The following is a 72,089-nucleotide window of genomic DNA, read 5'->3' on the forward strand; positions in this document are numbered from 1 at the left end:
CTGTGACCTGGGAGCAAGCATCAACTTAATGCCTTTATCCCTTATGAAGAAGCTGCAGATTAATGAGCTAATGCCCACAGACGTAGTCATCAGGCTGGCCAACAAAACTCAAAAATAAGCAGTGGGAGTGGTTGAAAACGTGTTGGTAAAGGTTGGGAACTACTTCCTTCCTACAGACTTTGTCATATTGGAAATGGAAGAGTCACCCAATCATATTGGGAAGACCATTCCTAGCTACAGCCAGAGCGCTCATAGATGTGGAGCGAGGAGAGCTAATATTGAGGATACATGACGAACAACTCGCATTCAATGTCTTCAAACCCTCACAAGAAGCAGATCAGGAAAGCAAGGAACCAAGGAAAGAGCACGACAAAGCACTGGTGGAAGAAACAAGCATTGAATCACAGGGAATCCCTTTGGTTGATGAACAAGATAATCAGCAGCTGTCACAGCTCAAGGAAAATCAGGAGGAACCTAAACCACCAGAGTCATATGAGACCAGCAACAAAATTTTCTTGAAAGAAGAGCTCACAAAGAGCAGGGCAACATCAAAAGGAACAAAGAAGAAGGCACCAAGGGGGTGGAGGAACAAGAAGATCCCTACAGAGGATTTCTCTCCAGGGGATAAAGTGATCTTAGCTTACTTCCTAAATATTCCACCTCATCTCCTCACCATCCCATCTCAGCTACCTAAGGTTTTCACCATCAACAAAGTGATCTCCCTAGAACATGTAGAGATCCTTGATGAAGCCAATGGATATAGGTTTACTGCAAGAGGGGAAGATCTGAAGCATTACCAACCACCCTGACAAAGGGCAGAATGTCAAGCTAGTGACGCTAAAGAAGTGCTTCATGGGAGGCAACCCATGTTTTATATGCTTTTAAAAGTAGTTAATAATGCAAGGTTCATGAAGTCCAAATCAACTCTGACATATACTTGAATGAATACTTTTATGCAACATATAGTGAAGAACAAGTTTGGTGTTCAAGGCACACTAAGAGAATATGAATGCAATTCATATCATGTCACTCTTAGAACCTTGAACAATTCCTTTTACTCCACATGGCCACAAACTAAGTTTGGTGTCACCAATGTTGCATACATGGACAATCAATTAGTCAGTTGGTTTGTACTTATGAATAGCACTTAGTCAGTTAACAACAAAAAAATTTTAAAAAGTAGTTACTCTTTCTTTTCTTTTAAATTTTGCCACCACTTTCCATAAATTCATTAATCACATCCCTTTATTTGTAGGAGAATTGATGGGACAATTGAAGAAGGAGGATTCGGCCACCACAAAAGGAGAAGTACTATACACGTGTTTTCAAGGGGGATGCATTGGGAAATATTGCCATGCAACATTGGAAGAGTGACACGCTCGGAACTTGAACCAACCCCCCATCATAAAGTTGATGATCCTTGTGCTCATCCCATGCTAAACCCCATCCGTTCATCACACAACCACTCCATCAATCCACACCTTTCATTCACTCACCATCTCCCTATATAAAGTGGTTCCTAGTCCGTACTCCCTTTCACATTCCAATTTCCATCCTTTACACTTCCCACTTTTGACACCCAACTCTTCTTACCCCATTAGAAACACTCTCACTCACTCCCTTCACTACACCCCATCTTAACCGGCCGAAGCCCATTATCTACACCCTTTACACATTCACATATAAAAAATAATCACTTATGGCATCATCAAGCTCTAAGAGAAGAAAAGGGAAGGAGCCAATGGAGCAACGCCCTTTCGATGAGAAAAAATTCAAAATCTTTCACCATGCATTGCAATATGGATGGATGGTTGATAAGTAGATCATATATGAGCAGGCTTTCATGTCAGAAAAACTGAGTGCCCCGAAATCACGGAAAAGGTGGAAAAGAGGAGATGGGATCTCCTTACTAACCCAGTCATAAAAGTAAATGCAACTCTTGTAAGAGAGTTTTATGCAAATGCAGTCAGGTATGATAAGGCAGATGACTCCTATATAAGCTTCGTGAGAGGGGTAACCATGGACTTCAGCCCCATGAGCATCATGAGGGCGTTAAAGCTACGGGCCATACTATTTGCAGAAGAAAGCTATCACTCCAGAATAGATGGCAGCCCCAATCATGACCAGATTGTACAAGATATTTGCGTGCCAGGAGCTGATTGGGTACGAGATCCTCAAGGAAAACCCAAGTTCATCAAGAGAGGGGACCTCACCCCTGAAGCAAAGGGGTGGTTTGAAATTGTGAGGAGATCCATCCTTCCTGCCGGGAATAACTCAGAGGTGAATCTTAAGAGAGCAACAATGGTGTAATGTATACTAAAAGGGGGAGAGATCAAGGTCCATGAACTGATAGCCCAAGGTATTAGGAAGATGGCTGAAAAGAGCGATTCTGGAGGAAGGATAGGCTACCCCAACACTATTTTTCGTCTGTGTGACAGGGCTAGGGTAGTGTTCGAGGATGAGGACCCCGAGTGGATAAAAGTGGGCATCCCAATTACTGTTCGACGGATGCATGCTGTTGCATCTCCCTTACCTCAACGAAAGCCAATAAAGAGGCCAGCCCATCAAGTAGTAGAAGGACAAAACTTAGAGGAGCAAGCCCCTTTAGACATGCACCAACTACAGGAAGCCATTGATGGCTTATCTAGACAATACTTGGAAAATCAAGGGGCACAGAAAGAGTTGCAATTACAATTGGTAAGCCGTCAAGAAGAATTACTTTCTGGATGGATGAATCAACAAGGGGAATGGCAAAAGCAAATGATGGAGCAGCAACTGGAACACGGGAAACATTGGAGTGAATCCTTCCACAGGATAGAGCAAAGGCAAGATCAACAACAAGAAGCCATCCAAAAGCTAATCAACATCCAAGCACAACAAGGTGCACACATACATGAAATGCATCGGAAACAATTGGAACAGGCAGAACTCTTTGACGAATATAGAGCGTTCGCAAAGGGAATTTACATGAATGAGACTGGACATCATGTAAACACTCAAGCCAGGCTCGGATACTTAGTTGGACAACTGCCTGTATTGCACCCGAGAATCACAAGATATGAAGAAGTAAAGGATGAATTAGCGCGAGAAGAAAGAGGGAGGGTAGAAAAGAGTCATGAATCAGTAAGGAAGGCACTTGAGGAGTGGAAGAAAGCCAAACTAGCACGGATACAAGGAAACACAAGTGGACACAAAGAGGACAAACAAGAGGGAGAGCATGAGCACTCCCATGAGTAAAAGGTGGTGGAGTTCCCTCTTTGTTCCATCTTTTTCAAAGCTTTAAATAAGGAAAATCATGTATGAAATAGAACATGTTTCCACGGTAGTTTAAGATTTTAAATTCTGCCTTTAAGTTGTAATTGCTTAGGTCTATGCTTGCTAGTCTAATGTCACTACTGCATCTTCACCTTGCTTACTTGTATGCTTATCCTTTTGAATCGAATAAAAATAGAATGTATGCTATGAAAGACCAGAGTGAGGTTCATATTGTGGAGTAAGTTCCTAAGTTTGTGGTATGGTAATAGATTAGCTAAGTTAGTTCACCAACAAGGTAGGAAGGCAACTATCTGTCCTGAAGTCATATGCTTGAAACACACCCCATGAGACCAGCTAAATAATAAGATCCTAATAAGAAAAAAAAGAAAAGAACAATTAGAGTTGAAAAAGAAAGAAAAGTAATAAGAAATAAGGCTAGGCACCAATGGCTTGAATCTTGAGGGATGTGTCTGTGGTGCTCTTGTACCAAGGATCTGCTTGGATGAATAAGTTCTTAGGAGTGCTTCATCACTTGGTAACTTGGGTTAACTAACCCGGGATTATCAACTGAAAATCCACTATCAAGAGCAACCTTGCTACAGAACATTTAGTAACCCAAAGAGGTGCTGGACACCAAGGCCTCAAGGAAAGAAAATAACAAACCATGTGCCTCTGGTGTGCATGTATGGGGGAGAGAGACTTGAGGAAGTAAGTCCTTAGGGGTGTTTCAACACCAAGCACCTTGAACCAACTGGTTCGGGAGTGTTGGCTGAAAGCTTAGTTTAAAGAGTCGCCCCCTTACAGAACACTTAGCCTAAGGATGCAATGAACCTTGAAAAGACAAAGGGATCAACAAATAAAAGTCTCAAGGGGTGCAATCAAGTGAATATTCCAGGGCATGATAAAGGTCTGAAATCCAGTAAAGGAATGAACCTAAGTTGCTATGCATGAAACCCCATAAAACCACGAACATGACTTCCACAATAATGATTCATTCCTCATTTCATTTCATTCATTATTCTCATGTTTCAATACTTGCTTAGGGACAAGCAAGCTTTAAGTTTGGTGTTGTGATGCCAGGGCATTTCGGCCAGTTTCACTAACCTTTTCTTTACTGTTTTAGGGTAGTTTCATGTATTTTCTTAGGAACTAAGCAAGTTTTGGGTAGAATTTCACTTACATCTTGATTCAAGCAAACGTTGTGAATTTTATATGATTTCATGAGAATTATGCATGAATTTAATGACAAATTGGATGATGCATGACTCATAACTTGGATTAGAGCTTTGATGCACTTTATTCGCTTGATTTCAGGACAAAGGAGGCAAGGAAAAGCCACGTTAGTAGTCACGTTAGTCTAACTAACGTGACCACTAATGTGGAATGGGAGCTAGCTTGCAACGTTAATGAGAAAAGTGATTGCCAATAACGTCTTCGAAGCCATCATAGCCTACGTTAAATACCACATTAACTACATTAACGTGGTAGTTAACGTGGAGGAAAAGGAAGCTCCAAGCGTTAGTGGTAAAAGTGAGTGCCACTAACGCTCCAAAAAGGGCAATTGGCCACGTTAAGAGTCACGTTAACTCAGTTAACGTGAACTCTAACGTGGAAGAGAAAGATAATGCCAACGTTAGTGACACTCACCTTTGTCACTAACGTTGGACTAAGCCCATATTGGCTATGTTAAGAGCCACGTTAACTTAGTTAACGTGAACTTTAACGTGGAAGGAGCAAGGAATCACCAACGTTAGTGACACTAACCTTTGTCACTAACGTTGGACTAAGCCACCATGAGCCATGTTAGTTACCACGTTAATTACATTAACGTGGAAGATAACGTGGAGGAAAGGGATAATGATCCAACGTTAGTGACACTCACCTTTGTCACTAACGTTGGAGATGGCAATCAACACCACGTTAGTGGTCACGTTAATGTAATTAACGTGAGGCACTAACGTGGGAAAGGGGCATTTCGGAGCGTTAGTGAAAAAGGTAGGTGTCACTAACGCTCTCGAAGATTTGGCAAGCCTACGTTAAAGGTCACGTTAACTATACTAACGTGAACACTAACGTTGGGAGAAAGGGGTACTCTCAACGTTATTGGGAAAGGTAAATCCCAGTAATGTTTGCGAAGGGCCAAGAGGCAACGTTAGTAGTCACGTTAGTGCCACTAACGTTGAAGCTAACGTAGACCATTTTGGGTTAGGAACGTTAGTGAAAAAGGTGATTGTCACTAATGTTCGCAACCCCACATTTTCACTTAACGTTAACTCCACTGACGCCCTAAGCTAAAGTCCATGCCTATTGCACACTTTCTCTGCAAGTGAAGCTGAGCCCACTAAAGATGATAACTGCTTCAACTCAAGATCCAAAGGCCCATATCTAAGACTTGAAGAGCCAACTAGAAGATCAGAAGAGTAGTATAAATAGGAGTAGTTTTGAACTAGAGGGAAGCTTTTGGATGGGGGAGAACTACTCTCTGTAAAATTTTACTTTCTCTGCAACTTCTAGTTTTACTTTCAGAATGCATTCTCCATCTTTGTTTTCTATTCCTAGAGCTATGAACAACTAAACCCCTTTCATTGGGTTAGGGAGGTGTGTTGTAATTTGATGGATCAATAATAGTTTTCATTATCCTTCCTCTTTCTTTTCTCTTGATTTTACTAGAAAACTTTCAATCTTCATCCAATTGGGTAGTTATCTTGGAAAAGAAGCTATTCATACTTGGATCTCTTCGGAACCTTGGAAGAGGAATGAAAAGATCATGCTAGAAATGCTTTCTCATGTTGGACCAAATTGGGATCTGGATGGATATAGTGACATATAATCCTACCAACATTTTGATTTGGAAATACATGTGGTATAATTAGTGACCACACTTCATCTCTTCTCATGAGCAATTAGACCAAGGAATTGGCTATTGATCAAGATTTGAGAGATTGAATTACCAAGGAATTGGAATTCAATCACTTAAGATTGCCAAGGAGATCAATGAATGCATTGATTGAGGAAGAGATGAAGATGAACTTGATCCGGAGAATACAACATCTCCTGAGCCCAATGAACTCCCCATTTCTGATCTTACCCATTCTCTTTAATTTCTGCAATTTACTTTCATGCTAAATTCTCCATTCCCCATTTAAGATTCTGCAGTTTACTTTCCGTTATTTATATTCAACTTTTTATTCCCGGCATTTACATTTTCTGCTATTTACTTTCCGCCATTTAATTTTTTGCAACTCTCACATCAAATTCTGCTTAGCTCAACTAGAACATTCCTCTAATTAAAGTTGATTGACCAATCAATCCATGTGGGATTCGACCTCACTCTATTGTGAGTTTTTTACTTGACGACAATTCAGGTTACTTGCCGAGGGAAATTGTTGAGAGACAAGTTTCCGTGCATCAACATTCATAATGAGCGAGTAGTTTTCTAACTTGATTGGGAGTTGATTGAGAGGAGAACCTTGAGTTGGAATGCTCAAGAGTAAAATTGTAATTGGGTTTATTGTTGGATCGCCCTCTAGTCACTGACAATAATCCTTCCCAAGGGAGAGGATTAGAACTTGTGAACAGAAATAGGCTTCCAACTTGCTTGACTTTCCTCTACCTAGTAAAGGATAACTAAGCATAACAACCTTCAATTATAAATTAATCTTGGTAGGACTCCAACAAGAATAGAACTTCCGATCAATCTACTCCCGGTCAAGATTTTTATTTAAATTACATAAATTCTCTGATTTAATTTCCTGTTTATCAAACTCAAACCATTTTGGAAAACATCTGATTAATAAAATAGCACATCTTTCTGCAACTCGTTGGGAGATGACCTGGGATTCATACTCCCAGTATTTTAATTCTAATTTTGTGACAACCCTTCTAAATTGATAAGCGGATTTTTGTTGGCTAAGAACTGTACTTGCAATGTATCTCTTATATTAATTTCTTAATCCGCCAATTTCCACCACGTCAGGGGTCAAGAGACTAGAAATCCAAGTCTAGATCTCACTGCCTTCCTTGATCTGACTCAAAGAACAATTGCAAAAAAATTAAAGATCAAAACAGTAAAGAAATTTGAATTCAAATCACCAAATCTTGAATTATGCAGAGAATGGAACAAAGAGATCTCAAGGTGAGATTGAAACAGAATTTCTTCAATTCTCCACCCAAGATCCAAGACAAGAAGTAAAGAGTGTAGAAGCAAGAACAAGGAAGAAGAGAGATCAATTCTCCTTCCCAATTCTCCAAGATCCAAAGTAAAAATTCAAAAGAAAGTAAAAGTGTAAAATTCTAAATGAAAGCAAAAGTTCTCTCTAAATCAAACTAGCTTCTATTTATACACTTCTTAATTTGGATCTATGAATTTGGGTGGGCTTTTAAATTTTGTGAAGAAATGGATTTAATTTGAATTTTTGGTGAATTTCCTAGCCCATGGGTGTTGCTCCCAGGGCTAGGCTCGGGTGCTTGCAAGAGTCGAGCTTTGGTTCCCTCCTTGTGCCAATTTGTTGTGTGACATCACAAGAGAAGTAGCACTCCTTGTGAGAGCTTCAATCTCTTGGTAAGAGCTTTCTCTTCATCCTTGGTGAGGTCCCATGTTCGAACTCTTGGGAGAGCATTTGCTGGCTCCTTTTCCTTGGCACATGAGTAGCGCTTAAGTTCTTGCTTCCTTGAAGCCCTTGGTTCGAATCTCATGGAGTGAAAACAAGCCAATTTTGGCTTGTTTTTCTTGTGAGGAAGCGCTGCCCCCTCCCCCTTTGGTCTTGAGTTCAAACCTTGGTGAGTGCATTGGCAAGCTTGAATCTTAAATCATGGGTTGTGATGCACGGAAAACTTGTCTCACAACAAATCTCCCTTCGGCAAGTGTACCGAATTTGTCGTCAAGTAAAAACTCACAATAGAGTGAGGTCGAATCCCACAGGGATTGATTGATCAAGCAACTTTAATTGGAAGAATGTTCTAGTTGAGCGAATCCAGGATTTGGGTTGAGAGTTCCAGAAAATAAAATGGCGGGAATGTAAATAACAGAAAAGTAAATGCTAAAATTAAAGGACCGGAAGTAAATGACTGAAAATAAATTGCAGAATTGTAAATGGGAATGGGGCATGTGCTCATAAAAGTAAATGGCAGAAATTAAAGAGAATGGGTAAGATCAGAGATGGGGAGTTCATTGGGCTTAGGAGATGTTGCAATTCTCTGGATCAAGTTCATTTTCATCTCTTCCTCAATCAATGTACTCATTGATCTCCTTGGCAATCTTAAGTGATTGAATTACAATGTCTTGCAATTCAATCTCTCAAATCTTGATCAATAGCCAATTCCTTGGTCAATTGCTCATTAGAAGAGATGAAGTATGGTCACTGATTATACCACATACATTTCCCAAATCAAGTATTAAGAGGGTTATAGTCACATACCCATCCAAACCCAATTTGGTCCAGCATGAGAAAGCATTTCTAGCTTGATCTCTTCATTCCTCTTTCAAGGTTCAAAAGAGATCCAAGTTTAAATAGCTTCTTTTACAAGATAACTACTCAATTGGATGAAGATCGAAAGCTTTCAAGTAAATTCAAGAGAAAAGATAGAAGAAGGATAATGAAAATTAGTATTGATCCATCAAATTACAACAGAGCTCCCTAACCCAATAAAAGGGGTTTAGTTGTTCATAGCTCTAGAAAATGAAAACAAAGATGGAGAATACATCATAGAACTAGAAATTGCAGAGAAAGTAAAATACAGAGAGTAGTTCTCTTTTTCCAACTTTTTTGAACTCCTTCACAATTCAAAGCTACTCCTATATATACTACTTCTTTAAGCTTCTAGTTGGCTCTTCAAGTTCTTGGGCCTTTGGATCTTGAGTTTGAAGCAGTTCTCTTCTTCATTTGGGCTTGGCTTTACTTGCAGAGAGAAAATGTGAAGTGGGCAGAGACTTTAGCTTAGGACGTTAGGGGTGTTAATGTTTAGTGAAAATATAAGTTCGAGAACGTTAGTGACAATCAACTTTCTCACTAACGTTACTAAGTAAAAGCCACGTTAACTTCAACATTAGTGGCATAAACGTTGCCACTAACGTTTCCTCTATGTCCTTCGCACACGTTATTGAGACTTAACATTTCCAATAACTTTGAAAAGCCCCCTTTGTTCCCACGTTAGAGCCCACGTTAACTTAGGTAACGTGGCTCTTTAACGTGGGCTTCCCATCCTTCGAGAACGTTAGTGACACTCAATATTGTCACTAACGTTCCAAGGTGCCCCTATGCCTCACGTTAGAGTCCATGTTAACTAGGTTAACGTGGCTTCTAACGTGGCCATGCTTAGCCATCCCCAACGTTAGTGACAATGTTGAGTGTCACTAATGTTGGCCATTCTTTCACTCATCAACGTTAGCTTCCACGTTAACTAGGTTAACGTGGAAGTTAACGTGGCTCCTTGGGGGGTTGAGTGGTTGCTTCCAACGTTAGTGACAATGTTGGGTGTCACTAACGTTGTCGACCATGCTTGCTTCTTACGTTAGCTCCCACGTTAACTAAGTTAACGTGGGAGTTAACGTGCTATATTTCTCCTTAGGCCAACGTTAGTGACAATGTTGAATGTCACTAACGTTGGCACTTCTCCCCCTTTCTAACGTTAGAGGCCACGTTAACTAAGTTAACGTGGACTCTAACGTGGCCACTTATGAGCATTTGCCAACGTTAGTGACAATGTTAAGTGTCACTACGTTGGCTCAACTTCCCTTCTCCACGTTAGAGTTCACGTTAACTTAGTTAACGTGACTCTTAACGTGGTCAATGATGGCTTTGAGAGCGTTATTGACAATCACTTTTCTCATTAACTTTGCAAGTTACCTCCCATTCCTTGCTTCCTTTGGTCCTGAAATCAAGCAATAGAGTGCATCAAAGTTCTAGTCCAAGTCATGGGTAATGCAACATACAATTTGTCACTAAACTCATGTAAAATCCTCATAAAATAATGTAAAATGCACAATGTATGCTTGAATCAAGGTGTAAGTGAATATCTACCCAAAACTAGCTTATTTCCTAAGGAAATGCATGAAACTAACCTAAAAACAGTAAAGAAAAGGTCAGTGAAACTGGCCAAGATGCCCTGGCATCACAACACCAAACTTAAAGCTTGCTTGTCCCTAAGCAAGTACTGGAACAAGAGAATGATGAATGGAATGCCAAGAGCAATGAGTCATTCTTGTGGAAGTCATATCACTGATTTTATGGTGGTTTCATGCATAGCATCTTAGGTTCATTCCTGGCTTTCAGACCTTTATCATGTCTTAAAACACTCACTTTGCTTACATCCCATGAGACTTTTATTCATTGATCCCTTTATTGTCATTTCAGAGCTTATTGGTGTTCTAAGGCTAAGTGCTCTGTAAGGGGGCAACTTTTTAAGATAAGCTTTCAGCCAACACTCCCGAACCAGTTGGTTCAAGGTGCTAGGTATTGAAGCACCCCTAAGGACTTACTCCCTCAAGTCTCTCCCCCATATATACACACCACAGGCATATAGTTCATTTATTTTCCTTCTTGAGACCTTGGTGTCCAGCACCTCTTTGGGTTACTAAATGCTCTGTGGTGAGGGTTACTCTTGATGATGGACTTTCAGCTGATAATCCCGGGTTAGTTAACCCAAGTTACCAGGTGATAAAGCACCCCTAAGAGCTTATTCATCCAAGTAGATCGCTCACACAGGAACACCACAGACACATATCTTAAGATCAAAACCATTGGTGCCTAGCCTTATTGCTTACTCTTTTTCTTTTGTTTTTCCACTTTCATTATTCTTTTCTCTTTCTCTTATTAGGATCTTGTCATATACTTAGTCTCATGAGTATATTCAAAGCAAAGTATTCAGGCCAGATAGTTGTCATCCCACTTTATGGTTGAACCAACTTAGCTAACTTATGATCATACCACAAACTCATGAATGTACTCCATAATATGAACTCCACTCTGGTCTTTTGAAACATAAACATTCTCTCTTCATTTGATTAAAAGGGACAAGCATACAAGTAAGTAAAGTAGGGATGCAGTGACATCAAGACTAGTGCACATAGACTTATTCAGAACTTAAAAGACATAATTGAAAAAGGTTTAAACATAACATGGAAGCAAGTTCTATTTCATACAAGTTCTTCCTTATTTAAAGCATAGAAAACATGGACCAAAAAGAACTCCACCACCTGTCATTCATGTGGATACCCATGCTCCCATCCTTGCTTGTGCTCATTGTGTCTCTCTTGAGTGCTTGTACTTCCACTTCCTTTGCCTTTTCCAAGCAGCTTCTTCCAGAAACCACCATCTTCCATCTTCTTCTTGAGTGTCTCCTTTTGCTGTTTCACCTTCTTCTCTTCTTGTTCTACAAAATCTTTTTGGACCTCATCATATGTAGGGATGGCATAGTGTAGCTGATGCATATTACTAGTCATGTAGTTCAACTTGGCTTGAGTGTTTACATAGAACTCCTCCCTATGTAGTTGCCTTCCTTCATTGAGTACACTGAACTCATTGAAAGTTTTCATTTGGGCTATCTGCCACTGGTTGAGTTCTTGCAAGTGCTTCTCTTGAAGCTCTTGCCTCTCATTCACTTGGTTGATGGCTTGAGTGAGCTGGGAGTAGTGTTCCTGCTGCTGCTCCATTTGTTGTTTTTGCCATGCTTCCTGTTGGCTCAGCCAGTTGGTTTGAAGGTTCAGTATTTGCTCTTGTCCTTCCATATGTCTCATCCCCAAATCCTCAATGTCTCTTAGAAAGTGACTCATGTTCAAGTTGGCTGGATCAGAATACTCTCCTTGTTGATATTCTTCCTGATGAGGTTTCTCTTGGTGAACTCTTTCTTTTGCTTTTGGTTTTCCTATTTGTGGTCTTCTTTGTTGTTGAGCAGGTGTAGTATAAACCAATCGCTCGAGTGTAACTGGCCTCCCTGGGTTCACCCAGTCTGGATTGCTGTCCTCAATTACTACCTTGGCCTTGTTGCATAAGCGGAGAATGGTGCTGGGGTACCAAAGCCTTGCACTTGAATCAACCTTCTCAGCCGAATCTTGAATCCCCTCGGCGATGAGCTTATTCACATTGATTTCCCCACCCTGTATTAAGCAATGCACCATAGTAGCTCGATTGATGTTTACCTCTGAATTATTTGCAGCTGGTAGAATGGACCTCCTTACGAGTTCAAACCACCCCTTGGCTTCAGGGCCCAGGTCTCCCCTCTTAATGAACTTGGGTCTTCCATCTGTGTACCTCTCCCAGTCAGCTGCTATAACACAGATGTCTGCCGCTATCTTTGAGAGCTCATCATTATCAGGGCTTCTACTTATCCTTACCTGATAACTGTCCTCATCAAAATGAGGTGATTTCAGGTGAAGAACTCTTGTTATGGCATTTGGGTTGAAGTCCACCTCCTTTCCTCTTACGTAACTTTTGAAGGTTGGGGCCTTGGTTTTATCTTCTCTTACTACATTTGCATAAAATTCTTTGATGAGGTTTCCATTGATCTTCCCCTCTGGACTTGTGAGCAATTGCCACCCCCTCTGTTCGATTTTCTCCAGAATTTGTGATGACTCATTTGCATTGATTTGGAAGATTAACTCTGGCAATATCTTTCTGGCCCTTATCCGTTCGAATTCACATTCATGAAAGGCAGTTTTGAATTTTTTCTCATCGAAAGGAACACTCTCCATGGGTTCCTTCCTCTTTTGCCTCTTTGAGCTTGATGATGCCATGAATTGAGTTGCTGTTTTGAGGGGAAGGTTGGAGGATACGGATAGATGAGGAATAGGTTGGCCAGGACAGAGTGTGATGAAGGGGGTTGAGCAAGCCAAAAGTATGAAGTGTAGAGAGTGGGAATTTGAGTGTGAGGAATGATCATGCACTATGGTTCACTTATATAGGGAGATCATGAGTGGATAGAAGGTGTGGATTGCAAGGATTTTTGCTTGATGGACAGTTGGGGTTGTGTATGAAGGAAGGACAAGGATCATCACTTAATGAGAGTGATTGGTTCGGTCTTCAAGGGTCTTCCTTCTCCAATGTTGCATGGCAAAGTTTCCCCAAGCGTTCCCTCTTGAGACATGTGTGTAGTGCTCTTCATTAAGTGGCGGAATCTCCCCCCATTTAATTGTCCAATCAATCCCCTTCAATGCTTTTTCCTACAAAGATTTAAAATAAGGAAATTAATATCATAAAAATCAAACTTTACGGCTAGAATAATAAAGTGAAGAAAAAGATTTTGTTTATTTATGAATTTCACTAACTAACTACTTGTGTATCCTTATGCATTTTGGTAGCACCATGGGGTGACACCAAACTTAGTTTGAAGCAAGGTGATGAAAAGTTTTGTTCAAAGCTCCCAAGACTAGCATGCATCTTGGTTTGCTTTGAACACCAAACTTGTTCTTCACTATATACTGCATGATAAAGATTTCACCAAGTGTTTGTTAAGTTTGGGTTGAAATTCATAAACATTGATTTATTCATTATTTTAAAAACATATAGAACATGGGTTGCCTCCCATGAAGCGCTTCTTTAGCGTCACTAGCTTGACGTTTTTTCCTCATCAGGGTGGTTGGTAGTGCTTAAAGTCCTCCCCTATTGCTGTGGACTTATATCCATTGGTTGGATCAATGATCTCCACATGTTCCAGGGAAAGAACTCTATTGATAGTGAAGACCTTAGGTAACTGAGATGGTACAGTAGGGAGATTAGGGGGAATATCTGGGAAATAAGCTGAGTCCACTCTATCCCCTGGAGAGAAGTATTCTGTAGGGATCTTCTTGTTCCTCCACCTCCTTGGTACCTTCTTCTTTGTTCCTTTTGATGTTGCCTTCCCCTTGGTGACCTCTTTTTCTAAAGGAGTTGTGATGCTGTCTTTACCTGCCTCTAGAGGTTTAGGTTCCTCCAATTTTTCCTTGAGCTGTGGAAATTGCTGTTTTCCTTGTTTATCAATTAAGGGAATCTCAGAATGAACTGGCTGTGCTTCAGTGCTTGTCTCCTCCTTCAGTGTCTCATTATCATTTGTGCTTAGTTCCTTTTCCTCTTGCTCTATTTCTTGTGAGAGTTTGAAAACATTGAAGCTGAGTCGTTCATCATGGATTCTCAATATTAGCTCCCCTTTCTCTACATCGATAAGTGCTCTGGCCGTAGCTAGGAATGGTCTTCCCAATATGATTGAGTGAGTGTGACTCTCTTCCATGTCCAGGATGACAAAGTCTATTAGGAGAAAGTATTTCCCAACCTTTAGCAACACATTTTCTACCACTCCTATTGCTTGCTTTTGAGTTTTGTCAGCCAGTCTGATGATTACATCTGTGGGCATTATCTCATTGATCTGTAGCCTCTTCACCAGGGATAAGGGCAGTAAGTTGATGCTGGCCCCCAAATCACATAGTGCTCTATCGAACATAGTTTCACCTATGGCACAAGGGATGTGAAAACTCCCTGGGTCTCTTCTTTTTGTAGGCAACTCAGGTTGAATAAGGGCACTACATTCCTTGTTCATCACTATAGTCTGGCCTCCTTTCAGTGAGCTTTTCCTGGGAAGAAGTTCCTTCATATACTTGATGAATGCAGGCATTTGTTGAATTGCCTTGATGAATGGTATGTTCACATGCAGAGATGCAAACAAGTCTAGGAACCTTGAGTATATTCTTTTTCCCACAGTGGTGCACGAAATTGTGATCTCCAGGCTCGAACAAATCCTGGTAATGGCTCCAAAGCTTGGTGCTCTGATCTTAATTCATAATTGTCACAACTTCGATACAACTAACCAGCAAGTGCACTGGGTCGTCCAAGTAATACCTTACGTGAGTAAGGGTCGAATCCCACGGAGATTGTTGGTATGAAGCAAGCTATGGTCACCTTGTAAATCTCAGTCAGGCGGATATAAAATAATCATGGAGTTTTCGAATAATAAATAATAGAATAGGGATAGAGATACTTATGTAAATCATTGGTAGGAATTTCAGATAAGCGAATGGAGATGCTTTTTGTTCCTCTGAACCTCTGCTTTCCTGCTATCTTCATCCAATCAGTCTTACTCCTTTCCATGGCTGGCTTTATGTGATACATCACCACTGTCAATGGCTACTTTCGGTCATCTCTCGGGAAAATGATCCAATGCCCTGTCACGGCACGGCTAATCGTCTAGAGGCATCACCCTTGTCAATGGCTTCATCTTATCCTCTCAGTGAATAATATGCTCATGCACCCTGTCACGGCATGGCTATTCATCTGTCGGTTCTCGATCATGCTGGAATAGGATTTACTATCCTTTTGCGTCTATCACTAACGCCCTGCAATCGCGAGTTTAAAGCTCGTCACAGTCATTCAATCATTGAATCCTACTCAGAATACCACAGACAAGGTTTAGACCTTCCGGATTCTCTTGAATGCCGCCATCATTCTAGCTTACGCCACGAAGATTCTGGTTAGGATATCTAAGAGATACTCATTCTAGCTTAATTCATGTAGAACAGAAGTGTTTGTCAGGCACGCGTTCATAAGGGAGAAAGATGATGAGCGTCACACATAATCATCACCTTCATCACGTTCTTGGGTGCGAATGGATATCTTAGAAGAGAAATAAGAAGAATTGAATGGAAAACAGTAGTACTTTGCATTAATCTTTGAGGAACAGCAGAGCTCCACACCTTAATCTATGGAGTGTAGAAACTCTACCGTATGAAAATACATAAGTGAAGGTCCAGGCATGGCCGAGATGGCCAGCCCCTCTGATCTAAGAACCAGGCGTCCAAAGATGGTCAAAAAGACTAGTAAGAGGTCCTATTTATAATAAACTAGCTACCAGGGTTTACATGAGTAAGTAATTGATGCATAAATCCACTTCCGGGGCCCACTTGGTGTGTGTTTGGGCTGAGCCTGAGTGTTGCACGTGCAGAGGCCATTTGTGGAGTTGAACGCCAGTTTCTGTGCCAGTTTGGGCGTTCAACTCTGGTTTTGGATCATTTTCTGGCGCTGGACGCCAGATTTGGGCAGAAGGCTGGCGTTGAACGCCAGTTTACGTCATCAATTCTTGGCCAAAGTATGGACTATTATATATTGCTGGAAATCCCTGGATGTCTACTTTCCAACGCAATTAGAAGCGCGCCATTTCGAGTTCTGTAGCTCCAGAAAATCCACTTTGAGTGCAGGGAGGTCAGAATCCAACAGCATCAGCAATCCTTCTTCAACCTCTGAATCTGATTTTTGCTCAAGTCCGTCAATTTCAGCCAGAAAATACCTGAAATCACAGAAAAACACACAAACTCATAGTAAAGTCCAGAAATGTGAATTTAACATAAAAACTAATGAAAACATCCCTAAAAGTAACTAGATCCTACTAAAAACATACTAAAAATAATGTCAAAAAGCGTATAAATTATCCGCTCATCACAACACCAAACTTAAATTGTTGCTTGTCCCCAAGCAACTGAAAATCAAATTGGATAAAAAGAAGAGAATATACTATAAATTCCAAACTATCAATGAAACATAGCTTCAATCATATGAGCGGGACTTATAGCTTTTTGCCTCTTGAATAGTTTTGGCATCTCACTTTATCCATTGAGGTTCAGAATGATTGGCATCTATAGGAACTTCAGATTTCGAATAGTGTTCTTGACTCTCCTAGTTCAGTATGATGATTCTTGAACACAGCTTCCTTATGAGTCTTGGCCGTGGCCCTAAGCACTTTGTTTTCCAGTATTACCACCGGATACATAAATGCCACAGACACATAATTGGGTGAACCTTTTCAGATTGTGACTCAGCTTTGCTAAAGTCCCCAATTAGAGGTTTCCAGGGTTCTTAAGCACACTCTTTGTTTTTGCTTTGGACCTTGACTTTAACCGCTCAGTCTCAAGTTTTCACTTGACACCTACACGCCACAAGCACATGGTTAGGGACAGCTTGGTTTAGCCGCTTAGACCAGGATTTTATTCCTTTAGGCCCTCCTATCCACTGATGCTCAAAGCCTTGGGATCCTTTTTATTTGCCCTTGCCTTTTGGTTTTAAGGGTTATTGGCTTTTTCTGCTTGCTTTTTCTTTTTCTTTCTATTTTTTTTTCGCCTATTTTTTTTTCTCTTTTCTGCAAGCTTTGTTCTTTTGCTGCTTTTTCTTGCTTCAAGAATCATTTTTATGATTTTTCAGATTATCAAATAACATGTCTCCTAGTCATCATTCTTTCAAGAGCCAACATATTTAACATTCTTAAACAACAACTTCAAAAGACATATGCACTGTTCAAGCATACATTCAGAAAACAAGAAGCATTGTCACCACATCAATATAATTAAGCTAAGTTCAAGGATAAATTCGAAACTCATGTACTTCTTGTTCTTTTGAATTAAAACATTTTTCATTTAAGAGAGGTGATGGATTCATAGGACATTCATATCTTTAAGACAAAGTTACTAACTACTAATGATCATGTACTGAAGGCACAAACATAGATAAGCACATAACATAGAAAACGAAAAACAGAAGAAATAAGAACAAGGAATGAATCCACCTTAGTGATGGTGGCGTTTCCTTCTTGAGGAACCAATGATGTCCTTGAGCTCTTCTATGTCTCTTCCTTGTCTTTGTTGCTCCTCCCTCATTGCTTTTTGATCTTCTCTTATTTCATGAAGCATGATGGAGTGCTCTTGATGTTCCACCCTTAGTTGTCCCATATTGGAACTCAATTCTTCTAGGGAGGTGTTGATGTGCTCCCAATAGTTTTGTGGAGGAAAGTGCATTTGAGGCATTTCCGGAATCTCATGGTGATGAGCTTCTTGTGCCTCTAGAGCTCCATGACTGGGCTCTCTTGCTTGCTCCATCTTTTTCTTAGTGATGGGCTTGTCCTCTTTGATGAGGATATCTCCCTCTATGTCAATCCCAGCTGAATTGCATAGGTGGCAAATGAGGTGAGGAAAGGCTAACCTTGCCATGGTGGAGGACTTGTTAGCCACCTTGTAGAGTTCTTGAGGTATAATCTCATGAACTTCCACCTCTTCTCCAATCATGATGCTGTGGATCATGATGGCCCGGTCTATAGTAACTTCAGACCGGTTGCTAGTGGGAATGATTGAGCATTGAATAAACTCCAACCATCCTCTAGCTATAGGCTTGAGGTCCAGTCTTCTTAGTTGAACCGGCTTGCCTTTGGAGTCAATCTTCCATTGAGCTCCTTCTACACATATGTCCATAAGGACTTGGTCCAACCTTTGATCAAAGTTGACTCTCCTTGTGTAGGGGCGTGCGTTCTCTTCCATGTATGGCAAGTTGAATGCCAACCTCACATTCTCCGGACTAAAATCTAAGTATTTCCCCCGAACCATTGTAACATAGTTCTTTGGACCCGGGTTCTTAATTTGATCATGGTTCTTGGTGATCCATGCATTGGCATAGAACTCTTGAACCATTAGGATGCCGACTTGTTGGATGGGATTTGTTAGAACTTCCCAACCTCTTCTTTGAATTTCATGTCGGATCTCCGGATACTCATTTCTTTTGAGTTTAAAAGGGACCTCAGGGATCACCTTCTTCTTGGCCACAACATCATAGAAGTGGTCTTGATGGGCTTTGGAGATGAACCTTTCCATCTCCCATGACTCAGATGTGGAAGCTTTTATCTTCCCTTTCGCTCTTCTAGAGGATTCTCCGGTCTTAGATGCCATCAATGGTAATGGAAAAACAAAAAAGCTATGCTTTTACCACACCAAACTTAGAATATTGCTCGCCCTCGAGCAATAAAAAAAAGAATAGAAGAAGAAGAAGAAATATGGAGAGGGAGAGGGTGATGTGGTTCGGCCAAGAAGGGTATAGAGGGGTTGTGTTGTGTGAATATGATGAAGAATGGAGGGCTTTATATAGGGAAGGGAGGGGGGGTTAAGGTTCGGCCATATGGGTGGGTTTGGGTGGGAAATTGGTTTTGAATTTTGAAGGTAGGTGGAGTTTATGAGGTAGGTTTATGGGGAAGAGTGGATGGATGTGAGTGGTGAAGAGATGATGGGGAGGAGAGATTGAGGTGATTGGTGAAGGGCTTTTAGGGAAGAGTGTTTATGGGGTTGTGTGAAAGAGAGTGGTGAGAAGAAGTGAGTGGAGGTAGGTGGGGATCCTGTGGGGTCCACAGATCCTGAGGTGTCAAGGATTTACATCCCTGCACCCATTAGGCATGTAAAAATGCCTTTGTACCCAACTCTGGGCGTTCAGCGCCAGGTTGGTGGCCATTTTGGGCGTTCAACGCCCATTTGTGTGCCATTTCTGGCGTTGAACGCCAGAACCATGCCTGTTCTGGCGTTCAGCGCCCAGAAGCTGCCCATTTTGGGCGTTCAGCGCCAGAACCATGCTCTGTTCTGGCGCTGAACGCCAGACAGATGCTCCTCCAGGGTGTGATTTTTCTTCTGCTGTTTTTGATTCCGTTTCCAATTTTTATATTTATTTTGTGACTCCACATGATCATGAACCTAAGAAAACAATAAAAACAATAAAAATAAGAATTAGATAAACATTGGGTTGCCTCCCAACAAGCGCTTCTTTAATGTCAATAGCTTGACAGTGGGCTCTCATGGAGTCTCACAGATGTGCAGAGCTTTGTTGAGACTCTCCAACACCAAACTTAGAGTTTGGATATGGGAGTTCAACACCAAACTTAGAGTTTGGTTGTGGTCTCCCAACACCAAACTTAGAGTTTGACTATGGGGGCTCTGGTTGACTCTGCTGGGAGAGAAGCTTTTCCTGCTTCCTCTCCATGGTTGCAGAGGGGGATCCTTGAGTTTTGAATACAAGGGAGTTCTCATTCCATTGAAGGAATATTTCACCTCTGTCAACATCAATCACAGCTCTTGCTGTGGCCAGGAAAGATCTTCCTAGGATGATGGATTCATCCTCTTCCTTTCCAGTATCCAGGACTATGAAATCAGCAGGGATGTAAAGGCCCTCAACCTTTACTAAAACGTCCTCTACTTGTCCATAAGCCTGTCTTCTTGAGCTGTCTGCCATCTCTAGTGAGATTTTAGCAGCTTGCACCCCATAGATTCCCAGTTTCTCTATTACAGAGAGGGGCATGAGGTTTATTCCTGAACCAAGGTCACACAGAGCCTTAAAGATCATGGTGCCTATGGTACAGGGTATTATGAACTTTCCAGGATCCTGTCTCTTCTGAGGCAATGTCAGTTGATCCAGATCACTTAGTTCATTGATGAACAAGGGAGGTTCAACTTCCCAAGCATCAATGCCAAATAATTTGGCATTCAGCTTCATGATTGCACCAAGAAACTTGGCAGTTTGCTCTTCAGTAACATCCTCATTCTCTTCAGAAGAGGAATACTCATCAGAGCTCATGAAGGGCATAAGGAGGTTCAATGGGATCTCTATGGTCTCTAGATGAGCCTCAGAGTCCTTTGGTTCCTCAGAGGGAAGCTCCTTATTAATCACTGGACGTCCCAGGAGGTCTTCCTCCTTGGGATTCACGTCCTCTCCTCTCCTCACAGGTTCGGCCATGGTGCTTATGTCAATGGCCTTGCACTCTCCTTTTGGGTTCTCTTCTGTATTGCTTGGGAGAGTACTAGGAGGGATTTTAGTGATCCTTTTACTCAGCTGGCCCACTTGTGCTTCCAGATTTCTAATGGAAGACCTTGTTTCATTCATGAAACTTACAGTGGCCTTAGATAGATCAGAGACTAGATTTGCTAAATTAGAAGCATTTTGTTCAGAGTTCTCTGTCTGTTGCTGAGTTGATGATGGAAAAGGCTTGCTATTGCTAAACCTGTTTCTTCCACTATTATTAAAGCCTTGTTGGGGCTTTTGATCCTTCCATGAGAAATTTGGATGATTTCTCCATGTTGAGTTATAGGTGTTTCCATAAGGTTCACCTAAGTAGTTCACCTCTGCTATTGCAGGGTTCTCAGGTTCATAGGCTTCTTCTTCAGAAGATGCCTCTTGAGTACTGTTGGATGCAGCTTGCATTCCATGCAGACTCTGAGAGATCATATTGACTTGCTGAGTCAATATTTTATTCTGAGCCAGTATGGCATTCAGAGTATCAACCTCAAGAACTCCCTTCTTCATAGGCGTCCCATTACTCACAGGATTCCTTTCAGAAGTGTACATGAACTGGTTATTAGCAACCATGTCAATGAGTTCTTGAGCTTCTGCAGGCGTTTTATTTAGGTGAATGGATCCACCTGCAGAAGTGTCCAGTGACATCTTTGATAGCTCAGATAAACCATCATAGAATATATCTAGGATGGTCCATTCTGAGAGCATGTCAGAAGGACACTTTTTGGTCAACTGTTTGTATCTTTCCCAAGCTTCATAGAGGGATTCACCTTCTTTCTGTCTGAAGGTTTGAACATCAGCTCTAAGCTTGCTCAGCTTTTGAGGAGGAAAGTACTTGGCTAAGAAAGCCGTGACCAGCTTATCCCAAGAGTTCAGGCTGTCTTTGGGTTGAGAATCCAACCACAATCTAGCTCTGTCTCTTACAGCAAAAGGGAAAAGCATGAGCCTGTAGACTTTAGGATCTACTCCATTAGTCTTAACAGTATCACATATCTGCAAGAATTCAGTTAAGAACTGAAAAGGATCTTCAGATGGAAGTCCATGAAACTTGCAGTTCTGCTGCATCAGAGAAACTAATTGAGGTTTTAGCTCAAAGTTGTTTGCTCCAATGGCAGGAATGGAGATGCTTCTTCCATGTAAATTGGAATTAGGTACAGTGAAGTCACCAAGCATCTTTCTTATATTATTATTATTTTCGGCTGCCATCTCCTCTTCCTGTTCAAAAATTTCTGAAAGGTTATCTCTGGATTGTTGTATTTTAGCTTCTCTTAATTTTCTCTTCAGAGTCCTTTCCGGTTCTGGATCTGCTTCCACAAGAATGTTCTTATCCTTGCTCCTGCTCATATGACAAAGAAGAAGGCACAGAAAAATAATAATAATAATAGAGATCCTTTATACCACAATATAGGGATCCCTTTGTGACTGGAAGAAAAGAGGGGGAGACAAAGAATGTGATGTAAAGGAAGAAACACAATTGTACGGATGGAAGAGATGTGAGATGAGATGTTAGGATATGAATGAATAAATAGAATAGGATGGGGGAGGGATAATTTTCGAAAATTATTTTGAAAAAGAGTTAGTGATTTTTGAAAAATGGTTTTTGAAAAAATGTTAGTATATTTTTGAAAAAATTTTTAAAATTTAAAAATAAAAATAATTAGTTAATAGAAAAGAAATTTTTGTAAAAGAGGGAAGATATTTTCGAAAATTAGAGAGAGAGAGTTAGTTAGGTGGTTTTGAAAAAGTTAAGAAACAAACAAAAAGTTAGTTAGTTAGTTGAAACAAATTTTGAAAAGATAAGAAGTTAGGAAGTTAGAAAAGATATTTTGAAAAGATATTTTTGAAAAAGATAAGATAAGAAGGTATTTTTGAAAAGATATGATTGAAATTAGTTTTGAAAAAGATTTGATTTTTTAAAATCTCAATTAATAACTTGATTCATAAGAAATCACAAGATATGATTCTAGAACTTAAAGTTTGAATCTTTCTTAACAAGCAAGTAACAAACTTCAAATTTTTGAATCAAAACATTAATTGATTATGTTATTTTCGAAAATTTGATATAAAAATAAGAAAAAGATTTTTGAAAAATATTTTTGGAATTTTCGAAAATAACTAAGAATTTTGAAAAAGATTTGATTTTTGAAAAAGATTTTGAAAAAGATAAGATTTTCAAATTGGAAATTTGATTTGACTCATGAGAAACAATTTGATTTTAAAAATTTTTGAAAAAGTCAATCCAAATTTTCGAATTTGATGAGAGAAAAAGGGAAAGATATTTTTTGAATTTTTATGATGAGAGAGAAAAACACAAAAAAATGCAATGCATGAAATTTTTAGATCAAAACATGTGATGCATGCAAGAATGCTATGAATGTCAAGATGAACACCAAGAACACTTTGAATGTCATGATGAACATCAAGAACATATTTTTGAAAAATTTTTAATGCAAAGAAAACATGCAAGACACCAAACTTAGAATTCTTTAATGCTTAGGCACTAAGAATTCAAGAATGCATATGATAAACATGAAAAGACACAAAACAAAAAATCATCAAGATCAAACAAGAAGACTTACCAAGAACAACTTGAAGATCATGAAGAATACTATGAATGCATGATATTTTCGAAAAAAATGCAAGATGCATATGCAAGTGACACCAAACTTATAATATGACTCAAGACTCAAACAAGAAACAAAATATTTTTTATTTTTATGATTTTCTAATTTTTTTTTTTGGTATTTTTCGAAAATTAATTGAAAAAGGAAAATAAGGATTCCAAAATTTTTAATATGAATTCCAGGAATCTTGCATTCTTAGTCTAAAGCTTCAGTCCAGGAATTAGACATGGCTCACTAGCCAGCCAAGCTTTCAAAGAAAGCTCCAGTCCAAAACACTAGACATGGCCAATGGCCAGCCAAGCTTCAGCAAACATATGAATGTAATTCATTCAATTTTAATCCAAAACCTCAGTCCAAAAGAATTTAGACATGGCTTTACAGCCAGCCAGGCTTTAGCATGCTTCATGAAATACTAGAATTCATTTTTAAAAATTCTGAAGAAAAATAATATTTTTGAAAACATTTTTTTTTTTCGAAAACAGATGAGAGATTTTTGAAAATATTTTTGAAAGATTTTTTGAAAACAAAACGAAAAGAAAATTACCTAATCTGAGCAACAAGATGAGCCGTCAGTTGTCCAAACTCAAACAATCCCCGGCAACGGCGCCAAAAACTTGGTGCACGAAATTGTGATCTCCAGGCTCGAACAAATCCTGGTAATGGCTCCAAAGCTTGGTGCTCTGATCTTAATTCATAATTGTCACAACTTCGATACAACTAACCAGCAAGTGCACTGGGTCGTCCAAGTAATACCTTACGTGAGTAAGGGTCGAATCCCACGGAGATTGTTGGTATGAAGCAAGCTATGGTCACCTTGTAAATCTCAGTCAGGCGGATATAAAATAATCATGGAGTTTTCGAATAATAAATAATAGAATAGGGATAGAGATACTTATGTAAATCATTGGTAGGAATTTCAGATAAGCGAATGGAGATGCTTTTCGTTCCTCTGAACCTCTGCTTTCCTGCTATCTTCATCCAATCAGTCTTACTCCTTTCCATGGCTGGCTTTATGTGATACATCACCACTGTCAATGGCTACTTTCGGTCATCTCTCGGGAAAATGATACAATGCCCTGTCACGGCACGGCTAATCGTCTGGAGGCATCACCCTTGTCAATGGCTTCATCTTATCCTCTCAGTGAATAATATGCTCACGCACCCTGTCACGGCACGGCTATTCATCTGTCGGTTCTCGATCACGCTGGAATAGGATTTACTATCCTTTTGCGTCTGTCACTAACGCCCTGCAATCGCGAGTTTGAAGCTCGTCACAGTCATTCAATCATTGAATCCTACTCAGAATACCACAGACAAGGTTTAGACCTTTCGGATTTTCTTGAATGCCGCCATCATTCTAGCTTACGCCACGAAGATTCTGGTTAGGAGATCTAAGAGATACTCATTCTAGCTTAATTCATGTAGAACAGAAGTGTTTGTCAGGCACGCGTTCATAAGGGAGAAGGATGATGAGCGTCACACATAATCATCACCTTCATCACGTTCTTGGGTGCGAATGGATATCTTAGAAGAGAAATAAGAAGAATTGAATGGAAAACAGTAGTACTTTGCATTAATCTTTGAGGAACAGCAGAGCTCCACACCTTAATCTATGGAGTGTAGAAACTCTACCGTATGAAAATACATAAGTGAAGGTCCAGGCATGGCCGAGATGGCCAGCCCCTCTGATCTAAGAACCAGGCCTCCAAAGATGGTCAAAAAGACTAGTAAGAGGTCCTATTTATAATAAACTAGCTACCAGGGTTTACATGAGTAAGTAATTGATGCATAAATCTACTTCCGGGGCCCACTTGCTGTGTGTTTGGGCTGAGCCTGAGTGTTTCACGTGCAGAGGCCATTTGTGGAGTTGAACGCCAGTTTCTGTGCCAGTTTGGGCGTTCAACTCTGGTTTTGGATCCTTTTCTGGCGCTGGACGCCAGATTTGGGCAGAAGGCTGGTGTTGAACGCCAGTTTACGTCGTCAATTCTTGGCCAACGTATGGACTATTATATATTGCTGGAAAGCCCTGGATGTCTACTATCCAACGCAATTGGAAGCGCACCATTTCGAGTTCTGTAGCTCCAGAAAATCCACTTTGAGTGCAGGGAGGTCAGAATCCAACAGCATCAGCAGTCCTTCTTCAACCTCTGAATCTGATTTTTGCTCAAGTCCCTCAATTTCAGCCAGAAAATACCTGAAATCACAGAAAAACACACAAACTCATAGTAAAGTCCAGAAATGTGAATTTAACATAAAAACTAATGAAAACATCCCTAAAAGTAACTAGATCCTACTAAAAACATACTAAAAACAATGTCAAAAAGCGTATAAATTATCCGCTCATCACACAGCACCATTGAGCAGCTGAAGGAAGGTTGCATAGAGCTTAAGCAGCTCTTGTTGTGAGATTTCTGGTTCTTGGTGATCTTTATCCTCCTCCTTTGTTGAGTTGTCTTCAGGTTGTTCGAAAAGTTTGCCTTGCTTGTGTTCAGTCTCTTGATCACTTGTCGTGACCATTTTGCAATCTTCCCATCTTACTTTCTTTGCTTCTCCTTTGGGGTTTTTCTCCGTGTCACTTGGGAAGCTATCAGTATGTTTGGGAATCTTCTCAACTAAATATCCCACCTGGAATTCTAGCTTCCTAATGGTCTCTCCCTGGTTCTTAATATTGGCTCGCACCTCCTTTTTGAACACCTTATTTTCTTGAATCTCTTGGCATATTCCTTCAAGTAAGGCTTCAATCTTAGAGAGCTTGTCATCAAGTGATGAGTGATTCGGAGCAGATGTGATGTTTTGGTTTTGATAAGCATGTGGAGAAGTGTTGTTGTGGGGGTGTTGAGATGTCCTCTGTGTGAATTGCTGGTGAGCTGCATTATTGTTGGAGTTGTAACGTCTCTAGTCTTGGTTTTGATCTTGCTCATTTCCCCACCCAAAGTTTGGGTGGTTTCTCCATCCAGGGTTGTAGGTCTTGGAGTATGGATCATAAATTTTCCTTGGTGAATTCCCAATGTAGTTGGCTTGCTCCTGACTACCCTCTGCTTCTTCATTCACTCCTTCTTGGGTTGTTGATGAAGTGGAGATTGCTGCTACTTGGTTCATCTCCATCTTCTTGGTGAGGTCAGCCAGCTGCTGAGTAATGAGCTTGTTTTGGGCCAACAGAACATCTACATTGTTTAGCTCCATTACTCCTCTTGTGTTCCCTCTTTCGGAAGCATAGAAGTAGTCGTTCTCTGCTACTGTTTCAATAACATCTATGGCTTCCTCAATAGTCTTCTTCTTGTTCAAAGATCCTCCGGATGAATGGTCTACGGCCTTCTTTGACTCATAAGAGAGTCCTTCATAGAAAATATGCAGCTGCACCCATTCGTTGAACATATCTGGTGGGCATCTCCTTGTTAGGTCTTTAAACCTCTCCCATGCTTCATATAGAGTCTCACCATCTTGTTGCCTGAAAGTTTGGACCTCTGCTCTCAGCCTATTGATTCGTTGAGGAGGGTAAAATCTTGCTAAGAATTTGTTCACCACTTCTTCCCAAGTTGTCAAGCTTTCCCTTTGGGAAAGATTCCAGCCACTTGGCTGCTTTGTCCCTAAGTGAGAATGGAAATAGGAGCAGTCTATAGGCGTCAGGATGAACACCATTAGACTTCACTGTGTCACATATTCTCAGGAAGGTGGTTAAATGTTGATTAGGGTCTTCTTGAACACCTCCTCCAAACGAACAGTTGTTCTGAACAAGGGTGATGAGCTGTGGTTTAAGTTCAAAGTTGTTGGCATGGATTGTTGGCTTTTGGATGCTACTTCCACAATTGCCTGGGTTTGGATTGATGTAAGAGCCTAAAACTCTTCTATCCTCCCCAGCATGATTTGCTCTACCTCCTCCCCCATGGTTGTGATCCTCTTCTTCATGATGGTTTTCCATGTTGTCTTCCATGTTTGGTTCAAAGAATTCCTCTTCTTCCTCAGCACCAACCACTTTCTTTCCTCTTGCCTCCCTCCTTAATCTAAGGAAGGTCCTCTCAGGTTCAGAATCGAAGGAAGTTGAAGCCCCGCTTCTTCTCCCTGTCATACAACCATCAAGTGCAAGCAAGAAAAGATAGTTGCAGAAAGTATTTGTGTCAGAATTACTGTTAGTTGTGGGTGATGCAATATATCAAACAGTTAGTGGGTTAGCAAACAGAATTGAAATTAACAAAGAAAAACAAAAGAGTAGAGGGGGAAGGGAAGAAGTTTAACTAAAACAGAAAGTAAATCACTCAAACAGAAAATGAAATTCACAAAATAAAAATGCTAAATCTAGTGATCTTCCAATTTAATCATTGTTGATGCACAATCAATCCCCGGCAACGGCGCCATAAACTTGATGCACGGAAAACTTGTCTCACAACAAATCTCCCTTCGGCAAGTGTACCGAATTTGTCGTCAAGTAAAAACTCACAATAGAGTGAGGTCGAATCCCACAGGAATTGATTGATCAAGCAACTCTAATTAGAAGAATGTTCTAGTTGAGCGAATCCAGGATTTGGGTTGAGAGTTCCAGAAAATAAAATGGCGGGAATGTAAATAACAGAAAAGTAAATGCTAAAATTAAAGGACTGGAAGTAAATGACTGAAAATAAATTGCAGAATTGTAAATGGGAATGGGGGATGTGCTCATAAAAGTAAATGGCAGAAATTAAAGAGAATGGGTAAGATCAGAGATGGGGAGTTCATTGGGCTTAGGAGATGTTGCAATTCTCCGGATCAAGTTCATTTTCATCTTTTCCTCAATCAATGCACTCATTGATCTCCTTGGCAATCTTAAGTGATTGAATTACAATGCCTTGCAATTCAATCTCTCAAATCTTGATCAATAGCTAATTCCTTGGTCAATTGCTCATGAGAAGAGATGAAGTATGGTCACTGATTATACCACATGCATTTCCCAAATCAAGTATTGAGAGGGTTATAGTCACATACCCATCCAAACCCAATTTGGTCCAGCATGAGAAAGCATTTCTAGCTTGATCTCTTCATTCCTCTTTCAAGGTTCAAAAGAGATCCAAGTTTGAATAGCTTCTTTTCCAAGATAACTACTCAATTGGATGAATATCGAAAGCTTTCAAGTAAAATCAAGAGAAAAGATAGAAGAATGATAATGAAAATTAGTATTTATCCATCAAATTACAACAGAGCTCCCTAACCCAATGAAAGGGGTTTAGTTGTTCATAGCTCTAGAAAATGAAAACAAAGATGGAGAATACATCATAGAACTAGAAATTGCAGAGAAAGTAAAATACAGAGAGTAGTTCTCTTTTTCCAACTTTTTTGAACTCCTTCACAATTCAAAGCTACTCCTATATATACTACTTCTCTCAGCATCTAGTTGGCTCTTCAAGTTCTTGGGCCTTTGGATCTTGAGTTTGAAGCAGTTCTCTTCTTCATTTGGGCTTGGCTTTACTTGCAGAGAGAAAATGTGAAGTGGGCAGAGACTTTAGCTTAGGACGTTAGGGGTGTTAACGTTTAGTGAAAATATAAGTTCGAGAATGTTAGTGACAATCAACTTTCTCACTAACATTACTTAGTAAAAGCCACGTTAACTTCAGCATTAGTGGCATAAACGTTGCCACTAACGTTGCCTCTAAGTCCTTCGCACACGTTATTGAGACTAAACATTTCCAATAACTTTGAAAAGCCCCTTTTGTTCCCACGTTAACTTAGTTAACATGGCTCTTTAACGTGGGCTTCCCATCCTTCGAGAACGTTAGTGAAACTCAACATTGTCACTAACGTTCCAAGGTGCCCCTATGCCTCACGTTAGAGTCCACGTTAACTAGGTTAACGTGGCTTCTAACGTGGCCATGCTTAGCCATCCCCAACGTTAGTGACAACGTTGAGTGTCACTAACGTTGGCCATTCTTTCACTCATCAACGTTAGCTTCCACGTTAACTAGGTTAACGTGGAAGTTAACGTGGCTCCTTGGGGGGTTGAGTGGTTGCTTCCAACGTTAGTGACAATGTTGGGTGTCACTAACGTTGTCGACCATGCTTGCTTCTTACGTTAGCTCCCACGTTAACTAAGTTAACGTGGGAGTTAACGTGGTATATTTCTCCTTAGGCCAACGTTAGTGACAATGTTGAATGTCACTAACGTTGGCACTTCTCCCCCTTTCTAACGTTAGAGGCCACGTTAACTAAGTTAACGTGGACTCTAACGTGGCCACTTATGAGCATTTGCCAACGTTAGTGACAATGTTAAGTGTCACTAACGTTGGCTCAACTTCCCTTCTCCACGTTAGAGTTCACGTTAACTTAGTTAACGTGACTCTTAACGTGGTCATTGATGGCTTTGAGATCGTTATTGGCAATCACTTTTCTCATTAACTTTGCAAGTTACGTCCCATTCCTTGCTTCCTTTGGTCCTGAAATCAAGCAATAGAGTGCATCAAAGTTCTAGTCCAAGTCATGGGTAATGCAACATACAATTTGTCACTAAACTCATGCAAAATCCTCATGAAATAATGTAAAATGCACAATGTATGCTTGAATCAAGGTGTAAGTGAATATCTACCTAAAACTAGCTTATTTCCTAAGGAAATGCATGAAACTAACCTAAAAATAGTAAAGAAAAGGTCAGTGAAACTGGCCAAGATGCCCTGGCATCAGGTTGTCTCCCATGGAGTGCTCTTTTATTGTTACTAGCTTGACATTGGTCCCCTCATTGGGGTGTTGATGACTGTAGTGTCTCAACTTGTCCCCCCTCACTGTGATCTTCCTTTTAGTGCCTTGATACTCAATTTCAACATGCTCTAGTGAGAGTATTTTGCTGATAGTGTAGTAGTCATCAGCTTGTTGGCTTGTTCCCAACTGTTAGTAAATTAACTGTACTTTATCACCTTTGGAAAACCCCTCAGTTGGAATCTTCTTGTTCTTCCACCCCTTCTGAGTCTTTTTCTTGCTTTTCTTTCTTCTTTTTGTTGATCCTTCTTCTTTGACAGTGGACTTTATTTTGGGATTTTCCTTCTCAGTGGTCAACACTTCAATTTCTTCTTAAGTTCCTTCATCACTTTGCATCGTCTCATTCTCTTTTCTTCTTGCTGTGTTATCTATTACTTGCTTTGGAAGGTGATTACTGGTTGTCTTGTTGATTCCTTCCTTCCACTGTAAGTATTCCTTGTCAGTTTCTATGCAATTCTTCCTTTCATTAATGAGCTGTGTTTCTGGAAATACATTTAGAGTGATACTTTCATCATGCATTCTGAGGGTCAGCTCTCCTTGCTCCACATCTATAATGGCCCTAGCTATGGCCAAGAATGGTCTTCCAAGTATCATGGAATCACCTTCATCCTCATCTGAGTCTAAGACCATAAAGTCTGCAGGGAATATGAATTGGTCCACCTTAACTAGAAGGTTTTCAATCACACCCCTGTGACAGATCACTGACTTGTCCACTAATTCTAAAGATATTTGTATTGGCTTCACTTCTTCTATGCACAGCTTTCTTACCAGAGAAGAGGGCATCAGATTGATACTAGCCCCTAAGTCACACATTGCCTTATTAATGATCATACTGCCGATGGTACAAGGTAGAAGGAAACTTCCAGTATCTTCAAGTTTGGGTGGAAGCCCTTTTTGAGTTAATGCCCTGCATTCTTCAGTGAGAGGCACTGTTTCCTTCTCTTGCCAACTCCTCTTTTTGTTGATAAGCTCTTTCAAGAACTTTGCATATAGAGGCATCTGCTCTAGTGCCTCTGCCAGTGGAATGTTTATCTCCAATTTCTTGAAGACTTTAAGAAATTTAGGGAAGTGTTAGTCCTTAGTCTCCTTGTTGAACCTTTGGGGATATGGCAATGGAGGTGTGAAGTTCACTCCCTGCCTGTGATCCTTGGTTGGTTCTTCCATCACTTCCTTCCCTTTTTTTGAGATTTGTGGTTGGTCTTCCTTTTCTTGACCCTGCTTTCCTGTTGTCACATCCTTGTCGCTGGCTTCCTCTTTCTCTGTTGGCTCTTTGTTGCTGTTCATAGCTTTCTTGGTTGCTTCTTTGTTGTCCACTAATATCTTTCTACTCCTTAGCTGTATAGCTTTGCACTCCTCTTTTGGATTAGGAATGGTGTCGCTTGGTAATGAGCTTGATGGTCTCTCAATAGCAATTTGCTTGGAAAGCTGTCCAATCTGCCTCTCTATGTTCTTCATGGAAGCTTCCTTATTCTTTGTTATCATCTCTTGGTGCTTCATCATTTTCTCCATTAAGAGCTCCAAGTTGGTGATCCTCCGAGAGTCTTGTGAAATTGGTTGGTTGTGAGATGTTGAGGGTTGATGGTAAGTGTTTTGATTGGTGGCTTGGTTATTGGATGGATGATGGTTAGAGTTGGGGTAAGTATTTTGTGGTTTTCTGTATGTATTTTGGTTATTAGTATGCTGGTTGTTGTGGTTTGTATTTTTCCAACTATTTTGGGTTGAATTCCTTTGCCATGGCTGTTGAGTCTGAGTGTGATTGTCTCCCCATCTGAGGTTGGGATGGTTCTTCCAGGAGGGGTTGTAAGTGTTACCATAAACCTCATTGTGTCCAGAACCTTGATTGTGCATGTAATTCGCTTGTTCTTGCTGTTGATCTTCACAAGCTTCTTCACCTTTCTGCCATGTGGTTGATGGCTGGCTTGTATTTACTGCTGCAACTTGGAGGTTATCAATCCTTTTGGTCATTTGCTCAAATTGTTGTTGAATTTGCTGCTGCATCATTTTATTTTGAGCTAGGATTGAGTCCACTCCTTCCAACTCCATCACTCCTTTCCTTTGTGATGGTTGGCATGACTTTGGTGAGCAAAGAAATACTGGTTGTTAGCCACCATATCGATGAGATTTTAAGCCTCCTCTGCAGTTTTCATCAATTGTAAAGAGCCCCCGGCTGAGTGATCCAGAGCTTCTTGAGATTTCAATGTCAAGCCTTCATAAAAATTCTGAAATATGTCCCATTCATTGAACATTTCAGGAGGGCACTTCCTAATTAGAGCCTTGTATCTCTCCCATGCCTCATAAAGAGGTTCAGTATCCATCTGTGTGAATGTTTGTACTTCAGTTTTTGGTGCACGAAATTACAATCACACTTTTGCAACTCCGCATAACTAACCAGCAAGTGCACTAGGTCGTCCAAGTAATACCTTACGTGAGTAAGGGTTGATCCCACGGAGATTATCGGCTTGAAGCAAGCTATGGTTATCTTGTAACTCTTAGTCAGGATATCAATAATTCTCATATTTAATTGTAAAAAGTAAAAGAATATGAAATAAATACTTGTTATGCAGTAATGAAGAACAGGTTGAGGCTTTGGAGATGCTTTGTCTTTTGAATCTCTACTTTCCTACTCTATTCTTCTTCATGCACGCAAGGCTCCTTCCATGGCAAGCTTTATGTTGGGCATCACCGTTGTCAATGGCTACATCCCGTCCTCTCAGTGAAAACGTTCCAAATGCGCTGTCACTGCATGGCTAATCATCTGTCGGTTCTCGATCATGTCGGAATAGGATCCATTGATCCATTTGCGTCTTTCACACACCCAACAATCGCGAGTTTGAAGCTGGTCACAGTCATCCCTTCCCAGATCCTACTCAAAATACCACAGAGAAGGTTTAGACATTCCAGATCTCAGGAATGGCTGCCAATAATTCTAGCCTATACCACGAAGGTTCCAATCTTAAATTAGAAACCCAAGAGATACACATTCAAGCTTGATTGCATGTAGAATGGAGGTGGTTGTCAGGCACGCGTTCATAGGTGAGAATGATGATGATTGTCACAGATCATCACATTCATCAGGTTGAAGTGCGAATGAATATCTTAGAATAGAAGCAAGCGTGATAGAATGGAAAACAGTAGTAATTGCATTAATTCATGAAGAACAGCAGAGCTCCTCACCCCCAACAATAGGGTTTAGAGACTCATGCCGTAGAGAATACAATAAGAAACGTGTAAAGTGTTATGAGGTACAAGATGAATCACTGAAAGTAGTATTTATAGTAAACTAGTGACCTAGGGTTACAGAAAATGAGTAATCTAGGGTGTTTATTGTAAAAATCTACTTCCGGGGCCCACTTGGTGTGTGCTTGGGCTGAGGATTGAAGCTTTCATGTGTAGAGACATTTCCTGGAGTTAAACACCAGCTTTTATGCCAGTTTGGGCGTTTAACTCCAGCTTTTGTGCCAGTTCTAGAGTTAAACGCCAGAATTCTTGAGCTGACTTGGAACGCCTATTTGGGCCATAAAATCTCGGGCAAAGTATAAACTATTATATATTGCTGGAAAGCCCAGGATGTCTACTTTCGAACACAATTGAGAGTGCACCAATTGGGCTTCTGTAGCTCCAAAAAATCCACTTTGAGTGCAGGGAGGTCAGAATCCAACAGCATGTGCAGTCCTTTTTCAGCCTCTGAATCAGATTAAAGCTCAGGTCCCTCAATTTCAGCCAGAAAATACCTGAAATCATAGAAAAATACACAAACTCATAGTAAAGCCCAGAAAATTGATTTTTATTTAAAAACTAATAAAAACATAATAAAAACTAACTAAAATATACTAAACATACTAAAAACAATGCCAAAAAGCGTATAAATTATCCGCTCATCATAACACCAAAATTAAATTGTTGCTTGTCCCCAAGCAACTAAAAATCAAATAGGATAAAAAGAAGAGAGTATACAATGAATTTCAAAAACATCTATGAAGATCAGTATTAATTAGATGAGCGGGGCTTTTAGCTTTTTGCCTCTGAACAGTTTTGGCATCTCACTTTATCCTTTGAAGTTCAGAATGATTGGCTTCTATAGGAACTCAGAATCCAGATAGTGTTATTGATTCTCCTAGTTAAGTATGTTGATTCTTGAACACAGCTACTTTATGAGTCTTGGCCGTGACCCTAAGCACTTTGTTTTCCAGTATTACCACCGAATACATAAATGCCACAGACACATAACTGGGTGAACCTTTTCAGATTGTGACTCAGCTTTGCTAGAGTCCCTAATTAGAGGTGTCCAGAGCTCTTAAGCACACTCTTTTTTTTTTTTTTGCTTTGGACCATGACTTTAACTGCTCAGTCTCAAGTTTTCACTTGACACCTTCACGCCACAAGCACATGGTTAGGGACAGCTTGGTTTAGCCGCTTAGGCCAGAATTTTATTCCTTTAGGCCCTCCTATCCACTGATGCTCAAAGCCTTGGATCCTTTTTATCACCGTTGCCTTTTGGTTTAAAGGGGTATTGGCTTTTTCTGCTTGCTTTTTTTTTTTCATGCAAGCTTTCTATTCACTGCTTTTTCTTGCTTTAAGAATCAATTTTATAATTTTTTCAGATCATCAAATAACATTTCTCCTTTTTCTTTCATTCTTTCAAGAGCCAACAATTTTAACATTCATAAACAATCAAATTCAAATATATGCACTGTTCAAGCATTCATTCAGAGAACAAGAGTATTGCCACAACATCAAAATAATTAAACGGTTTTAAAATTCGAAATTCATGTACTTCCTTTTCTTTTTCAGTTAAAAACACTTTTTATTTAAGAAAGGTGATGAAGTCATAGGATATTCATAGCTTTAAGACATAAACTCTAATTTTATTGATTATGGAATAAAAATAAGACTCAAAGATAAATATAAGAGCAGACCCATAATAGAAGACAGAAAATTAAAAGCAGAAAAATAAATGACTCTTAAAATAGACTCTTAATAATAAAGGTTATCACAGAGTTAGGACTCAACAACCTTGATTTTGAGAAGTGGATGCTCCCTCTTTTTGTGGGGTGCTTGGTCCATCAAGGGAGAGCTTCTGGCGCTTCAGCTCCTGTAGCTCACGCCCCTGCTTCTCCTGTTCCTTCAGCAGCTTGCAGAGCACGCAGTTTTGATTCTGCTGTTCTTCCTTAAGTTGTTCCATAGCTTCTTGCAGCTTGGTAACAGATGCTTCCAGGCGGGTCCAGTAGCCAATTTCAGGAATTTCTGGGAGGAACTCCTGCGCCCTCTTTTTGATGGAGTTGTCTTGCACTTGTCCTTCCATTGACTTCTTGGTGATTGGGTGCTCAATTGGGATGAATTCATCTACTCCCATCCTCACCCCAGCATCTTTACATAGCAGAGAAATTAAGCTTGGGTAGGCCAGTTTGGCTTCAGTGGAGTTCTTGTTTGCAATTGTATAAATCTCACAAGAAATCAGATGAATCTCCACTTCCTTTCCAAGCATAATACAATGAATCATCACTGCTCTTTTGACAGTGACCTCAGAGAGGTCGCTAGTGGTCAATATAGAACGCCCAATGAAGTCCAGCCAGCCTCTTGCAACTAGTTTGAGATCTCCTCTCCTGAGTTGGTTTGGGACACCTTTGGAATTGGTTATCCACTTAGTTCCAGGGAGGCATATGTCCTCTAGAACTTGATCAAGCCCCTTATCTACTCTCACCATTCTCCTATTAAAGGATTCAGGATCATCTTGTAGTTGAGGCAGTTTGAAGACCTCTCTTATTTTGTCCAGATGGAAGTAAATAATTCTTCCTCTGACCATGGTTCTATAAGTATGAAAGGCGGTTCCAGTCATTCTCTGCTTATCTGTCAGCCACAGATTTGAGTAGAATTCCTGAACCATGTTTCTTCCAACCTTTGTTTCAGGATTGGCTAGAATTTCCCATCCTCTATTTCGAATTTGCTCTTGGATCTCTGGATATTCATCTTCTTTCAGATTGAATTTAACTTCCGGGATCACTGTCCTCAGACCCATTATTTTGTAGTAATGGTCTGCATGTTCTTTGGTTAGGAACCTCTCTTGATTCCAAAGACTCTTCGGAGTATTCTCTTTCGTGCCTCTTGTTTTGGTTTGTTTTCCCTTAGGTGCCATGATCTTGATGAGTCTTAGCTCAGTGATCACGGAAAAACACACCAAACTTAGAGGTTTGCTTACCCTCAAGCAAAAGAAAGGAAAGGGAGGATAGAGGAGAAGAGGTAAATTCGAATAGTGTAGAGGAGGGGATGGCCGAAACTATATTTATAGGAGGAGGGGATGGCTTTCGAAAAATTTGAGAGAGATATGAAAAGATATGGAAAGAATTTGAGAAGATATTTGAGTTTTTGAAGAATATTTGGAAAGGATTTGAAAGAATTTTGAGAAATAATTTAGAAAATTATTGAATGATGAGAATTGAGGGTGAATGATTAAAGTTTGAAACATGTTTATGCAGAAAATTATGAGTTAAAACATGAAAATTTGAAAAACATTGAAGTTGAAAACAAAATCTCCTCCCCCTGTCTATCTGGCGTTTAACGCCCAATTGTTGGGCATTATGGGCGTTTAACGCCCAGCCAAGTACCCTGGCTGGCGTTAAACGCCAGAAACTCCTTTATCACTGGGTGTTTTGCTGAACGCCCAAGATACTGCAAATCTGGCGTTAAACGCCCAGAATGGTACCCATTCTGGCGTTTAACGCCCAAAATGGTACCTTTACTGGCGTTAAACGCCCAGAATGATACCCATTCTTGCGTTTAATGCCCAAAATGCCCCTTACTCGCATTTTCTTGCCAGCAAGCTCCTTTTCTCTGCTTTTTGTACTGAATCCTTCTGTAACTCTGTGAATTCCTTCAATTTTGATGCTTAGCCTTTGATGAAAATGTATATCAAACCTCTACAAGTATTAATTAAAATAAATAACTTGCTAATGGCTGGGTTGCCTCCCAGCAAGCGCTTCTTTATTGTCTTTAGCTGGACCTTTACTGAGCTTCATTCAAGCCTCAGTTTTGAGTATTCTTGCTCAAAATTGCCTTCAAGATAATGTTTGATTCTCTATCCATTGACAATGAACTTTTTGTTAGAATCAATATCTTGAAGCTCAACATATCCATATGGTGACACTCCTTTAATCACATATGGTCCCCTCCATCGGAATTTTAATTTCCCAGGGAATAATCTGAGCCTAGAGTTGAATAGTAGAACTTTTTGTCCTGGCTCAAAGGCTCTGGATGACAATTTCCTGTCATGCCGCTTTTTTGCTTTTTCCTTATAAATTTTTGCATTTTCAAAAGCATTGAGTCTGAACTCTTCCAGCTCATTTAGCTGGAGCAATCTTTTCTCACCAGCTAACTTAGCATCCATGTTTAGGAATCTGGTTGCCCAGTAGGCTTTATGTTCCAGTTCCACGGGCAGATGGCAAGCCTTGCCATACACAAGCTGGTATGGAGAGGTTCCTATAGGAGTCTTGAATGCTGTTCTGTATGCCCACAGAGCATCATCCAAGCTATTTGCCCAATCCTTTCTATAGGCAATTACAGTCCGTTCCAGGATTCTCTTTAGTTCTCTATTAGAGACTTCAGCCTGCCCATTTGTCTATGGATGATACGGAGTTGCTACCTTGTGGCTAATTCCATATCGAACCATAGCAGAGTAAAGCTGTTTATTGCAGAAATGGGTTCCCCCATCACTGATTAGTACTCTGGGAACACCAAATATGCTGAAAATATGTTTCTGAAGGAACTTCAGCACAGTCTTGTTATCATTAGTGGGTGTGGCATTCGCTTCCACCCATTTAGATACGTAGTCTACTGCCACCAGAATGTAAGTGTTTGAGTATGATGGTGGGAAAGGACCCATGAAGTCAATACCCCATACATCAAACAACTCAATCTCTAAGATCCCTTGTTGAGGCATGGCATAACCATGAGGCAAGTTACCAGCTCTTCGGCAACTGTCACAGTTACGCACAAACTCTCGGGCATCTCTATAGAGAGTAGGCCAATAGAAGCCATATTGGAGGACTTTAGTGGCTATTCGCTCACTTTCGAAATGTCCTCCATACTGTGATCCATGGCAATGCCACAGTATCTTCTGTGCCTCCTCTCTAGGGACGCATCTGCGGATCATTTCGTCAGCGTATCTCTTAAAGAGATATGGTTCATCCCAAAAGTAGTACTTTGCATCAGAAATTAGCTTTTTCTTTTGCATCCTGCTGTACTCCTGGGGTATGAACCTCACAGCTTTATAATTTACAATGTCTGCAAACCATGGTGCCTCCTGAATGGCAAAGAGTTGCTCATCCGGAAAGGTCTTAGAGATCTCAGTGGAAGGGAGGGACGCCCCAGCCACTGGTTCTAACCGGGACAGGTGATCAGCTACCTGGTTCTCTGTCCCTTTTCTGTCTCTTATTTCTATATCAAACTCTTGTAGAAGCAAAACCCATCTTATGAGCCTAGGTTTTGAATCCTGCTTTGTGAGTAGATATTTATGAGCAACATGATCAGTGTACACAATCACTTTTGATCCTACTAAATAGGATCTAAACTTGTTAATGGCATAAACCACTGCAAGCAGCTCTTTTTCTATGGTTGTGTAATTCTTCTGTGCGTCATTTAGAACATGACTGGCATAGTAAATGACGTGCAGAAGGTTGTTATGCCTTTGTCCCAACACTGCACCAATGGCATGGTCATTGGCATCACACATTAATTCGAATGGTAATGTCCAGTCAGGTGCAGAGATGACTGGTGCTGTGACCAGCTTGGCTTTCAGGGTTTCAAACGCCTGCAGGCACTCTGTGTCAAACACAAATGGCGTGTCAGCAGCTAGCAGGTTGCTCAGAGGTTTTGCAATTTTTGAAAAATCCTTTATGAACCTCCTATAGAATCCTGCATGCCCCAGAAAGCTTCTAATTACCTTTACATTGGCAGGTGGTGGTAATTTTTCAATCACCTCTACCTTGGCTTGATCTACCTCTATTCCCTTGCTTGAAATTTTGTGCCCAAGGACAATTCCTTCAGTCACCATAAAGTGACATTTTTCCCAGTTTAAGACCAGGTTAGTTTCTTGGTACCTTTTCAGGACAAGTGCTAGATGATCAAGACAGGAGCTGAATAAGTCTCCAAATACTGAGAAGTCGTCCATGAAGACTTCCAGGAACTTCCCTACCATATCAGAGAAAATAGAGAGCATGCACCTCTGAAAGGTTGCAGGTGCATTGCAGAGACTAAAAGGCATTCTTCTGTAAGCAAATACTCCAGATGGACATGTGAATGCTGTTTTTTCTTGGTCTTGAGGATCCACTGCAATTTGGTTGTAGCCTGAATAGCCATCCAAAAATCAGTAGTATTCATGACCTGCTAGTCTTTCTAGCATTTGGTCTATGAATGGTAAAGGAAAATGATCCTTTATGGTGGCTGTATTGAGCCTTCTGTAATCAATACACATACGCCACCCTGTAACTGTTCTTGTGGGAACCAGTTCATTCTTTTCATTATGAACCACTATCATGCCTCCCTTCTTGGGGACAACTTGGACAGGGCTCACCCAGGGGCTATCAGAAATAGGATAAATAATCCCAGCCTCTAGTAACTTAGTGACCTCTTTCTGCATCACTTCCTTCATGGCTGGATTTAGCCGCCTCTGTGGTTGAACCACTGGCTTAGCATCATCCTCTAATAGGATCTTGTGCATACATCTTGCTGGGCTGATGCCTTGAAGGTCACTTATGGACCACCCAAGAGCTGTCTTGTGTGTCCTTAGTACTTGAATTAGTGCTTTCTCTTCCTGTGGATTTAAAGCAGAGCTTATGATCACTAGAAAAGTGTCACCCTCTCCCAGAAATACATATTTTAGGGATGGTGGTAGTGGTTTGAGCTCAGGTTTAGGAGGTTTCTCCTCTTCCTGAGGGATTTTCAGAGGTACTTTTATTTCCTCTGATTCCTCCAGATTAGGCTGAACATCTTTAAAGATGTCTTCTAGCTCTGATTCAAGACTCTCAGTCATATTGATCTCTTCCACTAAAGAGTCAATAATACCAATGCACATGCAGTCATTTGATGTGTCTGGATGATGCATAGCTTTGACAGCATTTAACTTAAACTCATCCTCATTGACTCTCAGGGTTACTTCCCCTTTTTGTACATCAATAAGAGTTCGTCCAGTTGCTAGGAAAGGTCTTCCTAGAATAAGAGTTGCACTCTTGTGCTCCTCCATTTCCAGCACTACAAAATCAGTGGGAAAGGCAAATGGCCCAACCTTGACAATCATGTCCTCAATGATGCCTGATGGATATTTAATGGAGCCATCAGCAAGTTGAAGACATATCCGGGTTGGTTTAACTTCTTTAGTCAAGCCAAGCTTTCTAATAGTAGATGCAGGTATTAGGTTAATACTTGCTCCAAGGTCACATAGGGCTGTCTTGGTACAAGCACCCTCTAATGTGCATGGTATCATAAAGCTTCCTGGATCTTGAAGCTTCTCTGGTAAGCTTTTCAGAATGACTGCACTGCATTCTTCAGTGAAGAACACTTTTTCAGTTTCTCTCCAATCCTTCTTATGACTTAAGATCTCTTTCATGAACTTAGCATAAGAGGGTATTTGCTCAAGTGCCTCTGCAAACGGAATCTTTATTTCAAGAGTCTTGAGATAGTCTGCAAAGCGGGCAAATTGTTTATCCTGTTCCGCTTGGCGGAGTTTCTGAGGATAAGGCATCTTGGCTTTATATTCTTCAACCTTAGTTGCTGCAGGTTTATTTCCTATAGAGGTGATTGGAGAAGCCTTCTTAGAGGGGTTATCATCAGCACTTGCAGGTGTCTGATCCCTCATTGGTGTTTGAACGCCAGGATTGGGTGCTGGATAGGCGTTTAACGCCAACTTCCCACCCTTTTCTGGCGTTTGAATGCCAGAGTTATTCTTCTCTGGGCTCTTGATGTCCTCAGAGGGATTTTGGGCAGTGGTTTGGTCATCCTCTGTCATTTGTTCCTTTCTTGACTTTTTGCTACTTTGAGCTGAGTTATTCAATGTCTTCCCGCTCCTTAGCTGGACAGCTCGGGATTCTTCTGCTATCTGTTTAGATAGCTGCTGTCTTGTTTGATTCAATTGTGTTTCTATATTCTTGTTAGCATTTTTAGTGTCTTGGAGCATCTCTTTGAATTCTGCTAATTGTTTTGTCATAAGGAGTAATTGCTGATTAAGTTCAACAATTTGTTCTTGAGGATTGGGATCAGTAGTTACTGCCATAGCCTCTTCTTTTATGGAGGATTCACTGTTTGAGTACAGATGTTGATTTCTAGCAACTGTATCTATGAGCTCTTGAGCTTCTTCAATTGTTTTTCTCATGTGTATAGATCCACCAGCTGAGTGGTCTAGGGACATCTGAGCTTTTTCTCTAAGCCCATAGTAGAAGATGTCTAACTGTACCCACTCTGAAAACAATTCAGAGGGGCATTTTCTCAGCATCACTATGTACCTCTCCTAGGCATTATAAAGGGATTCATGATCCTCTTGTTTAAAGCCTTGGATGTCCAGCCTTAGCTGTGTCGTCCTTCTTGGAGGGTAAAATTGATTCAGGAATTTGTCTGTTAATTGTCTCCATGTTTTTATGCTTGATGTGGGTTGGTTATTTAACCATCTCATAACTTGATCTTTTACAGCAAATGGAAATAATAACAATCCTGATCCACTTCTTTATCACGTACTGTGTCAACAATTTGTAAGAACTGTGCCAGAAACTCAGTAGGTTCTTCCTGTGGAAGACCGGAATACTGGCAATTTTGCTGCAACATGATAATGAGCTGAGGATTTAGCTCAAAGCTGCTTGCTTTGATGGGAGGTATACAGATGCTACTCCCATATGCAGCTGTAATGGGGTTAGCATATGACTCCACTTATGTCCATGATGGAGAAAAGGGAATTGATATGAATTATTTTTTTTAAAAAAAGTAACCGAAAATAATAAGTAAAATAAATGGAAAATAAAATAAAATTTCGAAAACAAAAAGAAAATAAAATAAAAGCAAATTGAAAACTAAATTAATTAATTAATTAAAAAGATTTTGAAATTAGCAATTAAAAAGATTTGATTTTTGAAAAAGATTTGAAAAGATTAAATTTTTTGAAATTAGAATATTGACTTGACTAAAAAAAAGATATGATTTTGAAAATCTTTGACTAAATTAAGGCAAAGTTTCGAAATTTATGAGTAAAATATGGAAAGGATATTTTTTTGATTTTTGAATTTTAATGTGGGAAGAGAAAAACAACAAAATGACACTAAACTTAGAAATTTTAGATCAAAACACAGAGAACAAACAAGAAAACTTTGAATGTCAAGATGAACACCAAGAACACTTTGAAGATCAAGATGAACACCAAGAACAAATTTTTGAAAAATTTTTAAGTAAATAAAAGCACAAAAACACCAAACTCAAAATTTTTAGAAAATAAAGCACAAATTTTCGATAAATTAAAAGAAAACACAAAGAAGACACCAAACTTAGAAATTTTAAAAATCAAGAAAGAACTAAAGACATGCAATTTTGAAAAATTAAAAGAAAATACAAGCATGCAATTGACACCAAACTTAAAATATGAAACTAAACTCAAATAAAATACTCTAAACCAACAAAAATAAAATATTCCTAATCTAAGCAACAAGATAAACCGTCAATTGTCCAAACTCGAACAATCCCTGGCAACGGCACCAAAAACTTGGTGCACGAAATTACAATCACACTTTTGCAACTCCGCACAACTAACCAGCAAGTGCACGGGGTCGTCCAAGTAATACCTTACGTGAGTAAGGGTCGATCCTACGGAGATTGTCGGCTTGAAGCAAGCTATGGTTATCTTGTAACTCTTAGTTAGGATATCAATAATTCTCAGATTTAATTGTAAAAAGTAAAAGAACATGAAATAAATACTTGTTATGCAGTAATGAAGAACAAGTTGAGGCTTTGGAGATGCTTTGTCTTCTGAATCTCTACTTTCCTACTCTCTTCTTCTTCATGCACGCAAGGCTCCTTCCATGGCAAGCTTTATGTTGGGCATCACCGTTGTCAATGGCTACTTCCCGTCCTCTCAGTGAAAATGCTCCAAATGCGCTGTCACCGCACGGCTAATCATCTGTCGGTTCTCGATCATGTCGGAATAGGATCCATTGATCCTATTGCGTCTGTCACACGCCCAACAATCGCGAGTTTGAAGCTCGTCACAGTCATCCCTTCCCGGATCCTACTCAGAATACCACAGACAAGGTTTAGACATTCCGGATCTCAAGAATGGCCGCCAATAATTCTAGCCTATACCACGAAGGTTCCAATCTTAGATTAGAAACCCAAGAGATACACATTCAAGCTTGATTGCATGTAGAACGGAGGTGGTTGTTAGGCACGTGTTCATAGGTGAGAATGATGATGATTGTCATGGATCATCACATTCATCAGGTTGAAGTGCGAATGAATATCTTAGAATAGAAGCAAGCGTGATAGAATGGAAAATAGTAGTAATTCCATTAATTCATGAAGAACAGCAGAGCTCCTCACCCCCAACAATGGGGTTTAGAGACTCATGCCGTAGAGAATACAATAAGAAACATGTAAAGTGTCATGAGGTACAAGATGAATCACTGAAAGTAGTATTTATAGTAAACTAGTGACCTAGGGTTACAGAAAATGAGTAAGCTAGGGTGTTTATTGTAAAAATCCACTTTCGGGGCCCACTTGGTGTGTGCTTGGGCTGAGCATTGAAGCTTTCATGTGTAGAGACATTTCCTGGAGTTAAACGCCAGCTTTTATGCTAGTTTGGGCGTTTAACTCCAGCTTTTGTGCGAGTTCTGGAGTTAAACGCCAGAATTCTTGAGCTGACTTGGAACGCCTGTTTGGGCCATCAAATCGCGGGCAAATTATGGACTATTATATATTGCTGGAAAGCCCAGGATGTCTACTTTCCAACGCAATTGAGAGCGAGCCAATTGGGCTTTTGTAGCTCTAGAAAAACCACTTTGAGTGCAGGGAGGTCAGAATCCAACAGCATCTGCAGTCCTTTTTCAGCCTCTGAATCAGATTAAAGCTCAGGTCCCTCAATTTCAGCCAGAAAATACCTGAAATCACAAAAAAACACACAAACTTATAGTAAAGGCCAGAAAAGCGATTTTTATTTAAAAACTAATAAAAACATAATAAAAACTAACTAAAATATACTAAAAACATACTAAAAACAATGCCAAAAAGCGTATAAATTATCTGCTCATCAGTTTTCAACCTAATAATCCTCTGAGGCGGGTAAAACTTGGCAAGAAACTTGCTCACTAGATTTTCTCAATTGTTGATGCTATCTCTTGGAAAGGATTCTAACAATTGAGTAGCTTTGTCTCTGAGGGAAAATGGAAATAACAGCAGCTTGTAAATGTCAGGATGTACACCATTAGTTTTGACAGTATCATAAATCCTCAGAAAAGTGGATAAGTGTTGGTTTGGGTTTTCAAGGGGTCTTCCTCCATAGGAGCAGTTGTTTTGAACTAAGGTGATGAATTGTGGCTTCAGTTCAAAGTTGTTTGCATTAACATTTGGGGTAAGAATGCTACTCCCATAATATCTAGGATTTGCAAATGTATAGGAAGCCAAAACTCTTCTCTGTAGTGGATTGTTGTTGTTGTTGGCTACTCCTGCTGGTGGATTTATTGGGTTAGTTGAGTGTTCCTCCATTTCCTGAAACTCTTCCTCTGATTCTTCCTCTCCAACAACACTTTTCCCTCTTGCTTCTCTTCTTAATCACCTAAGGGTTCTTTCGTCTTGTTCACAAAAGGTGGGTATAGCTCCCCTTGTCCCTAATATACAAACCAATCATAAAAATCACACAAAACAAAAAAAAACAGGAAAATTACACTCTATTGCTAAAGTGAGGTTTTAATTAGTTTAAGCAAAATTTCAAACAGTTAGTGTATTAGTCAAAAAGTAAAGAAACAGAAAAGAAAAGGTGCTTGATCTAGACCTCTACCTTCCTTAACCATTGTCAATCTAATCAATTTCCAGCAACGGTGCCAAAAACTTGATGGGTTGGAACCAGATTCCAACACCTAAAACTCACTGGCAAGTGTACCGGGTCGCATCAAGTAATAATAACTCACGTGAGTGAGGTTGATCCCACAGGGATTGAAGGATTGAGCAATCTTAGTTTAGTTGTTGATTTAGTCAAGCAAACAAGAGTTGATTTGAGTGATTTATAATTGACAGAAGTGAAATTGCATAAATTGTAAAAGGAAAGGGAAGAATTGCAGTAAATTAAAGAGAACCGAAAGTAAAAGTGCTGAATCTTAAAGAACAAGTAAAGTAAATAATAGAAACTTAGAGTGCCGGAAATGTAAATTGCAGAAGCTTGGAGTGCAAGAAATGTAAATTGCTTGAATGATAAAGGGCTCAGGGAGCTGGGTTTGCAGAATTTAAATAAAGAAGAGTAAATTGCAACAGGTAAAAGAGTAGAATATGAATTGAACTGAAGTAGATCTCAAACAGAAATGTAAATTAGCTTGAAGAAGCATTCAGCAGATGAACTAAAATGAAAACGTAGATCTCAGGGGTCAAGAGACTAGAAATCCATGTCTAGATCTCACTGCCTTCCTTGATCCGACTCAAAGAACAATTGCAAACAAATTAAAGATCAAAACAGTAAAGAAATTTGAATTCAAATCACCAAATCTTGAATTATGCAGAGAAAGGAACAAAGAGATCTCAGGGTGAGATTGAAACAGAATTTCTTCAATTCTCCACCCAAGATCCAAGACAAGAAGTAAAGAGTGTAGAAGCAAGAACAAGGAAGAAGAGAGATCAATTTTCCTTCCTAATTCTCTAAGATCCAAAGTAAAAATTCAAAAGAAAGTAAAAGTGTAAAATTCTAAATGAAAGCAAAAGTTCTCTCTAAATCAAACTAGATTCTATTTATACACTTCCTAATTTGGATCTAAGAATTTGGGTGTGCTTTTAAATTTTGTGAAGAAATGGATTTAATTTGAATTTTTGGTGAATTTCCTAGCCCAATGGGTGTTGCTCCTAGGGCTAGGCTCAGGTGCTTGCAAGAGCCGAGCTTTGGTTCCCTCCTTGTGCCAATTAGTTGCATGACATCACAAGAGAAGTAGCGCTCCTTGTGAGAGCTTCAAGCTCTTGGAAAGAGCTTTCTCTTCATCGTTGGTGAGGTCCCATGTTCGAACTCTTGGGAGAGCATTTGCTGGCTCCTTTTCCTTAGCACATGAGTAGCGCTTAAGTCCTTGCTTCCTTGAAGCCCTTGGTTCGAATCCCATGGAGTGAAAACAAGCCAATTTTGGCTTGTTTTTCTTGTGAGGTAGCGCTGCCCCCTCCCCCTTTGGTCTTGAGTTCAAACCTTGGTGAGTGCATTGGCAAGCTTTTCTTCCTTGATTTTCTTTGAGGGAAGCCCGAAAAAGCTCTTGGGGAGAGCCGAGCTTTGAAAATTTTTCCTTGCTCCCTCCTTGATGTGTACCGCTCAGTTCTTGTGGAGAGCTTTGTTCTCCTCTTTTCTTGGCCTTGCCTTTGAAGTAAAGCTCTTGGCAAGAGTTTGTGCTCTTGCTCATTGTTTTGAGCCACACTTTTCTTCCTTTGGCCATGCCTTCCTTATTTCCTTTAATCATGCTCCTTAGGCTACGCTTTTCTCATTTTTTTTCTTTTCTTCACCTACAAGAAATCAAAACAACCAATCAAAGTATCACCAAATTCACAAGGTTTAAAATTCATTTAAAAACCAATTAATTCAAGCTTAAACCTTATGATTTTGTGACAATTAAAGGGTGGTTGATTGATTCAAAGAAATCATGCAATTCCACTCGAAATTACTTACTTACAATGCAAGAAAGTGCATAAAACCTAATGAAACAAGTGTAAAATGCTTGAAAAGCTAGCATAAGATGACTTGTCATCAGGAATCACCGTTGTCAATGGCTACCTCCCGTCCTCTCAGTGAAAATGGTCCAAATGCGCTGCCACCGCACGGCGAATTAGCTATAGGTTCTCGATCATGTTGGAATAGTATCCATTGATCCTTTTGCGTCTGTTACTACGCCCAACACTCGCGAGTTTGAAGCTCGTCATAGTCATCCCATCCCAGATCCTACTCAGAATACCACAGACAAGGTTTAGACTTTCCGGATCTCAAGAATGCTGCCAATGGTTCTAGCCTATACCACGAAGACTCTGATCTTTCGGAATGAAGGCTAAGAGATACACACTCAAGCTATTACAGATAGAACGGAAGTGGTTCTCAGGCACGCGTTCATAGGTGAGAATGATGATGAGTGTCATGGATCATCACATTCATCAGGTTGAAGTGTGAGTGAATATCTTGGAATAAGAATAAGCTTGAATTGAATAGAAAAACAATAGTACTTTGCATTAATTCATGAGGAACAGCAGAGCGCCACACCTTAATCTATGGGGTGTAGAAACTCCACCGTGGAAAATACATAAGTGATAATGGTGGTCATTGGCTTCGGCCCCAAAGGGGGAACCAGAATAACCAAGATTGATCCATGATAAGATGAACTAAAGATGAAAATACAATAGCAAAAGGTCCTATTTATAATGAACTAGTAGCCTAGGGTTTACAGAAATGAGTAAATGGTGAAGAAATCCACTTCCGGGCCCACTTGGTGTGTGCTTGGGCTGAGCATTAGAGCTTTCACATGTAGAGACTTTTCTTAGAGTTAAACGCCAGCTTTGGTGCCAGTTTGGGCGTTTAACTCCAGCTTTTATGCCAGTTCTGGCGTTTTGACGCCAGAATTTTTATGCTAACTTGGAATGCCGGTTTGAGCTATCAAATCTCGGGCAAAGTATGGACTATTATATGTTGCTGGAAAGCCCAGGATGTCCACCTTTCAACGCAAGTGATAGCGCGCCAATTAGGCTTCTGTAGCTCCAGAAAATCCACTTCGAGTGTAGGGAGGTCAGAGTCCAATAGCATCTGCAGTCCTTTTTCAGCCTTTGAATCAGATTTTTGCTCAGGTCCCTCAATTTCAGCCAGAAAATACCTGAAATCATAGAAAAACACACAAACTCATAGTAAAGTCCAGAAATGTGAATTTTGAATAAAAACTAATAAAAATAAACTAAAAAGTAATTAAAACATACTGAAAACTACCTAAAAACAATGCCAAAAGGCGTATAAATTATCCGCTCATCAGCAAGCTACTCCACTCCTAACTTTGAACTACTCCCTAATAAAGTTTCAAGTAGAAATTTCAAAACATTTTAATACTATGGCTTAAAACATATTCAAGCTTGAGGTGTATGCATATATTCAATGAAAAATCAAAGCAAAACTAACTGTGAGAAGAACATTAAACATACTCATGGTTTTTATAGAAAGCATTCCATCTGTTTTACACGCTTTAAATATAAACAGCTCAAATGCTCATAAATAAAATATGAAAATTATATAGATATTTTTCCTCTATAAAATGAATAGTCCAATTGTTAAGTTATTCCAGTTGTTAGTATCATTGTTAGAAGAAAATCTCAGCTTGAAATCAACCTATTATACATCAAACTCTAAAAGATTATCAATTTTAACTCAATTTTAACAAGACCAGCACAATGATTAACAACAAAAAAAAGCACTGAATGAGGTAATGAGCACAAAATCAAGAAACTTTAATAAAATTTAACATTAGAAAAAAAGCAAGAACAAGCCAATAACAGTTTATCAGTACCAATTTAGCATCAATCAATAAGCCAGTAACAGAGTTCATTAATCAAGAACAGGCTAGAACAAGCCAGAGTAGTGAGCAAAGCCAATCAAGTTTTTCACGTAGTTTTCACAAGGTTAGAACAAAAATTAACATGCTTTAACAAAGATTAACAAAGTTTTTAACTCAATTTTAACACGCTCAGCACAATGATTAACAACAATAAAAGTCCAAAATGAGGTAATGAGCACAAAATCAAGAAACTTTAACTAAATTTAACAACAGATAAAAAAAAAGTCAAGAATAAGCCAGTAACAGTTTATCAGTATCAATTTAGCATCAATCAATAAGCCAATGATTAACAAGCTCAGCACAATGATTAACAACAAGAAAATGCACTGAATGAGGTAATGAGAACAAAATCAAGAAACTTTAACAAAATTTAACAACAGACAAAAAAGCCAAGAACAAGCTAGTAAAAGTATATCCGTACCAATTTAGCATCAATCAATATGCCAATAACAGAGTTAATTAATCAAGAATAGGCTAGAACAAGCCAGAGTAGTGAGCAAAGCCAATCAACCAAGAACAAGCACTAAGCATTGACGGAGCATCCAATTAATTCAAGCACAAAGTGAAAAAACAAAACAGCAACACATTACTTAATCAATAATCAACAATCAAGGAAAAACAAAACACCAACAGTGAGAATTAAAAAACGACGACCACTAACCATCGAAGAACAAGCATAAAAGGGCTTGGTTTCTGAATAGACAATAAAAAAAAACACGAAGAACAAGCACTAGCAATGAGCATTGACCTTTGACGGGCGACGGAGAGCGGTTGAGCGCAACGGACGACGGCGAACAGGCGACTGATGAGAGCGAACAGGGGATGGAGAGCGAATATGGGATGGTGATAGTGAAGTAACGAACGCCGATAGCAAGAAGATGGAAGTTCTTGAGTGCGACAGAGGCAACAGCAGCAGTCTCTCACTCCTATAGACGGCGACAAGATTGGTGGAGGCTAGGGCATTTTGCTGATAACTAAGGAAGGAGTTGGAGAAGGGAGCCAAACGCGTGTAGTCCATTTTTTCCTTTCAACAAAGGAAATGGCGTCATTTCTTGTAAACTGGCAGGGTTTTGGTCCAGTTGGACCGGCCGGTTCTCGGCCAGTTCATCGGTTTGTATCCGGTTTCTAGAAGAATAATTTCTGCTAATAAACCGAACCGCCTAAGCTCCTGGTTCGCAGTTAGACCGGTTCGACTGGTCGGTCCAGTCCGGTTTTTAGAACATTGGTGCACACTGACCAATTTTCCTCTGGTGCGTACGCACACTGCTCCGTGCGTATGCACACTAGCCAAATCTTCCAGCCCGAACTTTGTGCAATGATCGAAGACGTTAGTGTGCTAACATTGATGGTGTTAGCACACTAACGTTGGCACCTTCGTCCTTGTGTAGTGGCATTGGTGAGCTGACTTTGGCCACTAAAGCTCCTTTCTTCCTTGACCAACATTTGCACCGGCGTTAGTGGGCTAACTTTGCCACTAACGCCAGCTTCTTCTTCTTCGAGCACGTTAGCACTGGCGTTAGTGGGCTAACTTAGCCACTAACTCCAGCATCTCTTCATTGGCTACGTTGGCACTAGCATTAGTAGGCTAACTTAGCCACTAACGCCAGCACCTCTTCATCGAGCCAGCGTTAACCATGGCATTAGTGTGCTAACTTGGCCACTAAGGCCACAGCATCTCTACTTATTCTCTGCTTTTGCTCTGCTTCTCTTTGACTATTATCAATCAAACAACTGCATCAAAGCTCTACCATAATCACGAGATATTAAATCATTCAATGCATTAAGTAATTCTTGCAAAAATATCATGAAAATGATTATAATTCACTAATGTTTGATGAATTAAGGTATGCATAGATAACTCATCCAAATGCTTACTTATTGATGAAGATAATGCATGAAACCAAGTAAAAACTATAGGAAATAGCTTGTGAAACTAGCCAAAGATGCCTAGGCATCACGCACAACTTGCCAAATTTCATAGGTTGTGTGTGCGCACAGAGCGTGCTAGCGCTCCCAACAGTAGACATCCCCACATGTGTGCGTGCGCATAAGAGTGTGATTACGCACATTTTAAAAAATACACAGGGTATGTGTGCGCACAAGGCTATGCGTACACACAAGTTAAAACACAGCCAATGTCCAGAGCACGCACACAGCAGTGTGCGTGCGCACTCAAACCAAAAATAAAAAATTCTGCAACAACACGCCAACTTCTAACAATCATATCTCTCTCTACAAAATTTGAATTTCTACAAAATTTATACCGTTTTAAAGCTCTTTGAATTATCTTTATTTTGATATAAAATTCATTAAGTTTCAAAAATTGTGGCTTAGGATATGATCCGTTGAAGTTTAACAAAAATCCAATTTTACCAAAGACCACAAGGATCTCAACTTACCTTGATTTTCAACCAAAACCAAACCAAAACCACACCAACTTCAACTCACATCAGTTCTTACCATATGTATGACAGTCCACCACTCATATCATCAAATTCTCATACCCAATTATCAATTATATCTCCTTAAATCATTTATCACATAACAAACTCATCAATCATCGTTCCATCACGACTAATCATCAGAAATCAATTTAAATTTCAACATCCAACATCATTTATCAACATCAATACCAACACCCATCAAAATAACCCAAAATCATCAAATCATCATACATCATCATTCAACAAATTCAACGACCAATTTAATCCAATCGTATCCTGAGTCACTAGCCTAAGTGTCCAGAAATATTATATATTACATAGAGAAAACCGAAACCATACCTTGGCCGATTTCTAATATGCACAAAACCCAAGAGTGAGTACAAATCAAGCTTCCACAAGTTCTCAACCCACCAAATCCACTTCCAAGCTATTCAAGTCACCAACATCCTCCACACAACACTAATTCAAGCTATATACATATAATTCATAACTAAATCAACCTAGGGTTTCATCAAAATTACAATTTCACAAGGGTTGAGAATAAACTTACCCTATCCAAGATTGATTGGGTCAAACCCAATAGGAATCATAGGCTACAGTGTACCTAAACACCCAAAATCACAAAATTTCACTTAATACAAAACCCAAATTTTGAATTTATGAAAGGAAAGGCTGAGAAGGATTCGTGATTTCCTTACCAATTTCTTGGGTGGGTTTTGTAGAGCTCCTCGTGATGATCGCGTGGCCGTAAACGGTGTGGCGATCGAAGCTTCGTAGCTCAAGTTATGAGCTTGGGAAAGTTGAGGTAAATAGTGTTAATGGAACCCTCTTTTCTCTTCTCTTCTTAGCTGTGTTGTGTTGTGTTTGAGGATGGTAAATAGGCAGATGGCTCGTTAAGGAAGGTCTTATATGTTGGGCTTGGGCCCAACTTGGGCATGGTCCAACCCGTTAGTGTTTTGGGCCCTTTTGGCCCAATTTTGGGCCAACTTTTAAAATTAATGTCCAGTTTTCAACTCTAAATATTTTCTTAAGGTTTTCTATTGTTTTTAATTATTCTTGCTCAGTACCGAACAGATCTAAATCGGTTCGGCAAGTTAATTTGCCGGTTTGCGTTTTTATGCGGTTTTTCGCACAAAATTACATTTTCTATCTCAGAAAAATTTACTGAGTCCAAAAATCATATTTAAATCCTCTAATTCTCATTCTAAATTTTCGGAACCTAATTTAGGCAATTTTATTATTTAATTAATCGGTTAGTTAATCGCGGTTCTTACATTCTCCCCACCAAATAAGAAATTTTGTCCCTAAAATTTAGTGATTACTTGAGAATAACTCGGGATAATCCTTATACATCTCGGACTCCAACTCCCAATTATGTTCTTCCACTCCTGATCTCTTCCATGCCACTTTAACCAACTGAACTTCCTTTCCTCGCAGTTTCTTTACACTAGTGTCGTCAATACACACCGATGTTACTTGAAACATCAAGTTCTCCCTCAACTCGACCGACTCGGGCTCTAATACATGAGTCACATCCAGCGTGTACTTATGGAGTTGTGACACATAGAATATGTCATGCAGGTTAGACAAGTGAGGTGGCAAGGCTACTTGATATGCCACCGGCCCAAATCACCGCAGAATCTCGAGCGGTCCAATGAATCTTGGATCAGCTTGGTTTTAATCAGTCTTCTAATCCTAGTGGTCGGTGTAACCCTCAGGAATACATGCTCTCCCACTTCAAATTCTAATGGTTTCCTTTTCTGATCCGCAGAACTCTTTTGTCGGCTCTATGCAGTTAGAATCCTAGCTCGAATCTTCTTAATCTTCTCTGTAGTCTCTATGACCAAATCGGGACCCAAAATACTTACTTCACCAGATTCATGCCAACACAGTAGAGATTGGCATTTTCGTCCATACAAAGCCTCATACGGAGCCATCCCAATACTCACATACTCACATGAAAGCTGTTGTTGTACTCAAACTCCACTAATGGCATGTAAGGGTCCCAACTTCCAGGTTGATCCAAAACACATGCCCTGAGCATCTCTTCCAACGTCTGAATAGTCCGTTCTGACTGTCCCTCCATTTGCGGATGATATGCCATGCTAAGACATAGCCTCGTACTGAAAGCTCTTTGGAAAGCTCTTTAAAACCTTGATGTGAATCGGGGGTCACGGTCCGACCCTATTCTCGATGGAACACCGTGTAGCCTCACAATCTTCTTGATGTATAGTCTCACTTGGATAGGCAGAAAATGAGCAGACTTGGTTAAGCGATCCACAATCACCCAAACAGCATCGAATCCTGACCTAGACCTCGGTAAATAATGATGTGGGAATTTGCAAAACACAAATCCCCTTCGGCAAGTGCACTGAATCGTCAAGTAATAACTCATAAGAGTGAGGTTGATCCCACAGGGATTGATGGATCAAGCAACTTTAGTGAGGTGAATTGTCTAGTCAAGCTAGTATTTAAAAGAGTTTGGTGAAATTTAATAAGCAGAAAATAGATCCACAATGAAAATAGAACAACAGGATGTAGAGTACTGAAAATTTAAGTGCTGAAAAGTAAAGGACAAAAATTTAAATGACAGGAAATGTAAAGGACTAAAACTTAAAGGACAAGAAACTTAAATGAGCTGAAGCTTAAATGACAAGAAAGTAAAGGAGAGAATGTAAATGACAATGAAATGTAAATTACATGAAATGTAAAGAGGATTTGGGTGCTGGGAATTAAAGGAAGCAGTAAATTCAAAGCAAGTAAAGTGAACTCAAGGAAATCAAAGTGAAGAAAATCAAAGAGAAAGATTCATTATGGATTAGAGATATCATAATCCATCATGAATCAATCATATAAAGTAGATCTATGGCGAATTGGAATTAATTGAGTCCCAATTCCTTGGCAACCTAATTTCTCTAATCACAATCAGTTTGCCAATTCCTTGATCCAATTGTCCTGAGAAGAGGTTAAGAGCATATCTCTTATCCATGAGCCACACAAACTCTAAAGATCTCAATTTCTCCCGAATGGTGTTGATCAAGAGTGTTGTGAGAGATAGAGCTTCAATCTAATTTCCATGATTCCCCCTTCCGAGGCTCATATAGAAATTCATGGTTCTAAAACCCCTTTCCAGAGTGAATTGATCAAAATGAATATAGAAGTTATCCCTTAGCTACAACAAGCGGATTGAGAAGAAGAAGAATTTCATTCAATCATGTAAATTACAATAGAGCTCCTCCCCCTAATGATGTGGGGTTTAGTTCATTATTGCTCAGCAAAATCCAAAGGGAAAGAAAAGTACATGAAAGTAAAAGAAAGTACAACGAAAATGATTCAGGGTTTCCCAATTAGGGTCCCTACTTCCCAGCCTTCTTTCTAACTTCAAAATCTATCCTATTTATACACTTTCCAAATCAATCTTCAAGTCTTTGGATGTGGGCTTTGGCCTTAGTTGAAGCAAGTTAGGAGTGGCTCTTTGTGACGTTGACCTAGGCGTTAGCTCACTAACATTCACAAGCTTGTGTGGCTGCCATTGAAACTGGAATTGGCCTTGGCGTTAGTCACCAATGTTTGTGCATAAACGGTGGCTAACATTACTTTTAAAATCCTTTAGGAACATTGCCACTGGCGTTGGTTCACCAACGTTGGTGCACCAACGTTCACCCTATGTGCGTACGCATCATGCCTTATGTGTGCGCACACTTGCAAATTTTTCCTTTGTGCGTGCGCATAGAGCCTCATGCGTACGCACACTAGAAATTTTTCCAGCTCCAACTTGAGAATTTATCGAAGACGTTAGCGTGCCAACTTGAAGTAACGTTGACACACCAACATTTGCACCAAATTTTGCTTGTAACGTTGGTGAGGCAACTTTGGGCCACCAACGTTACTCTCCATGCTTGGCAACGTTGATCGGCAATGTTGGTGAGCCAACTTTGGCCACTAACATTGCCTCATGTTTCCTTGAGAATGTTGGTGGGCAAGGTTGGTGAGCCAACTTTGGCCACCAACGTTGCCTCATTTTTCCTTGAGAACGTTGGTGGGCAAGGTTGGTGAGCCAACTTTGGCCACCAACGTTGCCTCATCTTTATTGAGAACGTTGATGGGCAATGTTGGTGAACCAACTTTGGCCACCAACGTTGCCTCTTTTTCCTTGAAAACGTTGGTGGGCAACGTTGGTGAGCCAACTACCAAAGTTGCTTCCTCTGCTTCTTCTCTGCCCTTTCTTTGCTTCTCTTTACCTATCACCAACCAAACAAATGCATCAAAGCTTTGCCATAATCACAAGATAATACATCATTCATAGCATCAAGTAGTTCTTGCATTAATCTCATGAAAATACTCATAAATAACAATGTTTGATTGAATCAAGACATGCATACATTTCTCATCTAAATGCTTACTTATTACCTAAGAAAGTGCATGAAACCAAGTAAAAACTAATGAAAAAGGCTTGTGAAACTAGCCTAAGATGCCTAGGCATCACAACACCAAACTTAAATCTTGCTTATCACCAAGCAAGCAGTAAAGCACAAGATAAATGAATGAAAATAGAGATATATGTAAGCCCTTTGTTGGAGGATAATCAATCTTGGTTCATGGGGTTTCATGCATGATATCTTTGGAGCTCATGAACTTATTCATTTCTAGGTTACAACATCCCCTTAAGCACTAACTCTGTTGCTTCTATGAACCTTTTTATTTTTTGATCCTTGGTGTTAACTTATTGCTTTTCTTTTTCTTGCTGAAGTCTTATTTTTTATTTTGAAGCTTAGTGTTCTGTGTTGAGGCAGCTCTTTATGGTACATTTTCAGTCAACATTCCCGATCTAGTTGGCTCAAGGTGTTGGGTGATGAAGCACCCTTCAGACTTACTATCTGAAGCCTCTCCTCAACACATACACACCACAGATACATGGCTTACAATTCAACCTATAGATATTGATGCCCAGCATCTCTTTGGGTTACTAAATGCTTTGTAGTCTAGTCAAGTTGCTCTTGACAATGGACTTTTGGTTGATAATCCCGGGTTAGTTAACTCAAGTTACCAAGTGTTAAAACACTCCTTCGAACCTAATCATCTAAGCAGATCGTAGTACAAAAGCACCACAGGCATGTATCTTAAGGGTCAAGCTATTGATGCCTAGCTTATTCCTTGTTTCTTTCTTTCTATTGCCAACGTTAGTGTTGCCTGTTAGTGGCCTAACTTTGCCACTAACGTTGGCTTTTCTTTCATTCTTTCTTTTTCTTTCTTTCTTACTAGGATCTTTATTCACAAAGGTTTCATCTAAAGTAAACTAAGCTCATACTTAAGGGAACATTATGCCTTTTAACTTTATTAGTGAACTTACCAAGTGTTCAAGCATACACCACCATATAACCTTATTCTATCTTCTACCAAAATGGACTATTACTCTTTCTCTGTTTCACAACATTTTTTCCTTTTATTCAAGCATTGGGAACAAAGCATACAGCTTAAGCAAGATGGCATGGCATAAGCACTTAGACTAGCAAGCTATTATAACATGAAAGAAAGACAAACAGAATGCAAATGATTTTAAACAAAGGTAAACTCATGAAGTAAATATGGAAGCATGTTCTTCCTTATTAAATTTGATAAGCAAGGATCTGCACCACCTTTTACTCTTTAGCTAGCTTTCCCTTCTTCTTCTTCTCTCCTTTTTGATCTCCCTCTTGCTGGCTACTTGCTCCTCCTTTCTCCTTCAGCTTCTTCCAAAAGCCAGCATCCTCCATCTTTTTCCTTAGCTTAGCTTCATTGCGTCTGGCTCTTTCAACTTCTCTTTACTCTATTCTTTTGCTAATGTCTTCACACTTTGGTATTCCGGGGTTCAACTGAGGCATAAAACCGACCAAATAATTAAGCCTAGCTTGAGTATTCATGTCGTACAGAACCTTATCTAGATGCCTCCCTTCATTGTGAACCTTATACTCATGAAAAGTCTTCATGTAGACTTTCTGGCGTTGATTGAGCTCTTGGATGCGCCTTTCCTGCCAGACTTGCTTCTCAGCCACTTGATGGATGGATTCATATAGTTGAGAGTAATGTTCTTTTTGTTGCTCCATGAGTTGAATGTGTAGCTCCCTTTGTTGATCCATCATTTGGGATTGGAATTCCCTTTGCTGGTCCATGAGTTGGAGTTGAAAATTTCTTTATTGTTCTTGATTCTCCAAGTATTATCTAGATAAACCATCGATAGCTTCTTGGATTTGGCTCATGTCCATAGTGGCTGGTGCTGGAGCTTGTTGTTCTTCTTACTGTTCCCTTTCTTGGTGTTCCTCTTCTTGTTGTTCCTCCCTTCTCCTCCACCTTTGAGGTCTCCATTGCTGTTGGGCAGCCGTGATATATGATGGGTGGAAATTAGATTTCCACAAAAACTCACCGGCAAGTGTACCGGGTCGCATCAAGTAGTAATAACTCACAAGAGTGAGGTCGATCCCATAGGGATTGATGGATCAAGCAACTTTAGTGAGTGATTAGTTTAGTCATGATAACAGTATTGAGTGAGAATTGATGCAGTAGAAAGTAAATTTGCAGAAATTATAAAGTGCAGAAAGTAAATTTGACAGAATCTTAAAGAGCATGGAATGTAAATTACAAAAGCTTAGATGACAAGAAATGTAGATTGCAGTAAATGTAAATGGGATTAGGTGTAAGGAATTTAAAGAAAGTAGTAAATCAGAACTTAGAGCGCTTGCAGAAAATTTAAATTGTAAGAAGAGTAAATTAGATCACAGTGGACTCAAATGAAAAATTGCAGAAAGTAAAATTGCAAAAGAGAAGATTCAGAAACTGAAATTTCATAAACCAAATTGAATTCAATACTTGAAATGTAAAAATGCAGAAAAATTAAAGTGTATAAAAGAGAACTTTCTATTCTACTCCTATTCCAACTCCTATTTCTCTCTAGCAGAGCCAACTTTCTCAATGAAATGAAATTGATGCCTTTATATAGGCTTTACAAAATGAAAATAAAATTGAAATTGAAAAATAAATTACAATTCAAATAAAATTCCTATCCTAATTGTTTCTTGTGCCTTTGAGTCATGTCCATGGGCTTTGCTTGCTTTGGGGCTTCAATGAAATGGGTTGATTTGGATTTGGCCTTGAATAAGTGGATCAGGGGTGCATTTGGTGGCTTGGGTCTCCTCCCAGTGGAGCGTTCAGTTCACTTTGTGAATTGCACGTTCACTCCTTTAGTGCTCCCCTCACATGCATTGTTGCTCCCTGGCATTCTCTTAGTGAAAGGCACGTTCACTATTTGAGCGCTCCCTCTTAGTTGAGCGCTTCCTTATGCTTGCCTCCAGGGTGAAAGTCACGCAAAAGGTGACTTTGTGAACGCCAAGTTCACTTTTCTAAATGCTACCCTTTGCTCCTTTGGTACATTTGGCATGAGCTTCCTTCCCAAGGCTTGAGAATCATGAAAAAGTTAGAAAAGTGAACTCCATGTTCACTTCCAAAGTAAACGCTAGCCCAAAAGTGTTGCTTAGTGTCATTAGCTTGACATATTGTCCCCTGTCATGGTCTCTCCTCTGCAAGCTTCCTTTTATTAATGGCTTGATTAAGCTTGCTTGCTGGATCAGGGGTAGGATTCATGCTCTTGTTAGTTGCCTTCACTTCTTGGATATCAATACTTGGTGGTTATGTGATGGTTCGAGTGTTTTCTTCATCAAGAGCTTTTTGAATTGGTGGTTCAATGAGCCCTTCCTCTATGCACTTATTTGCTTCAATTGAATGTGAATCTCCTTGAGTGTCTTCCTCTATTTCTTCTTCATGATTTTCCATTAAGTCCTTTGGGAGGGAATCTTCATGTTCCATTGTCACTTCAATTAGCCTCTGTGGATCTGGAATCCTTGGCTCATATACCTCCACCACTTCATCCTTCATTGCAATTTCATTTGACACAGGGACCTTTTGTTCTTGTTTTTCCACTTCCTCTCCCACAAATTGGTCTTCATCCTCACTATTTGATAATTATGAGTTTCTCCTTATTTGCTCTAAATGCCCATCCATTTTCTTGAGGATGAGTTCTTGCCTTTTCCAGGATTTTTCTTGTCTTTCTAAAAATTCTCTGGACTTTTAAAGGAGATCCTCTGTTAGCTCAAGAGATGGGGGTTGAAAGAAATTTTGTGGGCATGGATGTGTTGTGGTGATATTTTGAGGGGCATGGAATGAATTTTGTGAATTGTGAAATAAATTTTGTGGTTGGTATGGATTGTGGAGGAAACTTTGTGTTGAGGCATCATCAGGTGATGAAGAATTTTCAAATGAGAAACTGGGAGGTGAGGGTGGACAGTTTTCCATGAATAAACTGAAGGTTTGCTCAAGTGATGATGGCTCTTGATAAGTGGAGTATGAACTGTCAAATGCTTTCTGGTTTTGATCCTCCCATCCACAATGTGAATCATTGTTGAATTCATCATGGTATGGATCATCTTGTGACATTGGCAGACAATCTTGCATGAACTTATTGAAAGCATACTCCAAAGATGATGTTTCTTGATGAGTGAAGTATGAACTATTGAATGCTGTTTGGTTTTGATCCTCCCACCCACAATTTGAGTGATTATTGAATTCATCACAATGTGGATTCTTTTGTGGCATGGAGGGACAATCTTCCATGTATGTATTGACAGCATAATCAAGTGATAATGTCTTTGAATAATTAGAATGTGAATTATTTCAATTCCCTTCCCAGCCAACATTTGTGTGTGTGTCATAACAGTATGAGTCACTTTGTGTCTCTGGAAAACAGTTCATTTCACTTGATTATTCATACTCCCTCATTCCTTTTTATATTCCCAGTCACCATGAGGATACTGATATGAATCATGTGATGGTGGGTAATATCCCATGAAATTGTCTTGCTCATCTTGTGGCTCTGAAACATATCTCCATTGATTGGAGTGCTCAGAATTTGTATTTTCTTGGTTATATTCCTAGCCACCATTAGAATAGTCAATTGGTGATGGTGGGTAATATCCCATAAAATTTTTTTGATAACAACATGAGTTGAACTCTATTTAAATTTTGTAAAACACAACACCAACGAAAATTGAAATTCATGTCTCAGAGAAGAATTTATTAGTGAGGCAATAACTCAAACACCTTGCTATCAACTTAAAACAGAAAACAAAAACAAAGAAAATGCTTAATCTAGACTTCTCACCATCATTGTTGATCTAAATCAATCCCCGGCAACGGCGCCAAAAACTTGATGGGTGGAAATTAGATTTCCAGACAAACTCACCGGCAAGTGTACCGAGTCGCATCAAGTAGTAATAACTCACAAGAGTGAGGTCGATCCCACAGGGATTAATGGATCAAGCAACTTTAGTGAGTGATTATTTTAGTCAAGCTAACAGTATTGAGTGAGAATTGATACAGCAGAAAGTAAATTTATAGGAATTATAAAGTGCAGAAAGTAAATTTGACAGAATCTTAAAGAGTAAGGAATGTAAATTGCAAAAGCTTAGATAACAAGAAATGTAGATTGCGGTATATGTAAATAGGATTGGGTGTAGGGAACTTAAAGAAAGCAGTAAATCAGAACTTAGAGCACTTGCAGAAAATTTAAATTGCAGGAAGAGTAAATCAGATCACAGTGGGCTCAAATGAAAAATTGCAGAAAGTAAAATTGCAGAAGAGAAGATTCAAAAACTGAAATTTCATAAACCAAATTGAATTCAATACTTGAAATGTAAAAATGCAGAAAAATTAAAGTGTTTCAAAGAGAACTTTCTATTCTACTCCAACTCATACTCCTATTGCTCTCTAGCAGAGCCAACCTCCTCAATGAAATGAAATTGATGCCTTTATATAGGCTTTACAAAATGAAAATGAAATTGAAATTAAAAAACAAATTACAATTCAAATAAAATTCCTATGCTAATTGTTTCGTGTGCCTTTGAGTCATGTCCATGGACTTTGCTTGCTTTGGGGCTTCAATAAAATGGGTTGATTTGGATTTGTCCTTGAATAAGTGGATCAGGGGTGCAATTGGTGGCTTGGGTCTCGTCCCAGTGGAGCATTCAGTTCACTTTGTGAACTCCACATTCACTCCTTTAGTGCTCCCCTCACGTGCATTTTTTCTCCCTGGCATTCTCTTAGTGAACGGCACATTCACTATTTGAGCGCTCCCTCTTGGTTGAGCGCTTCCTTATGCTTGCCTCCAGGGTGAAAGTCACGCAAAAGGTGACTTTGTGAATGCCAAGTTCACTTTTCTGAATGCTACCCTTTGCTCCTTTGGTGCATTTGGCATGAGCTTCCTTCCCAAGGCTTGAGAATCACGAAAAAGTTAGAAAAGTGAACTCCATGCTCACTTCCAAAGTGAACGCTAGCCCAAAAGTGTTGCTGAGTGTGGTTTGTGGGCCTTAAAGATGCCTATCACTTGTGCTTCAATTTCATGCCAAATATAGATTTCTATATGTCGTTAGAAAGCTCTGATCGTCAGCTTTCCAACGCATCTGAAAGCGCATCAATTGGACATCTGTAGATCAAGTTATGGTCCTTTGAAGAAGGCATGGTCACGCTATTTTGGAGGCCGAAAACGTTCACTTAGTGAACGCTACATTGGAGGCCAAAGTTAGCACCAGCTTTTGAGGCCCAAACTTAATGTTCACCCCATACTATTATATATCGTATGAAAGCTCTGGATGTCTACTTTCCAATGCATTTTAGAGCGCATCATTTAAAGCTCTACAGCTCAAGTTATCCTCCTTGGAACGTGGAGAAGTCAGCTGGCCTTACTGCAGGTTGATACTATGTTTATCTTTGCACTTTCGGGGTAAGTTTTCTCCCTCAAATTTAGTGTCCACCATGTATTGCCATATATGCTTGGAAAGCTCTAGATTCTTACTTTCCAATGCCACTAGAATCACCTCATTTGGAGCTTTGTAGCTCGAGTTATTCTTGTTGGAGCGTAAAGAGGTCATGGTTGTAAATCCTCTTTGCTCCTTTTGAGCTTAATTGAGCTTATTTTATGCTTCTTTTCTTTTTTTTTGTACTTATTTCCTACAAAGTTTATCAAATCAAAAGAACAAAGAAATATACCATTTAAGCACAAAAGCATTCAATATTCAAGCACTAATCATCAATTTCTTGTATGAAAAAGCATAGAAAAACATGACATGATGACATGTCATCAATATATGACATTCTTTGAGTGGTGATTGGCTTGCCTGGATTTAACCAATCAGGGTCTACATCCTCAAACACCACCTTAGCTTTCTTGCATAGGTGCATGATGGTGTTAGGATAGTAGAGCCAAGAGCCACGATCATTCTTCTCTGATATCTCTTGAATGTTCTTTGCTATGAGTTCATGGACTCTTATTTCCCCTCCTGTCATAATGTAATGCACCATGGTGGCTCTCTTGATATTGACCTCTGAAGTTTTTGCACTAGGGAGGATGGATTTCCTCACAATCTCAAACCATCATTGGCTTCCAAGATAAGGTCTCCTCTTTTAATAAACCTTGGCATTCCCTTGGAATCCCTTACCTAGTCAGCCCCTATCACACAGATGTCATTGACAATTTGCTCACAATCCGGATCACCAGTCAGTTTTACATGATAGCTTGCCTCTTCAAAAGGTGTTGTTCTAAGCCCAAGAACTTTCATAATAGCCTTGGGGCTAATGTCAACTTCTACACCTCTTACATAGCTCTTGTAAGAGGTGTCATTTCTTGTATCCTCCCTCACCGTGTTGGCATAGAACTCTCTAACAAGATTTACATTTATTCTTGTTAGTGGACTGGTGAGGAGCTCCCATCTCCTCCTTTCAACCTTGTGCTTGATTTCTTGGCATTCATCATCCGAAAGTTGGAATGGTATCTCGGGTAATATTTCTTTTAGCCTCATCCACTCAAGTTTTATTTCATGAAATACAGACTTAAACATCCAATTATCAAAGAGAATTTCTTTAACAAACTTCTTTCCCTTTCTCCTTTTAGAACTTGATGAGGCTGCCATTGGTTTGCTTTTAATGAGCTTAATAGAAGAGAAAGAAAGGATGTGGAAGTGTAGCTAGTATAGCTTGTACATGGTAGAGTGAGAGTGTAGTGGCTTGAGGATGAAGAAAAGTGTTTGATCAAGTAAAACAAAAAGAGGGTTGAACAAGGACGTACAATGGTGATCAAGGGAACACAAGGAGTAAATTATGAGTGTAAGAAAGTGTAACTTTGAGTGTGAAGCTAGAACCAAATGAAGGCTTATTTATAGTGATGGTGGTGGAGAAATGGATGGTGAGGATTCAATTGGGCATGGTGGAAATGGAGGGTGTGCATGCAAGATTGAATAAAGACAAGGATTGCTTCTTTATTAGGTTGGTAGGTTCGGTCATCAAGGTGTTCTTATGACACACCTAACTAACCAATGTGTGCATGGTTACTCTTTCCAATGAGCAATTTCCAAGAACATGTGACTAGCCTTGCTCTAGAGTAGCCGAACCCTTTGCTTAACTTGTCCTCTCCATCAATCCCATCCTCCATGTTCCTATCCAAGTCAACAAAGCAAAAATTAATCAGAATAGATGGCGGAAAAATGAAATGCAATAAAAAACTTTAGAAATTTTCATATTGACCAAAACTAAGTGTTCCTCATAAATTAAAAACCAACGTGACTTCTTGCGATTGTGCATGTGACAAATGTGAACACCAAACTTAGTGTTTGGTTATGTGGTGCAAGGATTAGATTCAATTCCTAGGATGTACATATAATGAGCCTTATGCATCATCCTGGGTGCCTTGCACACCAAACTTGTTGTTCACCATATGCTTCATACAAGAGTTCAATCAAGTCCTTGTCACCATTGATTCAATCATCATGAGGACTACTTTACTATCTACTTTCAAACATAAACTTAAAACAATGCAGAGCATGGATCACTTGTCATGGAATTCAAGACTCTAAGCAATTTGATTCTCATCCTTCACACTTATAGCTTATGTTGAACACCAAACTTAATGTTTAGCTATATACTTCAAGAAAATACTTGAGTAAATGTCCTAAGATGTCTATATTTTCATCATGCTTTAAATCATCTTAGGGTGCCTCTAGACACACCAAACTTAGAAGTTGATCATATGCTTCATGAAATGCTCAATGCAATTATCAGATTATTTATGAAAGTCTAAATTCATGATAGAAAACCACTTGTTATTATCACTAAAGTAGGAAATGGAAAATGCTAAACATGGGCTGCCTCCCATGGAGCGCTCGTTTATTGTCACTATCTTGACAGTTGTTCTCTGTTAGGGAGGTTGATGGTCATAGTGCCTCAGTTTGTCTCCTCTCACTATCAACTTCCTTCCAGTGTCTTGTCTGACGATTTCTGTGTGCTCCAATGAGAGGATCTTGCTAACAGTGTAGTATTCAGAAGGATGTGGAGGTGTTTCCAATAGTTGATAAATCAGCTTTACTTTGTCTCCTGGTGAGAATCCTTCTGTTGGAATCTTCTTGTACCTCCACCCCTTAGGCACTTTTCTCTTACTTTTCTTCCCTTTCTTTGATAACTCTTCCATCTTAGCAAGCTTAATGTCAGGACCCTTCTTCTTAATTGTCATCTCTGGAGCTTCTGTTTGTAATTCTTCTTCAGCTTCTCTGTTCTCTTGATCTTTTTGCTTCTCTTTAATCTCATTCTTCTCCATCAAGGGTGAGTTTATGAGTGATTCCTTGGGCTTCTCCTTCTAATTTAATTCCTCATCCTCAATTTTCATGCAGTTTTCCTTTTCAGCATGGAGTTGTATTTCTTTGAAGACATTGAGAGTTATTTGTTCATCGTGTGCCCTAAAAATCATCTCTCCTTTTTCTATATCAATAATGGCTCTTGCTGTGGCTAAAAAGGGTCTTCCCAGTATGATTAAATTACTTCCTTCTTCATATAAGTCCAAAATCACAAAATTTGCAGGAAAGATGAACTTTCTAACTTTGGCTAGAAGGTTCTCCACCACTCCATTGGGTATTATGAGGGATCTATCAGCTAGCTGTAGTGACATTCTAGTTAGCTTCACTTCTTCTATTGATAGCTTTCTCATCATCAAAAGTGGCATCAAGTTGATGCTTGAACCCAAGTCACACAGAGCTTTATCAATTGGTATGTTCCCAATGGTACATAGTATGAAAAAACTCCCTGGATCTTTGAGTTTAGGTGGTAGGCCTTTCTGAATCACAACACTACACTCCTAGGTCAAGATCAGGGTTTCTTTTTCTTTCCAGCTCCTTTTCTTGTTGATGAGTTCTTTAAAGAACTTTGCATAGAGAGGCATTTGTTCTAAGGCCTCAGCAAGTGGAAGGTTAGTCTCTAGCTTCTTGAAAATCTCCAAGAATTTAGGAAATTGTTGGTCTTTGAGCTCCTTGTGCAATCTCTGAGGATAGGGTAGTGGAGGGACGTATGGCTTTACCTCCTTCCTCTGCTCTTGTGGATGTGCCTCTGAGAGTTTCCTGCCCTTCAGTGAAGTTTGTGGTTCTTCATCTTTCTTGGTGTGCTTCTTGTCATTCTTATCAACCTCTGTTTGTTCCTTGCTGGCAACCTTGGTATCATCTCCTAAATGTCTTTCCACTCCTTAGTTGTATGGCTTTGCATTCTTCCTTGGGGTTAGGAGTGGTGTCACTTGGGAATATGTTGCCTGATGAGCGGATAATTTATACGCTTTTTGGCATTTTTTTTAGTATGTTTTTAGTATATTTTAATTAGTTTTTATTATATTTTTATTAGTTTTTATTTAAAATTAACTTTTCCGGACTTTACTATGAGTTTGTGGGTTTTTCTGTGATTTCAGGTATTTTCCGACTGAAATTGAGGGACCTGAGCGAAAATCTGATTCAGAGGCTGAAAAAGGACTGCAGATGCTGTTGGATTCTGACCTCCCTGCACTCAAAGTGGATTTTCTGGAGCTACAGAAGCCCAATTGGTGCGCTCTCAATTGCGTTGGAAATTAGACATCCTGGGCTTTTCAGAAATATATAATAGTCTATACTTTTCCCGAGATTTGATGGCCCAAACAGGCGTTCCAAGTCAGCTCAAGAATTCTAGCGTTTAACGCCAGAACTGGCATAAAAACTGGAGTTAAACGCCCAAACTGGCACAAAAGCTGGCGTTTAACTCCAAAAAAAGTCTCTACATATGAAAGCTTCAATGCTCAGCCCAAGCACACACCAAGTGGGCTCCGGAAGTGGATTTTTACACTAAACACCCTAGCTTACTCATTTTATGTAACCCTAGGTCACCAGTTCACTATAAAAACTACTTTTAGTGATTCATCTTGTACCTCATGACACTTTACACATTTTATATTGTATCTTCTATGGCATGAGTCTCTAAACCCCATTGTTGGGGGTGAGGAGCTCTACTGTTCTTCTTGAATTAATGTAATTACTACTGTTTTCCATTCTATCACGCTTGCTTCTATTCTAAGATATTCATTCGCACTTCAACCTGATGAATGTGATGATCCGTGACAATCATCATCATTCTCACCTATGAACGCATGCCTGACAACCACATCCGTTCTACATGCAATCAAGCTTGAATGTGTATCTCTTGGGTTTCTAATCTAAGAATGGAATCTTCGTGGTATAAGCTAGAATTATTGGCGGCCATTCCTGAGATTCGGAAGGTCTAAACCTTGTCTGTGGTATTCTGAGTAGGATCTGGGAAGGGATGACTGTGACGAGCTTCAAAATCGCGAGTGTTGGGCGTAGTGACAGACGCAAAAGGATCAATGGATCCTATTCCGACATGATCGAGAACCGACAGATGATTAGTCGTGCGATGACAGCGCATTTGGAACATTTTCACTGAGAGGACGGGAAGTAGCCATTGACAACGGTGATGCCCAACATAAAGCTTGCCATGGAAGGAGCCTTGCGTGCATGAAGAAGAAGATAGTAGGAAAGCAGAGATTCAGAAGACAAAGCATCTCCAAAGCCTCAACCTGTTCTTCATTACTGCATAACAAGAATTTATTTCATGTTCTTTTACTTTTTACAATTAAATCTGAGAATTACTGATATCCTGACTAAGAGTTACAAGATAACCATTGCTTGCTTCAAGCCGACAATCTCCGTGGGATCGACCCTTACTCACGTAAGGTATTACTTGGACGACCCAGTGCACTTGCTGGTTAGTTGTTCGAGTTTGGACAACTGACGGTTTATCTTGTTGCTTAGATTAGGAATAAATTATTTTTGTTTGTTTAGAGTCTTTTATTTGAGTTTAGTTTTATATTTTAAGTTTGGTGTCAATTGCATGCTTTTATTTTCTTTTAATTTTTCGAAATTACTTGTCTTTAGTTCTTTCTTGATTTTTAAAAAATTCTAAGTTTGGTGTCTTCTTTCTGTTTTTCCTTTAATTTTTCGAAAATTTGTGTTTGATTTTCTAAAAATTTTAAGTTTGGTGTTTTTGTGCTTTTATTTATTTAAAAATTTTTCAAAAAAATTTGTTCTTGGTGTTCATCTTGATCTTCAAAATGTTCTTGGTGTTCATCTTGACATTCAAAGTTTTCTTGTTTGTTCTCTTTGTTTTGATCTAAAATTTCTAAGTTTAGGGTCATTTTATTGTTTTTCTCTTTCCGCATTAAAAATTAAAAATAAAAAAATATATCCATTCCTTATTTTACTCATAAATTTTGAAATTTCGCATTAATTTAGTTAAAGATTTTCAAAAACATATCTTTTTTTTAGTCAAGTCAATATTCTAATTTCCAAAAATTGATCTTTTCAAATCTTTTTCCAAAATCAAATCTTTTTAATTTCTTCAATCATATCTTCTCAATCATATCTTTTTTAAAATAATTCTCAATCATATCTTTTTTTTTATTTGCAATCATATCTTCTAAATCATATCTTTTTCAAAATAATTTTCAATCATATCTTTTTAATTGCTAATTTCAAAATCTCTTTAATTAATTAATTAATTTAGTTTTCAATTTGCTTTGATTTTATTTTCTTTTAGTTTTCGAAATTTTATTTTATTTTCCTTTTATTTTATTTTATTATTTTTGGTCACTTTTAATTAAATAAAATAAAAAAATAAAAATATAATTTAATTGCAATTCATATCAATTCCTTTTTCTCCATCATGGACATAAGTGGAAACGAACAGTTCAGAAGGATTCTGGGGTCATATGCTAACCCCATTACAGCTGCATATGGGAGTAGCATCTGTATACCTCCCATCAAAGCAAGCAGCTTTGAGCTAAATCCTCAGCTCATTATCATGGTACAGCAAAATTGCCAGTATTCCGGTCTTTCACAAGAAGAACCTACTGAGTTTCTGGCACAGTTCTTATAAATTGCTGACACAATACGTGATAAAGAAGTGGATCAGGATGTCTACAGATTATTATTGTTTCCATTTGCTGTAAAAGATCAAGCTAAGAGGTGGTTAAATAACCAACCCACATCAAGCATAAAAACATGGAGACAATTAACAGACAAATTCCTGAATCAATTTTACCCTCCAAAAAAGATGACACAGCTAAGGCTGGACATCCAAGGCTTTAAACAAGAGGATCATGAATCTCTTTATAATGCCTGGGAAAGGTACAGAGGGATGCTAAGAAAATGCCCCTCTGAAATGTTTTCAGAGTGGGTACAGTTAGACATCTTCTACTATGGACTTACAGAAAAAGCTCAGATGTCTCTAGACCACTCAGCTGGTGGATCTATACACATGAGAAAAACAATTGAAGAGGCTCAAGAACTCATAGATACAGTTGCTAGAAACCAACATCTGTACTCAAACAGTGAGCCCTCCATAAAAGAAGAGGCTATGGCAGTAACTACTGATCCCAATCCTCAAGAACAGATTGTTGAACTTAATCAGCAATTACTCCTTATGACAAAACAATTAGCAAAATTCAAAGAGATGCTCCAAGACACTAAAAATGCTAACAAGAATATAGAAGCACAATTGAATCAGACAAGACAGCAGCTATTTAAACAGATAACAGAAGAATGCCAAGCTGTCCAACTAAGGAGTGGGAAGACATTGAATAACTCAGCTCAAAATAGCAAAAAGTCAAGAAGGGAACAAATGACAGAGGATGACCAAACCACTGTCCAAGATCCCTTTGAGGACATCAAGAGCCCAGAGAGGAATAACTCTGGCGTTCAAACGCCAGAAAAGGGGGAAAAGTTGGCGTTAAACGCCCATTCCTTGCCCAGTTCCGGCGTTCAAACGCCAGAAAAGGGTGGGAAGCTGGCGTTAAACGCCCAACCAGCACCCAATCCTGGCCTTCAAACGGCAATGAGGGATCAGACACCTGCAAGTGCTGATAGTAACCCCTCTAAGTAGGCTTCTCCAACCACTTCTGTAGGGAATAAACCTGCAGCAACTAAGGTTGAAGAATATAAAGCCAAGATGCCTTATCCTCAGAAGCTCTGCCAAGCGGAATAGGATAAATAACTTGCCCGCTTTGCAGACTATCTCAGGACTCTTGAAATAAAGATCCCATTTGAAGAGGCACTTGAGCAAATACCCTCTTATGCTACGTTCATGAAAGAGATCTTAAGTCATAAGAAGGATTGGAGAGAAACTGAAAGAGTGTTTCTCACTGAAGAATGCAGTGCAGTCATTCTAAAAAGCTTACCAGAAAAGCTTTAAGATCCAGGAAGCTTTATGATACCATGCACATTAGAAGGTGCTTGCACCAAGACAGCTCTATGTGACCTTGGAGCAAGTATCAACCTAATACCTGCATCCACTATCAGAAAGCTTGGGTTGACTGAAGAAGTCAAACCAACCCGGATATGTCTTCAACTTGCTGATGGCTCCATTAAATATCCATCAGGCATCATTGAAGACATGATTATCAAGGTTGGGCCATTTTCCTTTCCCACTGACTTTGTAGTGCTGGAAATGAAGGAGCACAAGAGTGGAACTCTCATTCTAGGAAGACCTTTCCTAGCAACTGGACGAACCCTTATTGATGTACAAAAAGGGGAAGTGACCCTGAGAGTCAATGAGGATGAGTTCAAGTTAAATGCTGTCAAAGCTATGCAGCATCCAGACATAGCAAATGACTGCATGAGCACTGATATTATTGACTCTTTGGTGGAAGAGATCAATATGACTGAGAGTCTTGAATCAGAGCTAGAGGACATCTTTAAAGATGTTCAGCCTGATTTGGAGGAAAAAGAGGAAATAAAAGAACCTCTAAAAATCCCTCAGGAAGAGGAGAAACCTCCTAAACCAGAGCTCAAACCACTACCACCATCCCTGAAATATGCATTTTTGGGAGAGGGTGACACTTTTCCAGTGATCATAAGCTCTGCTTTAAATCCACAGGAAGAGAAAGCACTAATTCAAGTGCTAAGGACACACAAGACAGCTCTTGGGTGGTCCATAAGTGACCTTAAGGGCATTAGCCCAGCAAGAAGCATACATAAAATCCTATTGGAGGATGATGCCAAGCCAGTGGTTAAACCACAGAGGCGGCTAAATCCAGCCATGAAGGAGGTGGTGCAGAAAGAGGTCACTAAGTTACTAGAGGCTGGGATTATTTATCCTATTTCTGATAGCCCCTGGGTGAGGCCTGTCCAAGTTGTCCCCAAGAAGGGAGGCATGACAGTAGTTCATAATGAAAAGAATGAACTGGTTCCCACAAGAACAGTTACAGGGTGGCGTATGTGTATTGACTACAGAGGGCTCAATACAGCCACCAGAAAGGATCATTTTCCTTTACCATTCATAGACCAGATGCTAGAGAGACTAGTAGGCCATGAATATTACTGCTTTTTGGATGGCTATTCAGGCTACAACCAAATTGCAGTCGATCCTCAAGACCAAGAGAAAACAGCATTCACATGTCCATCTGGAGTATTTGCTTACAGAAGAATCCCTTTTGGTCTGTGCAATGCACCTGCAACCTTTCAGAGGTGCATGCTCTCTATCTTCTCTGATATGGTAGAAAAGTTCATGGAAGTCTTCATGGATGACTTCTCAGTATTTGGAGACTCATTTAGCTCCTGTCTTGATCATCTAGCACTTGTCCTGAAAAGGTGCCAAGAGACTAACCTGGTCTTAAACTGGGAAAAATGTTACTTTATGGTGACTGAAGGAATTGTCCTTGGGCACAAAATTTCAAGCAAGAGAATAGAGGTGGATCAAGCCAAGGTAGAGGTAATTGAGAAATTACCACCACCTGCCAATGTTAAGACAATCAGAAGCTTTCTGGGGCATACAGGATTCTATCGGAGGTTCATAAAGGATTTTTCAAAAATTGCAAAACCTCTAAGAAACCTGCTAGCTGCTGACACGCCATTTGTGTTTGACACAGAGTGTCTGCAGGCATTTGAGACCCTGAAAGCCAAGCTGGTCACAGCACCAGTCATCTCTGCACCTGACTAGACATTACCATTCGAATTAATGTGTGATGCCAGTGACCATGCCATTGGTGCAGTGTTGGGACAAAGGCACAACAAGCTTTTGCACGTCATTTACTATGCCAGTCATGTTCTAAATGACGCACAGAAGAATTACACAACCACAGAAAAGGAGTTACTTGCAGTGGTTTATGCCATTGACAAATTTAGATCCTATTTAGTAGGATCAAAAGTGATTGTGTACACTGACCATGCTGCTCTTAAATATCTACTCACAAATCAGGATTCAAAACCCAGGCTCATAAGATGGGTGTTGCTTCTGCAAGAGTTTGATATAGAAATAAGAGACAGAAAAGGGACAGAGAACCAGGTAGCTGATCAC

The 72,089-nt window shown here is 39.6% G+C and overlaps 2 non-coding genes across 2 annotated transcripts; both read left to right on the top strand.

The window, feature by feature from the left end:
• Positions 1 to 21,507: 21,507 nt before the first annotated feature.
• LOC148564923 (small nucleolar RNA R71) lies at positions 21,508 to 21,611 on the top strand. Its single transcript, XR_015884561.1, has one exon. It is a non-coding gene; the product is annotated as a small nucleolar RNA R71 (small nucleolar RNA).
• Positions 21,612 to 26,795: 5,184 nt separating this feature from the next.
• On the top strand, positions 26,796 to 26,902 carry LOC148564924 (small nucleolar RNA R71). Its single transcript, XR_015884751.1, has one exon. It is a non-coding gene; the product is annotated as a small nucleolar RNA R71 (small nucleolar RNA).
• The last annotated feature ends 45,187 nt before the right edge of the window (positions 26,903 to 72,089 follow it).

This window comes from Arachis ipaensis, chromosome B5, assembly GCF_059453495.1.
Source record: "Arachis ipaensis isolate K30076 ecotype BB chromosome B5, ASM5945349v1, whole genome shotgun sequence".
NCBI lineage: Eukaryota > Viridiplantae > Streptophyta > Magnoliopsida > Fabales > Fabaceae > Arachis > Arachis ipaensis.